This window comes from Narcine bancroftii, unplaced genomic scaffold, assembly GCF_036971445.1.
Source record: "Narcine bancroftii isolate sNarBan1 unplaced genomic scaffold, sNarBan1.hap1 Scaffold_1094, whole genome shotgun sequence".
Taxonomy (NCBI): domain Eukaryota; kingdom Metazoa; phylum Chordata; class Chondrichthyes; order Torpediniformes; family Narcinidae; genus Narcine; species Narcine bancroftii.
In genome coordinates, this window is record NW_027211838.1 from 9579 (window position 1) to 81667 (window position 72089).

The 72089-nt window shown below is 40.3% G+C and overlaps 1 protein-coding gene across 1 annotated transcript; it reads right to left on the reverse strand.

Annotated features, from left to right (window-relative positions):
* Nucleotides 1–4395: 4395 nt before the first annotated feature.
* Nucleotides 4396–38770, reverse strand: LOC138750240 (polymerase delta-interacting protein 2-like). Its single transcript, XM_069912363.1, has 8 exons — nt 38710–38770; nt 34325–34471; nt 31050–31186; nt 28368–28394; nt 26573–26698; nt 25962–26041; nt 16113–16249; nt 4396–4485 (listed from the first exon to the last, which is right to left on the reverse strand). The coding sequence occupies exons 1-7, from the start codon at nt 38768–38770 to the stop codon at nt 16126–16128; spliced, it is 702 nt and encodes a 233-aa protein (XP_069768464.1). The 3' UTR covers nt 4396–4485; nt 16113–16125.
* Between the last annotated feature and the right edge of the window lie 33319 nt (nt 38771–72089).

Genomic DNA, 72089 nt, shown 5'->3' on the forward strand with positions numbered 1-72089 from the left:
TTGATGTTGTGGAGACCCATTTATCCCTTCATTAAAAAAAGTTCTAAACCTTACCCCTTAACCCTCTATTTTCCTTTCATCCAAAACCCACCATTAACCTTCCAAAGTGCATCACCTCACACTTATCTGGATTAAACTCCATCTGCCATTTTTCTGCCCAACTCTGCATCCTGTCTATATCATCCTCTTGAAAATGTCGACAACCTTCACCTCCATCCTCAACTCCTCCAACCTTTGTATCGTCTGCAAACTTACTGACCCCTCCTTCCACCTCTTCATTCAGGTCATTTATAGAAATCAAAGAGCAGGGGTCCCAGAACAGATCTCTGCAGCCCCTCCACTAGTCACCGACCTCCAGGCAAAATTCTTTCCTTCCACTACTCTGCTTTCTTCATACAAGCCAATTTTTTATCCACACAGCCACTGATCCTGTGCCTCAAGATTTTCTGGATGTGTCTCTCATGGGGAGCCTTGTCAAATGTCTTACTAAAATCCATGTAGACCACATCTATCTCCCTACCCTCATCAATTTCTTTTACTTCACTAAGCCATGCTGACTACTCTTGAGTAGACTGGACGTCTCCAAATGCTCATGGATCCTATCCTTAAGAATCCTCTCCATTAGTTTACAACCCACTGACACAAGCCTCACCTGTCTATAATTCCCAGGATTCTCCCTATTACCTTTTTTAAAGAAGGGGACAACATTTTCCATTTCTCCAATCCTCCGGCACCTCCCCTGGGGCCAAAGAGGATTCAAAGATCATAGCTACTGCCCCAGTTGTCTCTTCTCTCACTTCCCACAGCAGCCTTGGGTATATCATGTCTGACCCCAGGGACTTGTCAATCTTGATGTTTTTAAGACAATCCAACACTTCTTCCTTAATCTCCACATTGGCCAGCGCACAGGCCTGTTCAATTTAGACTTCAGTGATCAAGATCCTTTTTCTCTTGTGAATACTGATGAAAAGTATTCATTTAGGACCTCCTCAGCCTCCAGGTGCACGTTGCCTCCCTTATCCTTTAGCAGCCTCATCTTCATTCTCGTCATCCTTCTGTTCTCCACATACGCATAGAATGCCTTGGGATTCTCCTTAATTCTACATACCAAGCCTTCTCATGCCCCTTTTGAGCTCCTTCTTGGCTACCATATACTTCCCATGAGTCTTTCCTGGTTCCTATATCTAATGTATGCTTCCTTCTTCCTCTAGTTGCCTGATCTGTTTCGTTAACCACGGATCCCTTTTCCTACCATCTTTTCCTTGTCCAACTGGAACAAACCTATCCTGAACCCAGCACAAGTGGTCCAAAAACTTCCTCCATGTTACTTCTGTGCTTTCACCCTTGCACATTTGTTCCCAATTTATTCTCACTAGTTCCTGCCCCATCCCTTCATAATTAGCCCTTCCCAGTTTGACTGTTTATATCCTTTTCCATATCTATGGCAAAGGGATTTGTGGTCACTCTCACCAAAATACTCCTCCACTGAGGGGTCCTCCACCTGACCAGGTTCATTCCCCAGAACAAGATCCGGTATGGCCTCTCCTCTAGTCGGCTGGTCCACATACTGTGTCAGGAATCCTTCTTGTACACACATGACTAATTCATCCTTGTATATCACTCTTGCCATCAGGAGGTGCCAGTCCGTGTTAAGGAAGTTGAAATCACCCATAACTACAACCTGTATTTCCTGCACCATTCCAAAATTTGCCTGCTTATCTGCTCCTTAGTCTCCGTTTGGGGGCCTGCAGACAACTCCCAGCTCAGTAATAGCTCCCTTCCTATTTCTGACTTCCACCCACACTGACTCAGTGGACACTTCCTCTGCAGCCCCTCCCTTTCGACAGCCGTGATATTACTCCTGACCAGTAATGATACTCCTTCCCCCTTTCTACCACCCATCCTATTCCTTTTAAATTTATCTCAACTATCTGCCTTCCAATAGTTAACCAAACATCTGTGTGTTTCAACACATTATCCCAACTCCATGCAAGTTGGTATAAAGCAGTACTTTACCAAACAGCATCTGGAAATCCAAGTGCACAATTTAAACCTGTTCCTCTCTATCTACTGCATTCTTGTATGTGCCTGTTGGTCGGGGAGCGTGGTAGGATATAGTTAGTACCTGTTGGTCGGGGAGCGTGGCAGGGTGTAGTTAGTGGCTGTTGGTCAGGGTGTGTGGCAGGGTGTAGTTAGTGGCTGTTGGTCGGGGAGCGTGGCAGGGTGTAGTTAGTGGCTGTTGTACGGGGAGTGTGCAGGGTGTAGTTAGTGGCTGTTGGACGGGGAGCGTGGCAGGGTGTAGTTAGTGGCTGTTGGGACGGGGAGCGTGGCAGGGTGTAGTTAGTGGCTGTTGGGACGGGGAGCGTGGCAGGGTGTAGTTAGTGGCTGTTGGTCACATGACTGCAGACAAGGGATGGGCTGGGTGAGTGGGTGGTGAAGACAGCTTGGGGATTGAATGGGAATATTAACAAAACTAATGCAATATTAACAATAAGAGTATACGACGATAGTGCAGGGAATATCAGGACATACACAAGAGGCTGCTGGTTCACTGGGAAGATAATCACAGAGGAGGGCATTGTTCATCACATTCTCATGCTGCAAAAAGTTGGAAGCTTGTTTCATAGAGTGAAGCCCTTCAACTCCGCACAGCTGTGCCGACTCACTGATACAAACTTTTGGCTGGTCTCCTTTTCTGCTATGGTAATGGGAAGGCAGAGACAATACTAGCATGGAGCACATGGGTGATAGGGCTGGTGTCCATGCAGAACACTGTCCATTAGGGACAGTGGGCACTGCCATGTGGGGGAAATTGTCTCACAGATTTTGATCAAGTATTTGAAGAGGTGATTAAAAAGCATCGACATGGGCAGGGCAGCAGACATTGTCTATGTGGTCTTTAACAAGTCTTTGACAAGGACCCACACTGTAGGCTGGTCCAGAAGGGTAGATCACATGGGATCCAGGGTGAGCAGGCCTATGGGAGACAAACTTGGCTTGGTGGAGTCAGAGTGGCAATAAAGGGTGGTTTTCACATTGGAGGCCGGTGACCAGCAGTGAATGGTGCTGGGTTCACTACTGTTTGTCACCCAGGTGATAAATGAAGGATGTCAATGTACAGCCATACCTCAACTTGCACCTGAACGAGTCACATCTGATCGCAGATATATCCAAGGTATGTTGTACAGTAAGTTGGGGGGCCTAGGAGAGAGTCTGTGGCCGGGGCGTTGGGAGCTCTGGTGTTCGGGTGACAGAGGTGAGCATCCGCAGTTGAACAGTTGGGGTGTCAGGACCTCCAGTGGGTGGGTGGCTGTGGTGAGGATCCATGGTCGAGCATCATGAGCTTGGATGGGTGGGCAGCAAGGAGCGAGGAGAAAGACTGTGGCCATTAAGTTGGGCACCGGGATTTCAGATGGGTGGGCAGTTGGGTGTTGAGAGCTCTGGTGAGCAGGGATCTGGGGCGAGGATCCAGTTGCGTGTTGGGAGCTCTGGTGAGCGGGGATCTGGGGCGAGGATCCACAGTTGGGGGATGGGAGCTCTGGTGAGTACATCACCTATAATGATCAACTTAGGCCCAAATCGATTTGCGTCCCCAATTCCAGAACGTAACCCGGATGCAAGTCGATGCATGGCTGTCGTTCACATGGTTACCAGAGTTTGCAGATAACACAAACATTGGTGATGTGGTGGACAGCAAGGAAGGTCATGTGGAATTGTAACAGGATCAAGATCAGTTGGGGAAGTGGGCCAAGGAAGGATGGGTGGAATGCAACTCAGACAACTCTGAGGAGTTGAACTTTAGTAACTCTAACCAGCCAAGACTTACACAGCAAATGGCCGGGCCCTGGAGAGTGCTGTAGAACAGAGACTGAGGTACAGGTGGTGACAAGGGAAGACAGGGTGTTGAGAGCACACATGTGCCACCATCAGTCAGGCCACTGAGCACAGTTGGAATATTACAACTGTAAAAGACGGTGGTGAGACCTCACTTGGAACATTGTTTGCAGCGTTGGTCACCCAGCTACAGGAAGGATGACAGTAAGCTGGAAAGGGTGCAGCAAAGATTCATGAGAGTATTACCTCTTCCCCTCCAAATAATTGACAGGAGAGACAGGAAACAATGGAATCTGGTGTGATCAAGTACCATCTGAGTGGGGGAGGGACAGAACTGTCAATGCTTTGGGTTGAGATTCTGCATCAGGACAGCACTTTGAACACATGAGATCCAGAGTTTCAATTTGAAATGACTTTTTCAGCAATATGATCAGTTTCTACACAACAAACCCAGGACAGGTACAAGAAGCCAACCCCTTTGTTACCCATTCCCCCCAGTGTTCAGAGCAGCAGCCACCATGAGCCCAGGCAGCACCCTACCAACTGTACCCAGCAGGAGGAGCCTTGTCGTCCTTGTTGCTCTCCAGGGAAAAAGGCGGGATCCGGACATCAAGCTGGGAACCTTCAGGCCTCTCGAAGCGGAACGTTCCCCTGCAGACAGGACAAAAGGAGCAGAGTGAAGGCAGCAATGCCAGATCCAGGAACCAAAGCACATCTTCTCTCAGACGTGAAGCAGCCCTTACTGTCTGTCACCAATTGCCATCTAATATCTCTAGCCTGGGCTTAAACACAACACACTCAACAGTCTGCACCTTAAGGTGTTGACTCCTGTCACCATCACTTCCCGTCCCACTGCCACCCGGTTCTGAGCTCTGCGTGGCTTTGAACCACAACCCTACCATTTCTAGTGGCTCAGGGCTGTAATCAGGAAGCCCAGCCTGGGGAAGGATAACTATCCATAGACAAGTGTTAGGATCAATGCAGCCACTTCCTCTCCTACCACTGGATTCTGCACAAATTTACTAACATGGAATGCAGGGAAAGAGGATCATCAGAAATCTTTACAGGTATTTGTCGCTTAATGTTTGTTCGGGCAGCGTTGAACCACATATACATCTGTGGTCCCATAAATAATTATTCTGTTACCAGGAGCAAGCCCACAGCAATTTAGAAAAAGCGATAGCTTGCGAAAGGAAATTGTATACTCAAACAGATCCGACTGCCCTGCCCTCTCCCCACAAGCCTGTGTCAGTCCCCACACTGATCCCACTGCCTCGCTCTCTGCCCACAGGTTTGTGTCAGTCCCCACACTGATCCCGCTCTCTTCCCACTGGCCTGTGTGTTAGTCCCCACACCGATCCCACTCTCTGCCCACAGGGCTGTATCAATCCCCACACTGATCCCGCTCTCTGCCCACAGGCCTGTATCAGTCCCCACACTGATCCCACTCTCTGCCCACAGGCCTGTATCAGTCCCCACACTGATCCCACTCTCTGCCCACAGGCCTGTATCAGTCCCCACACTGATCCCGCTCTCTGCCCACAGGCCTGTATCAGTCCCCACACTGATCCCACTCTCTGCCCACAGGCCTGTATCAGTCCCCACACTGATCCCACTCTCTGCCCACAGGCCTGGATCAGTCCCCACACTGATCCCGCTCTCTGCCCACAGGCCTGTGTGTCAGTCCCCACACTGATCCCACTCTCTGCCCACAGGCCTGTGTGTCAGTCCCCACACTCATCCCGCTCTCTGCCCACAGGCCTGTGTGTCAGTCCCCACACTGATCCCACTCTCTGCCCACAGGCCTGTATCAGTTCCCATTCTCATCCCACTGCCCTGTGTATCAGTTCCCACACTGATTCCACTGCCCCGCTCTCTGCCCACAGGTCTGTGTCAGGCCCCACACTGATCCCACTCTCCGCCCACAGGCCTGTATCAGTCCCCACTGATCCCACTGCCCTGCTCTCTCCCCACAGCACTGTATTAGTCCCGACACTGATCTTACTGCCTCGCTCTGCCCATAGCCCCATCCCTATTTACAAATAAGTTTACAGGTACACTACAAATCCCATTTAGCTTTGCTAAGTATATAATATGGTGTTGACACAACATCCACATTGCATTACGCCCAATTTCACAGAACGTATCATGGATGATAAGCAGCGCATACCTGTATATAAACTAGGTGTTAAACACCAGCAACGTGCAGATAGAGGAACAGCAACATAACATTCACAAATTCCAGCTGACATACCCACCCACCATTGCTGTCCAAGGCCAGCATCGAACGTGGTCAGCAGAAAGCCTCCCACAAGCAGCTGTTTATCAGACCCACTGACCAAGCTGTAACTGTGCAGCACACTAACATAGGCCCCCATTGCATGGAGAGCAGCAACCCTGCATCACCTGCCTACACACACAGGTGGATGCTGAACCCCAGCTCCAAGGACCCACGCAGCAGAGCAGTGACAGGTGAGGAATCATTGGTGCTGCATCAAAACCAGCATCTTTCAGCTGACAGGGAGCTTCAGAAATGTGAAAACTGCTTCACTCACACAGTACTCAGCCACGTTGTATTCAATAATTCCACACTTCCATCCAACTGGTGCCAGCCCCTACTTTAAGCAAACATCTCCACAAATCTGATCCCAGTTGAATTGCTATGGACTTGTAGTGCAGTACATACACCTAATAGCATTCTCAGTCACCTGGCCCAATAATACTTACACAGCAAACAGCTCCACAATCACCACTACCCGACCCAGGGTTTGAATCCAGACAGACCAACCCTGGTATTACAGTGACAGACCCGTCCCCACCACTACTGTACCCCGGTGTGACACAGCGACAGACCTGTCTCCACCAGTACTGTACCCCGGTGTTACACAGTGACAGGCCTGTCCCCACCAGTACTGTACCCCGGTGTGACACAGCAACAGATCCGTCCCCACCACTACTGTACCCCGGTGTGACACAGCGACCGACCTGTCCCCGCTAGTACTGTACCCCAGTGTTACAGAGTGACAGACCCCTCCCCACCAGTACTGTACCCTGGTGTTACACAGTGACAGACCCCTCCCCACCAGTACTGTACCCCGGTGTGACACAGCAACAGATCCGTCCCCACCACTACTGTACCCCGGTGTGACACAGCGACCGACCTGTCCCCGCTAGTACTGTACCCCAGTGTTACAGTGACAGACCTGTCCCCTCCAGTACTGTACCCCAGTGTTACAGTGACAGACCCGTCCCCACCAGTACTGTACCCCAGTGTTACACAGGGACAGACACGTCCCCACGAGTACTGTACCCCAGTGTTACAGTGACAGACCCGTCCCCACCAGTACTGTACCCCAGTGTTACACAGGGACAGACACGTCCCCACGAGTACTGTACCCCAGTGTTACAGTGACAGACCCGTCCGCATGAGTACTGTACCCCAGTGTTACACAGCGACAGACACGTCCCCACGAGTACTGTACCCCAGTGTTACAGTGACAGACCCGTCCCCACCAGTACTGTACCCCAGTGTTACACAGGGACAGACACGTCCCCACGAGTACTGTACCCCAGTGTTACAGTGACAGACCCGTCCGCATGAGTACTGTACCCCAGTGTTACACAGCGACAGACACAGACCCATCCCCACCAGAACTGTACCGTGGTGTTATACAGTGATAGAACCATCCCCACCAGTATTGTACCCAGTACATTCAGAACACAGAGCACACAGCACTGCATCCATAGGTAAGAGCTCAGGAGGAGAATTCAGAGGTTTATAGAGGCAAATAACTGGTAAAGTACAAAGCTGATGGACAGGAGTTGGAGACACTGAGATTTGGTCAGTCTATTGAAGTTGTCTCAGTGCAATGATACATGGAGCAGGAAAGGAGATTATTGAGTGAATGTAGCTGAAGGTAGACTGGCCATTTTCACTTTGGAGAACGGCATTTCATTGCACAAAAGACAGCTGTCAGATGAGGATGCATGGAGTTGGGGGTAAAGTATTAGCATGGTGAGAGGACTGGTTAACCAATAGAAGGTAGAGAGTTGGGATAGATGATTGTTTCTCTAGTCAGTAATTAGGGGTAAGTGGATGGCACAGGGGTGGGCGCTGGGCTCACAAATATTTACAGTTTGGAAGAGGGGTCCAAGTTCGCTGTTGACACCTGACAACAGCGAGAAAGTAAATTGTGCAGAGGATAGTCTGGAAGATGGAGTACAATGTTGGTGAATGCAGGGTCATTCAGTGACAGAAAGAAAAATGATGGACCATTTAAAAGGTGAAAGATTGCAGGATGCGGTTTAGAGGGAGCATTGTAAAAGGTGAGTTTCCAGGTGTAACAGGTGATCAAGATGGCAAATGGGATGTTGGCCCCATTGCTGGAGGGTTTGGATTTAGGAGCAGGGAGGTTCTGCTGTAACCGTACAGGAGACTGGTGAGGCCACACCTAGAGCACCATAGGGCGTTCTGGTCCCCTTCACTGAGTCAGTTTATACTGGCTTTGGAGGCAGTGCAGAGAAGGTTCACCAGCTTCATGCTAGAAATAAGTGATAGGCAAAATTATTGGAAAGTATATTTAGGGATGGGACATGTATATTTGGAAAGTCATGGTCAGTTTTTGGCAGCCAACATGGCTTTGGGAAGGGCAGGGCATGTCTTCCCAATTTGGTTGATGAGAGTACAGCAGTGGATGTTGTATTCGTGGACTTTAGTAAGGCATTTGATATGGTCCTTCAGTAGCTGATCCAGATGCAATGGGATCCATGGTGAGTTGAGAGTTTGATATGAAATTGGTCAGGTCAAAAAAAACAGAGGGTAGGGAATGGTGTTATTCAGGTTGGAGGCCTGTGACCAGTGGTGTTCCCCAAGGATCAGTGTTGGGACCCCTGTGGTCTGTGATATATGGAATGACTTGGATGGAAAAGTAGGTGGGTGGGCTAGTAAGCTTCCAGATGATACAAAGAGTTGACAGTATAGAGGGCTATCAAAGAATAGCACAGGATATAGTCCAGTTACAGATATGGGCAGAGAAATGGCAGATGGAGTTTAAACTAGGCAACTATAGAGGTGAAGCACAAATGTCAAGGCCTCTTTCATAATACACAGATGTATTCCAATGAGAAACAAAAATTCCAAGGGGAGATGGCATGAAACAGCATCTAATTGTGTGAAGAGGCAGCAGGTCAGAACATTGGGCAGAAAATCAGTGACTCAAGAAAAAGTAATAAGACAAAGCAAATTGGAAATACAAGAGCCAATCTTTGCAGTTTCTACCGATACAGTTAACAAAGCGAGCATTGATCCTATAGAAAGTGAAGATAGGGAACTAATACTGTAATTGGGGGAAAAATCTTTTAGAACCATAGAATGCTATAGCACAGGAAACAGGGCATTTAGCCCCTCTAGACCATGCCAACCATCACTTCCCTAGTCCTGCTTCCCTTCCATAACCCTCCAGGCCTCTCCCATCCATCTACCTATCTAATTTATTCTTAAAACACACCATTGAGCCCATATTCACCACATCAAGTGGCAGCTCATTCCACCTCCCACCACTCTCTGAGTAAAGAACTTCCCAAAACCTCTCCCTCTTTATCTTAAAACTATGACCTTTCGTATTTATCTCCTCCAATCTAAGTGGAAAAAGCCTACTCATATCCACTGTGTCTATATCTCTCATAATCTTGTAAACCTCTATCAAATCTCCCCTCCTTCTTCACTCCAAAGAATAAAGTCCTAACCTGTTTAATCTTTCCCTGTAACTCAACTCCTGTAGACTCAGCAACATCTTAGTAAATCTTCTCTGCACTCTTTCAATCTTATTGACATCCTTCCTGTAGTTATGCACCCAGAACTGCACACAATGTTCCAAATTTGGCCTCACTAATGCCTTAAACAACTTCAACACAACATCCCTTCTCCTATACTCAATATTTTGATTTATAAAGGTTAAAATGACAAAAAGCTTTCTTTACAACCCTGTTCACATGCGATGCCACCTTCAGGAAACAATGTATCTGTATTCCCAAATCTCTCTGCTCAGTTGCCCTATCATTTACTGTGTATATCCTACCTTGGTCTGCCCTTTTAAAATGCATCACCTCACAATTGTCTGCATTAAACTCCACCTGCCATTTTTTGGCCCATTCTCCCAGTTGGTCCAGATCCCTCCACAACTTTGAAAATCTTCCTTGCTGTCCACTATTCCTCTTATCTATGTGTCATCGGCAACCTTGCTGATCCACTTTACCACATTATCATCCAGATCACTGATACAGACAATAAAATGGTCCCAACACAGATCCTTGAGGCACACCACTCATCACAGGCTTCCGGTCACTACCACTCTGTTTTCTCCCATTCAGCCAATTTTGAATCCATCTACAACCTCTCCTTGAATACCCAGTGTCTGAACCTTCTGAACTAACCTCCCATGTCAGAATGTGAAAGGCCTTACTAAAGACCGTGTGGACAACATCCACAGCCCTTTCCTCATTTACCTTCCTGGTAACCTCAAAAAGCCCTACAAGTTTTGTTAAACATGGCCTACCATGCACAGAGCCATGCTGACTCTTTAATCAGCCCATGGCTGTCCAAATATCAATATAATCCTGTCTCTCAGTACTCCATTCAACAATTTACCTACTAGTGACATCAAGCTCACTGGCCTATAATTACCTGCTTTATTTTTGGAGCCTTTTTTAAAAACAGGACATGAGCTTCCTTCCAATCCTCTGGCATCTCAAGGACATTTTGAATACATCAACCAGGACCCCTGAAATTTCTACACTCGTCTCCCTCAAGGTCTGAGAGATCCAGCCCAGGTGATTTATCTAACTTGATTTGCAGTAAGACAGCAAGCACCTCTTCCTCCTTTATCTCCATGACTTTTTTTTGTTTGTTTCCCTTCCTTCCTTATTCACTGTACCATTTTCCTGAGTAAATACTGATGCCCAAAACATCGTGCAAGATCTCCCACATTGAGTGAGGCTCCACACATAGCTGATCTCTGATCCTCTAGGGCAGGGGTGTCAAACTCAAATTCACAAAGGGCCAAAATTAAAAACTTGGACTAAGTCGTTCGTGGGCCAAACTAATATTTATTGAAAATTTTCAACAACATCTGCATGTTTTCTCTTCTTTCAACATATGTAATGTTAAACTTTTTCTTATTAAAATAAATGTTTAATAATAGTTTTGGTTAAACTCTTTCCAGAAGAAGCATTAACAAATGAAAAATAAAATATTCAATAAATAATATTTCTCTATAGCCTTTAAGCTCCTTTTAAAAGTATTTTTTTTCACAAGCCAATAAGTCAAAAAAATAACAACTTGCTTCAATGACAAACAGGTTTGTCTTTTAAAATGATGAACATATAGTCTGCCTCCCACCTCTCTTGAAAGGTCCTGTTTTCTGTCTTTCGTTTGGCCATTTTTCATAAGGGGTTTATTACCTGTGAGTTAGACGACAAGTTGCAGATACTAATGAAAGTAAACAGAGGAGGTGGGGGGCGATTAGCGGGCTGACGGGCCGGCGCCAACGCATTTACAAAGCATTCTGGGATTTGTAGTATTAGCTGTGCATGTGCTATACTGGCGCGGCGGGCCAGCTCTAATTCATATTTGATACGATCTTGAGAGCCAAATATAATTATATCACGGGCTAAATTTGGCCCGCGGGCCTGAGTTTGACATGTGTGCTCGAGGGGACCAGTTTTGTCCCTTGCTATCCTTTTAATGTACTTGTAGAAACCCTTCGGGTTTACCGTCATATTATCTGCCAAAGCAACGTCATTTTCTTTTTGCCTTCCTGACTTCCTTCCTGAGTATTTCCTTGTTTTTCCATGCTCTTTAAGTATCTCATTAGCTCCTTGTTGCCTATACTCGCTCTTCACCTCCCTCTTCTTCTTAACCTGATCGCCAATATCCCTTGAAAACCAGGGTTCCCTATGCCTGTTAACTTTGCCTATAATTGTAACAGGATCATGCAAACTCTGCACTCTCAAGATTTCGCCCTTGAAGGTCATCCACTTACTTAACACACCCTCGCCAGAAAACATATCCCAACCCAGAAAACATATCCCAACCCACTCTTCATAGATCCTTTCTCATTTCCACAAAATTTGCTGTCATCCAATTTAGACACCCAACACTAAATGGGAATTCTGTACAAGTCTTCACTATAGAACATATCAATGTTCCAAAAATAGTCATAAATCAGGAAATCAAACAAGAGGGAAGAACTCAGGAAAATTACAGTCCACCATGACATTGGTACTGAACAAATTGAGGGAGCAGGTCTCCAGGAGCTGATGAAGTAAAAGAAGTGGCTGCTGAGATCACTGTGATGGGGTTTTATTTTCCAAGATTAATTACTTCGGAAAATAGCAAAGAGGGAGAGAGAGAAAACAAGAGTCCAGTTAGCTCAGCATCTGCAAGAGGAAAAAAGTTCCCATTATTATTCAAAATATTATGACCAGGTAATTCAGAGCTGACGTCTTTTGGTCAATAGGAAGTCATGTTTATTGTTCTTTGAAGAGACATGTGATGTGGATGAGTTCCCTATATTCAGAAATCAGGTGATACCGCATTATAGATTACTATGGAATGCTCATGACATGGGAGGTCAATATGAACATGAGATTAAGCAACAGGAAACAGTAGACATATACATACCTCTCTGGTTGACAAGGCATTACAAGTGTATACCACACAGATCGATGCTGAGCCTCATTCTTTAATGTTATGGTTTCAAAGATAGACAAAAGCATCTTGAAGACACACGAGATGCTGTAATATGGAACAATACGCAATTGACTGGAGGAACTCAGCAGGACGAGCAACAAAGACAGGAGAAAGAGAATGGTGAACATTTCGGGCCTGAACCCTTCATCAAGACATTAAAGCATCTTATCTGACTGGTGAGAAGGTGCAGAACAGAGATGCAGAGAGATCTGGGGGTACTGATGCATGACTGACATAGTGCAGGAGCAGAAAGTCATAAAGGATCCTATCTGACTGGTGAGAAGGTGCAGAACAGAGATGCTAACAGAATCAAATTATTGAAAATTAGAGATGCTATGCTTCATTTACCTGGATTGTTCGTGAAACTCTGGCCTACTAAGGAAAAGTGTGGATGTCCTGGAAGGAGTTCAAAACAAGGTTAACTGGACCTGAATGAGTGGGTTGTCTTCTGAGGAAAGGGCTAGGCTAGGCATCCAGCAGAGTTTAGAACCACAAGGCACAATTTCCAATGTTTCCTCTTGTAGGAGAATCTAGAATCAGGAATCACTAGTTATAAATGTCATCCTTCAAAGACAGATGAGGCAAGACTTTTTCTCTCAGATATAGAGTCTTTAGAACTGTCATCCTCAAAAGAAGCAGATGCAGCGATGTTCTTAAGAAGGAAGGAGCTGAATGTTTGCGAGGGGAAGGTGGGAATACACAGTGGAACCTGCAGTCGGATTGCCTCTGGTCTTATTAAATGCTGCAGCAGACTTTATCAGGCTGCAGCCTTCTCTCTGTCGAGGACATCCACAAGAAGCAGTGTCTAAAAAAGCAGCCTCAAAGACCCCACCACCCAGACCACGCCCTCTTCACTCTGCTACCTTCGGGGAAAAGGTGCAGGAGCCTGAAGACAAGCGCTCAGCAGCACAAGGACAGCTTCTTTCCCGCTGCCATCAGATGCCTGAATAATTAATGAACCCAAGACTCTGCCTCACTTTGACTTCTTGTGCATTTTTAAAAAAAGTTTTGTAAAGTTGGTTTCTCTGAACGTTTGCTCTATGAAAAGCTGCTGCAAAACACTGAATTTCGTGACTTGTTCATGACAATAAATTCTCACCATTTCCTGCTCCAAGTGATACATTCATCAATTAATTAACAACTCCCACCTTCACCCCCAATCTACACCTATCTTCCAACTCTCAACCTTCCCAATGGAGACGTCCTCTGTACTTCTCGGTATGACTGCTCAGCAGTGTCCCTGTGTGGAGGTCGTCATCTCCGTCCACTGCTACTGGTGCTCTGGGACGAGAAGAGGTTCCGAATGCAGGCTATCTTTTGTGATTTGAAGGAACAGCCACCCTCACAACTGCTCTCAAGAGAAACACTGAAGCTGCTGCCTGGTTTTTGGAAAGTGAACTCGCCCCTACAGCAACTGTCCATCTGCTTCAACACAGCTCCACGACGCCCTCACCGCAACACTTGTTCACATTCCTCGATGAGGTGCAGGACCGCTGGAACCTCTTACCCCATCTTAAAGCCAATCAGCTGTTTAACACAGGATACAAATGCTACATAAACAGCCCTGTTCATTCAACAGCTACCTACCCCGTTGCAAATTTAACCAGATTTTGCTTTCACCACCGTTTCAGGTGGCGTGCAGTCTCCAACCTCAAAGAAGAATTTCTCTTCCTCTGCCTTACATTTTACATAGCATCTGTATTTTCCCTAAAAGGAAACATTCTTTTGATAACCACCACGTTAAAGTCCTCAGGATATTTAATATTTCAGTCAAGTAACTTCTCACACTTCTAAATTCCAGCAAGTATAAGTTTAACTTGTTGACCTTTCCTCATAAGGTAACCTGCCTATTCCAGTAAAAGTCCAATAAATCTTTTCCGAACTGCTCTCAGTATATAACATCCTTCCTTAAACAAGGTCACCAGTCTCTTCCACTGTGGTTTCACCAACATCCTACTTCTCCATACAACTCCAAAATTAACAACATTGTTCTGGTTCTTCACTGTTTACAAAATTCCAAATAATCCACTCTCCCATTGCTCAGAATTCCTGATAAATCAGCATTTGCCACACCAAGATCCCCATTTCCACACTCCCCTGACACACCAAGGCCCCCATTCTCTTTAAATTTAGCAGATTTATGGAAAAAATTTTGTTATTCTGTAATATTTTAAAAATGCAACTAAATGTCTGGCAGAATATTAAAAGAAATTACCAGTATATCCAAAAATTCATAAAATCTGCGAGTTAGGCACCAAAACCGCGAGTGTGCTGGATTCTGAGATTTATAATATTTTGTATATCCTGCATTTGCTCACCCAGATCTCTCACCATTTAAACATGTTGTTTCCTTCCAGGCTGGTGGGGAGGTAGAGAGGGGCTTAACATTTTGAAGAGCTTACATACGAGAGTAATCAGAATGGCTGCAAGATGAGAGGTTTTGAGATCATGGTGGAAATGGAGAATGTCTCACTGTATGTAGAGGACACACTGGAGAGCTCTTCCACTGAGGCAATGGGGGGGAGAGATGAAAATAATGCTCAACTCTGTGAGAGAGAGAGAGAGAGAGAGAGAGACAGAGAGAGAGAGAGAGAGAGAGAGAGATTGGGATTTCCTTGGTGCAAGAGGCTGAGCTGGGGCAGAATTTATTTATTGTATCAAGATGGTTTCTTGCAACAGTCTGTGGAGAAGAGACCATGCTGAAACTGGTTTAGGGAAATTCGCCTGTCCAGGTCACTAGTATTTCAATTGGAATTGGTATTTTGTGAACTGTTTTCATAACTCCATATTAAGATAGTTGTGGATAGAGACAAGTCTGGACCTTGAGAGAAAATCGTGAATCGGGGAAAGCCAAGCCACAATATTATTACACAGGGCTTGGTGGGTGGGTTAATGGGGAGGGGCATTTAAAAACCATCTGATCAGTTCAGGACCAGCATATTCCAGGAAGGAGGAATGACGGGAAACAGGAAAAGCAAGGTAAGAGAACTTCGGATGATGACAGCTTGTGATATGGTCAAAAAGAAAACCATATCCAAGCTAAAATCAGACAGGAACCAGGAGGAATACTTAGATGCTAGGAGTGAACTCAAAAACCCCCTGCACCACATCCCCGTGTTGTACAGACAGCCCTGTCCCCACCAATACCACATTCCCGTGTTATACAGAGATAGTTCCATCCTAAAATAACAGACAAATCTCCTCTCACACCTATGCAGAGTGCCCTCAGTGCAAGGTTATTCAGCCAGCTTCCAATATCGAGCAGATATTGGGATTTATAATTGCACTATATTTCAACAGATGTTTTTTAAAAAAAAACTTTAAGCTTTTGAAAGAAATCTCTTCCGGGAGAGATTCTACTCCAGTTCCTTGTCCAGTGTCCCCATATCTGTCGGTTGGAGTTTGGTTATTGCCAAATCTGACTGAACTTCTGTACGATAGAAAGTCGTGCACAAGACGGATACAGCACTAACCCAACTCCCAGAGTCTCTTGCTGTCTTTATACTACTATTTTAGTAGCGGTAACTACCTCGTACTTAGGTTTAAGGTGTGAATGGGCCAGGCAAGAACCCATTGGGAGAGTCGTCACTCTTGCTTTCGAGGGAGAATGGTGGAATACGAACATCGAGGAGACTCCGGTTGGCACTCTCAAAACGATAGGAACCCCTGTGGAATGCAGAGACAAGGTCATCCTCTGGAAATGGCCCTCAACAGCGGATTAGTAACTGCAGAAGCTAAACCGGGAAAGAGGAGAAGGGAGGGGACTGGCAAAGATAATGATGAAAGGGGAAGTTATTTTAACTTTTTTTAAAAAATTAGACATACAGCATGGTTACAGGCCATTTCGGCCCACGGATCCGTGCCGCCCAATTTAGACCCAATTAACCTACACCTCCCAGTACATTTCAAATGGTGGGAGAAAACCAGAGCCCCCGGGGAAAACCCATGGAGACATATGGAGAATGTACAAATTTCTTACTGACAGCGCAGAATTCAAACCCTGGTCCCGAACACTAGCAATGTAAGGCATTGTGCTAACCGCTAAACCAATCATTATTTACTAGCTCCTTCAGATGCTCACATTGACAAATTCCCTTCCAAAGCACTGATTTAAAAAAAAACTAAGGCAGTTCACACAAGTTTAAGCAAGCATAATTCTTAACAATGTGGTGGAACAGAGGATCTTGGTGTCCAAGTCATAGATCCCTAAAGTTGCCATGCAAATTGATAAGGTGGTTAAGAAGTCATGAAGTGCTGGCCTTCATTCATGTGTGAATCTAGTTAGAGCCTGGAGGTAATGTTGCTGCTCTATAAAACTCTGGTTAGACCATACTGGAAGTATTACATTCCCTTCTGGTCACTTCATTACAGAGAGGGAGCAGAGGAGATTTACCAGGATGTTGCTTGGATCAGAGAACACGTCTTATATTCTCCACTCACAATAGTCCTTCAAACTCCCAACAACCATCCATCACTGACTTCTTCCTCACACTATGCATTTGTCATAAAGGGGTGGTTTATTGTCAGCTCCCATCAATCTTCATTTTAGCAGTCAGGGCACCTTGCTAAACCCCACAGACTGAGCCTTAGCCACACTTTTCTCTACCATCAACAAATAATTCACTCAAGACACAAGCTTCCCTGAGCAAAACCATGCTGATCGCCCTTCACTAACCTGTGCTCCGCTAAATACTGACGTTTCTCACAACTTTCTCCCATCACCACTGTCAAACCAACTGGCCTAGAGTTGCTCAGTCTGTCCCCTTTCCCTTATTCTATAAGGGTACAGCATCAGTAATGTTCTGTCCTCTGGGACCCAGAATTGGAAAATAACAGCCAGAGCCCATGTTCCCATTGTTTTCATGCACAGAAGCATTCTAGTGCTTCATGTAGAGCTTCCAGTGAAACAGTGTTTGAACCATGCAACACAGAAACATCCTCCCCACAGTCACCCTTATCAAAATGCTGCAGAATATTTTATATTTCAACCTTCAATTCCTTCCTCTTCAAACTCTCATCACAAGACAATCCACCCGTTCAAATAATAATCTACTAACCTTTCCCAGTTTCACTACTGCTCTCTGCATCAAGGTTCAGTGCTCTGACGTGTAGCCACAGATCACATTGCACTCCGTTCGCAAATACACACTCAGAATATTTGCTTCAACTGTGACCTATGTGACAGTTCAGTGCTGAGATTTATTTTGTTTCTGAATACATAAAACACTGGCTATAGGCTGACCTATTCCACCGGAGCATCAGCAGAATATTCACCCATGACAACACAAGGCCAGAATTTCTCTTCCCCAAGCACATCGACTGTGCACCAGGCAATAATGCATCTTTTAATCAGGGTTCTGAAATGACTTCTTAGATGAGGCTAGGGGAATTGAATGTTATATTTCTAAAACTAAAGATGGAAGGAAGTGCTTTGTAAAGCCCATGGATTTTTGTTTATCCAACCCTCAATCACTTCTCATTTCAGAAAACGAGTCAATCTTCTCTACATGTTCAGCAACAGGTTAATTTTGAGCAAGAGTTGGGTGAACAGCTGGGAACAAATCCACCAGATCCACCAAATCCATTGAACTGGTTGGGAGTAATTGGTTGTGAAAATTGGTCTGGATTATACAGGAATACCAAACTAGCACACTGGAGATGTAGGTCATGTAGGCAAGAGCCAGAATATCACTAATATCTCAAGCCCTTTTTACACTGAAAAACCAGGTTATTGCCATATACACAACCTGTCTCTGCAAGCTGGCTTGCTTATTCATACAGAACAGAAGAAAAGCTGGGTCTTTGAGTCCTTTTACACAGCAAGTTAACTTTCCAAAGCAAAAGAGGTGGGACGTGTAGCACAGCAGCATGGCAACATGGCTCACCCTTTTAGACTGGTCCCGCATCAATACGCTCCACCTCTGATACTATCTACCTTGACAGATCGAAGCCGGGTAAGTTTAGACCTTCCAATCCGCCTTCGGTGCATTCACACAGTGCTCGAAAGGCAAATAATACCCAACTTTCAAGTGCTGTGTAAGCTACACCATGTATTCAAGGATTGAGTATGAAAATCTCAAATTAAACCAGATGAATTTCAAGCACACACTAAATTAGTTGAAAAATTGATAAAAACATAAACAGATGTATTGTGCTAATTTAAAGATACCCACATCAGTAGCAGCCATTCACTGACTGCTGAGGAAGTAGGTACCACTCTGTCATGTGTAGATGGGATGTATCCAGCTACCTGTGGGCAGTGGGCAAGGCAAACCTACTGACTGGGCTATCTGTGTATCTGTTCATAATGTGCTAATACTGTTGAGACCAACTCTCTGCCCTCGTTTTGACGGATAGTTCTGCTGGAGAAAGAAAGAATTGCATTTAACACAGCTAGACAATGATGGTATGTAATTCTTCCATGACCAAGACCTACATGCACTGGAATCCATTTTGAACAAAATCTGGATCAATATTGGACCTTTAAGACAGCAGTAGATCTCACAGGATAACACTGGGAACAAGCCAAGCTTTCTAAGTCTTTGTCAATGCATGTGAATGTGTTTCCATTCGACCTTTGGCCTATTCAGGAAAGCCTCCTTCTCAGGCTCATGCAGCAGAACCAGGCAGTCTTCTCACTTCCAAAACTCATTTGTTTCTAATTTTAATTTTCATAAAGCCCTGGTCATTCGCTAACCACAGCACCAGTGTGTAGCATGGGATTTCACAACTCAAAAATCCTCCATGATCTCTTCACCTCTATCGCAAAGCCCACTAAAGACTACCAGATTAAGTTACATTTTAAGGGACCTTTTCTGTAAAAAAAATTAATTGGTAAAAGATGATGCACCATTTAAATGCACTTTTCTCTTCAACACTGTCCCCTGATTTTAGTTTTATTGAAACACTACGTTTTTATTCTTGTAAGATTGCCTGGATAGCATGCAAAGCAAAGCTTGTCATTGTGTTGCAGGACACGGGCCAATAAAGATGCCCATGTGGTGCAGGGCTTGCAACCTGGATAACCCCAGATGTGGTTATGGCACTGGGCTTTGCATCCCTAATCTAACTGCAGGCACTACAGTGCACCAGTGAGGCTGAAAGTTACATGCATGCAACATTTTTAAGAGGTGGTTTCATTGCAGATGAAATAGTGTCAGTCAAAAAATAAAGGGTGACCTCCAGGCAGAGGGAGGGAAGCAGACAGTCAAGGAATCATCTCTCTTCAACCATTTCGGTGTTGGAAATGGGTAACCAAAATCACAGCACCTTGCACAACTCAGCTGTACAAGAGCAGGTAGAGGAGCAAGAAGGCAAGGATAATGGCTGCAGGATACTCGAGAATAAGGAGAATACAAGGGTGGTGTGTTGCCATAGTGGTGTGCTAGGGTCAGAGATCACAGAATGGTTGCAGGGCAGTCTATCGGGAAACGATGACCAATCTGAGGTTGTAGACAACATTGCCGCCAATAAGCGAAGGAATTTCGCAGGTCAGACAGCATCCATGAGTAGAAATGGTCAGTCAATGTTTTGGGTCAGAACTCTTTATCAAGACTAAAAGGTGAAATGACATGTATCAAGGGGGAAAGAAGCTGGAGGACAGGAGAGCCACTTAAAAGAGAAATTAGGGAGACATGAAATATTTGTAGACATCAGAAAATCCCAAAGCAAATTTATGGCAATATTCCAGGAAAGGAGATAACCAGGAAAGTGGTGCCAAAAGCAAATTAACACTGTATCAGAAGACAAAGGTGAGGTCTTAAACAAAGCTTCCATCTGAACTACTGAGGACAATACAGCTGGAAAATTCAGAGAAGGGTTGGTGAAATTATAGAATGTCATCATGAAAAAAGATGATATTTAGTCTCTTTGAGGTCCCCAGGGCCTGATGAGATTTATCCCAGTTTGCTGTGGGAGGCAAAGGAGATGGTTGCTGGAGTCTGACTGTAAAGCTGGGCAACATTTTCTCTTCCATTCTTACCTTGAAGAGAAAACTCTTACCTTACTGCTCCCCAGGGTCGTGTGTTGAGGCCCCTTTTGTTTTCTCTTTTGACCGCCGCCTGTGTTCCTACATATAGTACAAATTTAATAATCAAGATCACAGATGGCACCACGGGGTAGGCCTAATTAAAGGGGACGATGAAATGACCTATAGGGATGAGGTTCAACGGCCTTGTGGTGTGCTCAGAACTAAACACTCAGAACACCAAGGAGATCATCGTGGACTTCAGGTGTGCCAGATTCAATCAATGGAGTGGTGGTGGAGCTTGTACTGAGCTTTATTTCCTTTGCGTCCATATCTCTGAAGATCTCACTCGGCCCTTGAATTCTTCAATTCTGATTAAAAAGGCACAAGTGTCTATTTTTTGAGGAAGATCCACCTCTGTCCCAGGAGACGGTTGGACTTCTACAGATGAACAATGGAGGGCGTGCTGACGTCTGGTATTTTGGTGTGGTATGGGAACTGTGTCGCACAAGATCGCAAGACACTCCAGTGAGAAGTGAAAACTGCCCACAATTATTGGCATCCAATTGCCTACCATCTAAATCATCAGAAGGAAACAATGTCCTGGGCAGGGCTAGAAATATCAAAGATGCAGCACACTCAAACCATCGACGATTGACTCTTAACCCATCAGGCAGATGCTACAGGAGCTTTCGATCATGCACCAGTGGGCTCAAGAAGGTTTTTATTTACAAGGTTATGACGACGTTGAACACTGAATCACAGCGCTGAGCGGGACTGCACTCATTACTGGCTTTAATTGCGCGTTTTATTATCACGTACACAGCACTATTTTAACTTCTGGTCGATGCTGGTTGCATTTCATTTGGCTGGTTTACTGGTACAATGACAATAAAGTGAATTGTCATCATTGTAAAATCTTTACTGACCACAGGCATAGTGACAGAGAGGAGAGCACGTCATGGGCAGCAAGGATGAGGCCTGTGATCCAATGTTCGGCAAATTATTGGAAATAATTCTGACAAAGATTACTCTGCACTGGGATTAAATCACAGCTCGTCAACTTGGCTTTGTTAGACAGAGATCCTCTCTAAAAAGTCGAATTAAAATTTTCAAAGTAGTAACAAACTATTTGCTGGGGCCGGTGTGACTTGTAGGACTTCAGTAAGGCCTTTGAGAAATTCCATCATGGGACTGGCCTAAAAGATTAAAATCCAAGACATGATAACAAATTGGACCAAAAATTAGCTTTGTCGTAGCAGGGAGAGAGTATTCATGGGGAGCTAGTGAACTGGATTTGATATTGGCTATATGTGAAAAGACAAAGAGTCATGGTGGATGATGCTTCTCAGACTAGAGGCCAGTGACTAGTGATGTGCCTCAGGAATCGGTGCTGCCTCTCTACCAATGATCTGGATGATAATGTGGTAAATTGGATCAGCAAATTTCCAGATGACACTAAGGTTGGAGACGTTGTGGAGAGTGAAGAAGATTGTAGAGGGATCTGGACCAGCTGGAAAATGGCAGATGGAATTTAATGCAGAAAAGGGACAGGTGATTCATTTTAAAAGGACACATCAAGGGAGGACGTACACAGTAAATGGTCAGGCACTGAGGAGCGTGGTAGAACAAAGGTCATCTGGGAATACAGATACATAAATTTCCTAAAAGTGGCATCACAGGTGGACAGGGTTGTACAGAGAGCTTTTTGTCATATTGGCCTTCATAAATTAAAGTATCGAGTACAGGGGTTGGGTTGTTATGGTAAAGTTGTATAAGACACTGGTGAGGTCAAACTTGGAGGATTGTGTGCTGCTTTGGTCACCCAATGACAGGAAAGATATCAATAAGATGGAAAGAGGGCAGAGAAGATTTACTAGGATGTTGCCTGGACTTCAGGAGTTGAATTACAGGAAAAGGTTAAACAGGTCTGGACTTTATTCCCTGGAGTGCAGAAGAATGAGGGGAGATTTAATAAAAGTTTTTAAAATTACGAAGGGGATAGACAGAGTAAATGTAGGTTGGCTTTTGACACTGAGGATAGGTGAGATACAAACTAGAGAACATGGATTAAGGGTGAAAGGGGAAAGATTTAGAGAGAACATTAGGGGGAACTTCTTCACACAGAGAGTGCTGGGAGTCTGAAACGAGCTGCCAACTGAAGTGGTGAATACGGGCTCAATTTTAAAATTTAAGCAAAATTTGGACAGGTCCATGGGTGGGAGAAGTATCGACTAGGTGGAGGCCAGTGGGACTAGGGCAGAATAATAGTTCATAATAGTTGTAATGTCCTATGGTTTGATGGACGATGAAGATGTGCTTTTGTATTTAGAAGTGTATAACCTGTGGATTAGTCTGGGGATCAGTGTTTGATCGTTAAATACATTGAATAGTTTGGATGTGAATTCAGGAGGCAGGAAGTTTGCAGATGACATGAAAACTGATGTCACGATAGTGAGGATGTGTCGGATGCAGGATAATACTCAACAGCTAGTAAACTGGTCAAAGCAATGGCAGACAGGCTTTAACCTTACTGAGTGGTTAGTGATGAATGTTGGAGGCCCTGGACACTAAAGGTGATTGTGGCATGGCTAACAGAACTGCTGCCTCACAGAGACTGGGCTTTAATACTGACCCTGGGCACTATCAGTGTGGAGTTTCCAAGCCACAAGAGCAGGCCAGCCGTTGATTATCCTTACTGCTGACACCATGCACGTATGCGATAGATGATAGACTTCTCCAAATGAGTGAGCTCCAATAAGTCAAAAGGAAACTTGATACTAAAGAAATCTGCTCATTGGCATCCCAAACACCACTTAAAACACTCACTCTTTCAACCACCTCACAGTGGATGCAGTGTGTACCATCCACTAACTCCACCGCACTTACCCCAACACAGCCTCAACCACCAAACAGGACAAAAACAGCAGATGCCCCATCAACTAATCTTATTTGGAAAGGTACCACAGATCATACATCATCACTTGAACTTGGTTGCAAACCGTGGACTTTGCACCCCATTGTTCTGTGGAAGTACCTCTATCATAAACGCAGCAAATGCACGTTACCACCATCTCAAAGACAGTTCAGTGTGGGGAAACAAACATGTTAGTCACACCCAGTTCAATAAATAAATAACTGGATAGATACTCTTGCAGGGAGGAATCCTGTCACCCTTCCTCAATGTGGCATATATATTCCACCAGAAATGTGGCTGTGTTTATCCAATGACAAAGTGGGAGGGCACAGTCATTCAAACATCTCAGAACCTATGACCCAGCCCTGCCTCCGGGCACGGTCGTCCCCAGACTGGTCCTGCATAACTATGTCCAAATACATTAACAGTGGATTTTAGCCTCCAAGCAACATACTGACCATCAACATGTATGAACACATGAATTTGGAGTCTTTCCCCCACCCCCCCCCCCCCCCCCACCCAAGCCTGTTCAACAGGTGTACATTTATGTTTTAGGCTTTGGGGACTAGCAGGTTGCAAGGCAGTAAAACATGGAAATCTACAGTCTAACAAAGCACACTACCACTGTTACAGTCAAGGCACATTGCTTCCTTTATCCTGAATGTGAACACAGATAGAAGAACACAGTCATAGATAACCCTAACCCTCCTGAACACGCACTCACCTGCAGCATTTCCCCAGTAGTGATGAGGAGAGAGGGTCCTGAATGATTTTTTACACCAGGTAGTTAAACAACTGTATCAACCTGGCTGAGATGGGTGAACTCGGAAAAGCTTTTTTACACTACCCTTGCTGTGTAAAAAGCATCTACACAGAATTGGGGGGAGGATTTTTGCGGCAGCAGAGGTAGTAACAGCGCTGGAACGTTGTCTGTGTAAAAGGGCAATTTGGCAATCTGGGACCAACTCAGGTAAGGATGTGTACGTGTACTGTATTTTATTAGTGTATTTACAGACAAAACATGCAAGTAGGATAACAGGAAAAATCTTTTTAATTATAATACTCCTGTCCTGCTCTCCAGGTGGCCTGCAATTAGACAGCAAAAGTAAAAGGCAGAATCGATCTGGCTAACAGTGAATACTTCACTCGGGAATACCTGACCAACAGGAACTTGGGGTTTAGCCCATCTCAGATGTCTGCATGCTTCCACGAATGTAGAAGTCTGAAATGAGCTGGTGGTGAAAGAGTGATGTGTCCTCTACTAGACTCACCATTTCGTTAAGTGGGTGAAGCACTGATGTGTTGACAGGAGAATGAGAGATGATTTAATTCACGTACATGATTCATAGTTTGGACAAGACAGACATGGGGTGGCTGTTGGTCTTTCAAAATAGGGCTTGATCATTCATGAATCAGATGAAAAGTATTTATCATCGGGCACTGAATCTGGAACTCTTCGGAAGGAGGGTGTGAATGGTCAGTTACTGAACATGTTCAAGGCAGTCAATGACACACCTTCAGACATTATGGGAGAGGAGCTTAGTGTTAGGGAGTGGCAATGTGATAAAAGACCAGCCCCACACTGATCCCAACGTCCTGCTCTCAGCTATCCCCAGGTGTCTCTCGTCACCTTGTGCTGTGAGCAAGTTGGTCTCTGGGTTTATCCTCAGTTTGAACAGTCTGAAGCCCACCACCCTGCTCCCCTCCGACAACTCGCCACCAATCCCAATGATTAGGAAGGGATTGCTTAAAGTGGTCTGTGAGTGGGAAGGTAAAGTTTGAAAACCACTGTTTTAATCGTACCTCATTGACTCGTTATGTGCACAGCTGTAGATCAATACTTGCACTAGATTTTTCCCATGCTTTTATAAATTGTGCGCATGTTTTCTGAAATGGTGCAAGTATTTTCCACACTCTTTTATCAATTGTTGTGCGTTAATCAAAGGAAAGTTTGAAAGCAAACTCTTGTCTCCAGACTCGTCTCTTTCGAACCTGACACTTTCTCTACACAGCAATAACCAGTGCAGGGACCAACAGTGGACTGCCGGGAGAATCTTGCAACAGCCCGCCACCAGCTCCCAATGATAGAGGTGGTGCTAGGGAGCCACACAGCAACAATGATCACTGTCGGCAATGCTCACCATTGTCACCCTCACTTCAACTTCGCAGACAAGACCGGGGGAATATTTTGGAGCCGTCTTTGGGGGGAAAAAAGAGGGTCGAACATTCCGTCAAATACAGTACATTATACATCCATGACAGCAGACGCCAACGCCGTTGTGTTACACATCCTGCCTCTTTTGTTCCCAGAATGCCGGCTTGCTGTGTAAAAAGACAGACTGACCTGGCATTAGGCCGGCTTTGTTCTGTTCAGTGTAAATGACCAAAGTCGGCTTCACATCAGGTCTTTCTTACGGCAATATCACTGGATTTCTGTGTAAAAAACGTGAGGCAATGACAGAGCAGGCTCTAAGTGCAGCGAGTAGTTTACTCACCACATGTGACCGCTGGGAGCCTGCAATGACACATGGCTGCTGTACTGAAACGCAGGCTGCTCCTTAGACAGAACTGGCTCCTAGAGACAAAGAAAACACATTAACCTTTTTTTGACAGAGAATATGCAAAGAAAGGGAGGAGGAGCAGAGCTTGGGTTTGTGGAATTTCTCAGCAAACAAAGAACACAACCATTCAGCATTTCGGACAAGTTTAGCTTCACTTTTTCACACTGCCACTGGCCAAGACACAGGGAGCAGATAAGGTCCTGTACTTCCAACAGGACCCAGGTGGACATGGCTGTGTCACCCACATTTCCCCTGGGCTACAACTTGCTTTGACATGCTCTTCCCATCTTCACAATCAACCAAGGGTACACTAAAAAACAAGCTTCCCTGAAATATTGTGGCAATCAGTAAAAACTCAGTGAGATGGATTCGAGTCCTGGCTCAGTGAGAGTTGGAGATACAGTAACGCAAGACCTTCGCATTTTCACTGTGACACGTTTCAAAGATCCGGAAAATCATTTTGTACAGGCTGCAAGGGAAGCTTCATGGTGAGAGTCAGAGGGTGGTAGTGGAGCTATGCTAGTCAGTATCACATCGGTACTCACCCTGCCCACAACTCCTCTCCCACGCACTGTCTCCAGCGTTCCAGACAGGCTAAAGATTCGCCAGTGCCTTTCCCGAAGCTGTACCACTTCCGTCCCAAGGTTTTCCAGTCGAATACAGTACCGCCACTGAGGAGCGAACAGAGAGACCAGGACAGAGTTGTGAAGTGTAATTAAGAGTTTCCCTTGGAAAGAACAATGGCCATCTATGTGTTCCTGTGTGAGCTCCCCTGACCCTGGTCACAATCCCAGCTCTTTGCCACATTCAGAATTGGTTCTGGTCTCCTTACATGAGGAAGATGTACTGGTTTTGGAGACGAAGTAGAGGAGGTTGATTCCGGAGATGAGGAGGTTAGGCTAAGAGGAGACATTGAATTGTCTGGGACTGTACTCATTGGAATGGTGGAGCGGGCTCGACAGGTCGGATAGCCTAATCCTGGTCCTATTTCTTATTTTCTAATGTACAGAAGCCTGAAGGTAACAGACATTTAATCAGGCTCTTGAACCCCCTTGTTCTCACCGTATAACTACTTCAAGACCAAAATCCTCCCTGCACCTTTGCAACATCACATTGTATTGCATTAACTGCAACGATGGATATTTACTTATCCCTTTAGACCATAAGATACAGGAGCAGTGGAAGGCCATTCAGCCCATCGAGTTCACTCTACCATTCGATTACGAGCTGATTCATTCTCCCACTCAGCCATGGTCCAATGCCTTCTCCCCATTATGCTTATATTTTTTTCTCTCTCAGGTGGCAACTTAATTTATACTGGTTTACATAGTTTACATAATAGTTTACATATCTACGTAGCTACAGCAAACAAGAGAACTTCAGTGCATCTGTACATTAACTCGTATTTGACAAGGAATCTCTAATGTAATACCTGTGCTGTCCAGAATCTCAGACTCCACTCGCACAGTCTGGCTAATACCAGCCTTTACAGTGTCTCAACACCAAATGATACAAGGGACGAGATCTGTATTCCAGAGCTGCAGGAGCATCAGGGCAGGGATTTGTCCTAGGCTCCTGTACAGCACATCATTTTGAAACTACAAGGCTAAGAGCACTGTGATGAATCTACAGGGTGGTGACAGTCAGGGTACCAGTGTTCAGATGCTTCATTCACCAAACACCAAGGATAAGACCTAGACCAGATTACGGCAATGCAGCACTGGCGAATGCCAGCAGAGGGTGAGGGCAAAGGAACAGTGCCCTCTTCGCCTGGGTCAAAACCGCTTGATAATTAAATGCTTAATTATCTCCTCAAACCACAGGGGAACTTCTTCACGCAGAGAATAGTGGAGTGTGGAACGAGCTGCCAAGTGAAGTGGTGAATACGGGCTCAATTCTAACGTTTAAGAAAAATTTGGACAGTTACATGGATGGGAGGTGTATGGAGAAATATAGACTGGGTACAGGGCAGTGAGACTAGGCAGAATCATAGTTCAGCCCAGACTAGAAGGGCCAAAAGGCCTGTTTCTGTGCTGTTTATGGTTCTACGGGAGCTTCAACAATCCCTCTCCAAGGTTCCCTCCCAGTCAGGCCCCCTTCACCCCCTTCCTCTCCCCAATCAGGAATCCTACTCCCCTCCACTATTCACTGCAATCCTTTCTCCTCTCCAATTTGCAACAGGCCCACTTCTCTGTGTTTTCACTCCCCAATCAGATAGTATTGTTCCATTTCCATGTCTTTCTATGGTTCTGTTTGAAGCATTAAGCTTGTGATCAACAATCCCTTTAACACACATGGATTAGCCTGCATAATCGTACGAAAAATAAGCATTACACTTACCCAGTACACATGTGAATTCTGTGCTTCCTGCAATTAAATCAAGCATTGAGAGAATGAATAAAAACTCTTGGCAGGCCATTTGCAACTTTTAGACAAGGAATAATACATTTCATCAGGCCAATGAGGCCTATTTCACATGTTCATTCACTTTTAATGAAATATCACAAGGCCCTTTCAAGCTGCCATGTAAAATAGGGTTAACCGGGCAATTTGTGGCAGCTTGATAGGGTCCGACCCGGTCAGCGTGGTGGTCCTAATCCAACTGAGTCCCTGACCTACCTCAGAGGTAGTCAGGGAACCCAGGTAAACTGAACTAGATTGTGTCCACCAGCAACTTGAAAAGGAAAATGGCTGACCTGGTCACTCCTGTGATGTCAGTGCTTGCGCGCTGGCATCACAGGGAAATCCTTGGCTGAAGTACCTGCCGCGATCGGGGTGGGGGTGGGGGGGGGGGGGAGAGAAGAGAAAGTGGAAGACCCGTGAACTTCCGCTGCTGCAAACGCCACTCTGGTTCAGAGTAATGGCTCAACCTTCGCGGCAGTGGGACGTTGCGGGGGTGGGGGGTGGTGTGTGGTGTGCGATTGACAGGGTGGGTGCTGATTGATGATTGGGATGGTGACTGACTGCCAGTGGTGGTGGGGGGGCAGGGGAGACTTACTGAGAGTGAGTGCATGATGGTCAACTTACTGTGTCAACATGGGGGCAGGATCCCCCTTAAATCACTGGGTTGGCGATTTAATGGGTTGATCCCCCTGAAGTTTAAAAATGCTTCCAACACCTTTTCCCCAGTAATCGTACCCGAGTCCCAGGATAGCTCCCAGGTACTGCAGTTTAAAAGAGCCTACAGTCTCCTAAACAAGCGCTCAGCTACCAGATGGTAGCATTCCTCAAGTTATTACCTCAGATGTGAAAGCAGCTGAAGATGGAGTTGGAGATGGCCTGGAGGGGCACCAGGTCACCGTTGCTTAGGGACTTCCCTTGCAACAGGCAACACAGAAAATATTCCAGACCAGCAGAGGAATTATTTATGGACCAGAGTCCTCTGTGAGGGATTATTTTGATGGAGCACTCCCCATCAATGTTGGCAACAGAGCCTCCAAACTTTGCACCCCTGACCCTTGGATTTCCCACTGCCAACTTCCCACGTTCTCCAGTTTCAACCTTTTCGATCTACAATAAACTTACAGCCAATCCTCAGTCATATCTTAGCTCACTCAATCCATCTCCTCAGTGAGGTGACTGTAGGTTCCCTTCTCACTCCAGAGTTACAGAAAACTCCTGGTCCAGTCCACTCCCACCCTACTTAGTTCCTCCAATTAAAAGGAAGGTTCAATCTTCAACTCACCAAGAGAAAGCAAACAGTAAAATGAAATTCTTGAGATTGATCAATTCAGAATATTTCTAACCGATGAAATGGCAGAGAGGAGTTATATTTCATCTATGTATCAAATATTACAGGATGGTATGGATAAAAAGGGTTGGGATAGATCTAAAAGTAAATGGGAAGCGGATACTGGTTTTATTTTTTTCCGAGGATGATCGGTTAGATATCTGTTATGATAGTGTAACTAGATTGATAAATACACGTTATGCAATGATTAACTATAATTTTCTACATCAATTATACTTAACACCTGAAAAATTAAAAAAGTATGGATTTGTGTTTTAGATGTGGTAATTCTGTTGGAACTTTTTTTCATGCTGTTTGGTCATGTACATATGTACAATCTTTTTGGAAGAAAGTTCAATTGTTTCTGGAATACCTGTATAAGATTAAAATACCTTTAGATCCAACAGTATTTTAATTGGGTAGTTTGCAACCTCTGAAAGGTTTGGGATTAAATAAATTTCAACTTGCTTTTGTATATTTAGTTTTATCTGTAGTGAAAAAATGTATTGCTAGTACATGGAAAGATACGAATATGATTGATATTACTAGATGGCATAATGAGATGAAATATTGTTTAATAATAGAAAAAATTACGTATGTTTCATGTGATAATTATAGTTTTTTTATTAATAAGTGGTTGTTATACTCAGAATATTTACATTTCAATTTATGTTGATTAGATCTTAATATGTATGTTTAATTTTTTAAAAATATTTTTTCTTTCTTTATGGCTCTCCTTAGGAGAGTTGACTGAGGGGGGGGGGGTTCTTTTCTTTTAACGTCCATGTTTATGGTTAATTGTTGTGTATGTTATGTAATATTTGTTTTTTGAATGAATAAATAAAGTTTAAAAAAAAAGAGCTTGCCTTGCCCCAGTCTCTATGCACACCATCCTGATTCCAGAATAACGGCAGTTATTGCCACAGAGTAAGCCCATCACACAAACTTGGGATACATGGAGCAATCATGTCATGTTATTTAGTGAAAACCCCATTTTACATTTCCAGCTTCATACAAAGTTTATATCAAAGCCGTGGATTGAAGCTCATATTAAGTGCAAACTACAAAATGAGCAAGTAAATCTTATTGCAAGTTTCACCAGAAATTATGAAAACACAAAGCCAGAGAAACTCAGCAGGTCAAACAGCAAAGATAAAGATACATTTACCAATGTACTGGGCCTCAGGGCAAAGTTTTGTCCTGTTGAGTTTCTCCAGCAATTGTGTTTTTACTTCAATCACGGTGTTTGCAGACTTTTGTCTTTTATTGCACCAGGTCCAGGCGAGCCTTACCCGCATCCCCATGTAGAAGGGTATAACTGTAACCCGAATATTCTCCGTTGTTTCCCGATGTACATCGGAGAGTTCCAGCCAGGGATGGTTCCTCTCTTGCCAAGCACGTAAAGTGTCTCTGGCTACAAACGGCAAGGCTAGGGGATTAAACATGACAGCATTTCAATCACAGATCCACTTCATCGGGACAAACAAAACAGACGATACGTTTCAAAGAGAAAGTTCAGCTTTCTCACCCTCTCACCAAGAGGGCTGTGGAGAGCTCTGCAGGCGCAATGACTACCTGCTCTCACACAAGTCTCAACCATCAAAGCCGAGCCCAATCTGCACCTGCCCCATCCTGCAGGCTAGGCCACGAGGCCTGACCAGGTTTATGCCACGAGCTCAAATGGCCGTTGTTCAGGATGAGCTCTGACAGGAGCCGAACCAAGATCAAATTCAAGCCTTCCCATTTGTACAGGCTGCCAGTCTATTCACCAGAGAGAGGTTTGCAGTTGATCCTACCGGATTCCACTACATACATCGAACTAAACCACTTGAATATTGGGAATGGCACAGATGTGGGCAGTGACATTGCAATATGAACCAAACACAAATAGCTGTGCACAGCTGTTTCTTCCCCCATAATACAATATATTCAGAGAGTTGACACTTCACATTACAACTGTACAAGACGCTGATGAGAAAAACCTATGGCCTATTGAGGGTAGTTCTGATCACCCATGCTATAGGAAAGATGTCATTAAGCTGAAAGGGGAGCGCAGAAAATATTCAGGAGCAGGGCTTGAGTTACAAGGAGTCTGGATAGGATGTGTGGATAGGGGTGTAGGAGACTGAGATGGGTGACCTCATACAGTCATTGGGAGCAGAGACAAGGTAAATGATCAGTCTTTTTTCCCAGGGTGGGAAGTTACAAACTACAGGTTTGGGGGGGGGGGGGGGGGAAGAGGGACCTGAGGGGAATTTTTGCCACCCAGAGAGTGGTAGGGAGGTGGAATGAACTGCCAGAGAGAGTGCTGGAGGTGGGGAGAATTCATATGTTAAAAGATCCTTAGACGAGTCCATCGATAGGAAAAGTTTGGAGGGATCGGGGCCAAAAAAAGGCAAATTGGACTAGTTTGGGTCGTCAACTTGGTTGGTATGGACAAGTTGGACTGTAACGCCTGCTTCAAACTATGACCAATACAGCTCTCTTGCCTTTCAATGTTGCTCAAAGTAACACAAAATGAGTACCAGAGAAGAGGAAATAAATTGCTGGAGGAATGTTTCAAGTCAAGCAGGCACCCTTGGGGGGTGGTGGGGATAATTGATGTTTCAGGTTGAGACCCTACATCAATAAAGATCAAACATCAAAAAAAAAAATTAATATGTTAGAGAATTTTGAGATTAAGAAAGAGATGGCATTGGGTCTTTCGAAGGGCAGAGTTTGTAGGGATCTTTGCCAAGATCTCTGTACCATTACTAGCAACAGGCAAAATTCTGAAGAGCAGCCTTTGTTCAAGGAGGAAAACAAGGATAATCCTGGGAATTATATGCCAATGCACCTCATCAGTGGTAGGGACATGGATAGTTGGAAATGGGATTTATGTACATTTGGAAAAGGCATGTCAGATTAGGGATGGTCAGTGTGGCTTTGTGTGGAGCAGGTCACGACTAACAAAAGTATCTATTTTGAGGTGGTGATAAAGGTGGTTGATGAGGGTTGGGCAGTGGATGTTGTCTACATTGACTTCAGTAGGGTAGACTGATCCAGAATGCAGATGCATGGGATCCACTGTGAATCGAGTGTGGATATAGAATTGGCTGGCCCATCGAAGCCAGGAGGTAGTGGGAGTATTATTCTGGCTGGAGGCCTATGGCTAGTGGTTGTCCTCAGGGATTGGTGTTGGAATATTGTTAACTGTTGTTTGTGATATTATACAAGTGACTTACATTAAAAAGTAGTGGAGGAGTTAGTAAGTTTGTAGATGACACCAAGATTGATGGAGATGTTAACATTGTACAGGGCTATCAAAGAATATAGTAGGATGTAGAACAGTTTCAGATGTAGTCAAATAAATGGCTTATAAGAGACTCACCTGGACAAGTGAGATGTTTCACTTTGGGAGGTCAAAAGTAAGGACAATGTACACAGTGAGTGTTAAGGCTCTTGGAAGCATTAACATGCAGAGGATCGTGTAGTTCAGAACCACTAATTCTTGAAAGTGGTTAATTGAGCAGGGCATTAAGTCTAAAAACAAAGAGGTGATGATGCCGCTATATGAGCTTTGGTGAGGCCACACAGAGTGTCATGTCCAGTTCTGGTCACCCCATTACAAGAAGGATGTGGAGGCTTTGGAAAGGGAACAGAGGGCATGAAAGGGTAGGAGTAAGAGGTTGAACAAACTTAGGTGTTTCCTCTAGAGCATAGGAGGCCGAGGGGAGACCTGGCAGTAGTTTATAACATTTTGAGAGGCAATGGTAGGGTAAACAGAACTTTTTCCCCAAATAAAAATGTTACTTCCTAGAGAATATTTCTTAAGGTGAAGGGCAGGTAGGCCGTTTAAGGGAGATGGGCAGGGCAAATCTATCTATTTATTTATTTAATTAAACATTGCATGGCGGTGCCTGGAACATGCTCCTGGAGTAGTGGGAGAAGCAGATACTAAAGCAGGGGTGGCCAAATTGCTTAATGTAAGAGCCACAAACGATAAAGCTCAGATGCTTGAGAGCCACCGGATATGAACAAAATTCACACATACGTTTTTATTGTTACATACACATTTTGTTACAAAAATTTTATATTAAATGCAATAATATTTATTCATGCATGTAGTTTTTAAACTGTTAATTTGCATTAATTTCAGTAATCACAGACACAAATGTGTAAAAAATGTAAACCAAAAAAATTAGAGATATTTTAATCAGATTTCCACCTCAGAAAATTAGTCGGGTAGGCGAAAGGGGGAGACACCAGCAGCGCGAGTCGGGTGGGCGAGGGTCGAAATTTCTAGAATTTTGTATTTTCCACGAGCTGCATATTAAAGGTCAAAGAGCCGCATGTGGCTCGCAAGCCATGGTTTGGCCACCCCTGTACTAAAGCATCATTTACACAGGTGAATATGCAGGGGACAGAGTGACATATGTCGTGTGGAAGCAACAGATTTGCGTTAACTTCAGCACCCACAGAGGCTCAAGGGCCCTGTTCCTCTGATATAAAGAAACTTACAGCTTCAAACAAGAAGCTGAAACTGCAAAGGTGATGATGCCTGCACACATCAGGGACTTTAACAAACCTTTGGTGGAGTCATACAAGAGAAACCGATCAAACAACTCATGCTGGATGGGACTTCGATCTGATGAATTGTAAGGCAGGATATCCTCGTGGCTCACGTAGTCCAACCCTAGCAGAAGACAAAAGCTCACGTCAACAGATGACTCGTCTTGACAGCAAAGGTGTCAGTTGTAGGAACAAATGTCCCCATCTCTGAGTAGAATCACCCAATTGTTACATTAATATGCTCACAAACTAGAAATTCCACACTCACCAGTTCCAGCCTTCTCAGCTCAAGATAATTCAGAACATTTAACTCTAACTGCTTGGCTAGAGTTGTGGTTTGAAGGAAGAGTCTCAGTTATATAGCTTGAAAAAAGGTTCTTGGGTCCAACTCACCTATGCCAACTCAAGTGCCAACCTCATCTGTGTCTGCATTTGGCCTCCATCCTTGAGTCTAAACCTTTCTGAACCATGCATTTGTCCAAATGTCTGTAAACTTTACAAATCGTCTCTGCCTCTGTTACTCCCTCTGGCAGTACGTTCCATACACTCACCCCCGTCAGGCCCCCTTTAAACCTACATACTCTAGCTTTAGATTAAGCCTATGGTGGGAAAACTAGTGTGATCACATCCACCCTCAATTTTATAGACCTCAATAAGGTCACCTGTCAGCCTTCTTCACTCTAGGGAAACAGTCCCAGCCTATCCATTCTCTCTTTACAATTTAATCCCCTAGTCCTGACAACATCTTGGTGAGTCTTTTCTGCTCCCGCTTCATCTTAACCTATCCATCCTGCAACAGGACAACCAGAAGCACACACAATATTCCAAGTGCAATCTCCCCAAAACCTTGCTCAGCTGTATCGCAACTTCTCAACTCCTATACTCAATACTCAGTGCTACAAACTGATGAAGGTTCATCACCATCTCAATAGTGTGGACACTTTCATGCAACTACATACTAGTATTGTTTTACAACACTCTCCAAAAAGGCAACAACCTCTATTAATGTGGAGTGATTACATTCAGTATGTGGAAACAGCCAGATCTCAAGAGAGAGCAGTTCGTTTTTTTTGTTTATATTTTTTTATTTTTCACACTATGAACCATATCAACCAAAATATGTTCAAACGTTTCTAATTACACAGTGGTCTTTTCTCCCTTTTTTCCCCCCTTTCCCTCCCTCCCCTCTACCCATCACCCTCCAAAACCCATAAATATTCAACATATACAATACAATAAAACCATAAAACAAAATCTTCACACAAAGGAAAGTAAACAAGAAAAATGCCTCATCTATTTATTACACACTGAATCTAGTCGTTTTGTCTTCTTATCATTTTCGTTCTCATTTTAGAGGATGGAGGTTGTAGGCAAGCTCTCTCTGATATGTTCCATGTACGGTTCCCAAATTTGTTCAAACATTGTGACTTTATTTTTTTAATTATATGTTATTTTTTTTCCAATGGAATACATTTATTCATTTCCATGTACCATTGCTGTACCCTCAGGCTCTCTTCCATTTTCCAAGTTGACATTATACATTTTTTTTGCTATCGCTAAGGCGATCATAATGAATTTTTTTTGCACTTTATCCAATTTGAGGCCTAATTCTCTACTTCTTAAGTTACTTAAAAGAAATATCTCTGGTTATTTTTTGTAATTTTATTTAGTATCTGATTTAGTTCTTCCCAAAACATATTGAGTTTCGTACATGCCCAAGTTGCATGTAATGTTGTTCCCATTTCCTTCTTACAGCGAAAACATCTTTCTGATAATGTTGAATCCCATTTTTTTAATGACTGAGGAGTAATATATACCCTGTGTAACCAATTATACTGTATCCTGCGTAACCTTGTGTTTATTGTATCCTTCATAGTTCCAGAACATAACTTTTCCCATACTTCATTTTTTATCTTTATGTTTAGATCCTTTTCCCACTTCTGCTTAGGTTTATAGTTTATTTCATTTTCCTCATCTTACAGCTTAATGTACATGTTGGTTATAAATCTTTTAATTATCATTGTGTCTGTAATCACATATTCAAAGCTGCTTCCTTCAGGTAATCTCAAGCTGTTTCCCAATTTATCCTTTAAATTAGCTTTCAATTGATGATATGCAAACATGGTACCATGAGTTATTTCATATTTGTACTTCATCTGTTCAAATGTTAATAAATTATTTCCCAAAAAACAATTTTCTTTTCTTTTGATTCCTTTTCTCTCCCATTCTCTAAAGGAAAGGTTGTCTAGTGTAAAAGGGATTAGCGGATTTTGCGTCAATAATAATTTTGGTATTTGATAATTCGTTTTTTTCCTTTCTAAGTGGATCTTCTTCCATGTATTAAGTAAATGATACAGTACTGGTGAGTTTTTATATTGCACTAGCTTTTCATCCCACTTATAAAGTATATGTTCCGGTACCTTCTCCCCTATTTTATCTAGTTCTATCTTCGTCCAGTCTGGTAAAAATCTGATAAATACCTTAATTGTGCGGCTCTATAATAATTTCTAAAATTTGGTAACTGCAAACCACCTTGATTATACCTCTCTGTTACCCTTGGATTCCTCCCTTTCCACAAGAATTTCCTTATTATTCTCTTTAGTTCATTTATAAAAATTCCTGTTAAAGGAATTGGTAACGTTTGAAATAAGCATTGTATCCTTGGGAACATGTTTTTATTAATGCAGTTTACCCTCCCTACCAACGTTAGTGGTAATCCTTTCCAATGTTCTAAGTCTTCCTGCAATTTCTTTATTAGTGGCTGATAATTTAGTTTGTACAAGTGGCTTAAGTTATTATCTAACCTGATCCCTAGGTATCGGATTTCTTGTGTTTGCCATTTAAATGTTGGTTTCTTATTTCCTTGAACTGCGTGGATTAGATGAACAAGTTTAAAGACATTGTCCGCTGTTCATCTTTTCTTAATAAATCCAGTTGGATCTTGTTTTACTATTTTAGGTACACAATCGGCCAATCTGTTTGTTAATAATTTCACTATTATCTTATAGTCTGAGTTAAGAAGAGATATTGATCTATACGATGCTGGTGTTAATGGATCCTTTCCTGTCTTTGTATTACTGTAATTATTGCTGTCTTACATGAATATGGCAAGTTTTGTGTTTCTTCTACCAGGCTCATTGCTTCTAGGAGAGGAGGAATTAATAACTCTTTAAATGTTTTATAAAATTCTATTCGAAATCCATCTTCTCCTGGTGTTTTATTGTTCGGCAGCTTTTTAAATATATCCTGTACTTCCTCTATCTAAAGTAGTTTTATTCCTCCTCTTGCAATTTTGGCTGTTCAATTTTAGCTAAAAATTCCTCTATTTTATCATCTTTCCCCTCGTTCTCAGTTTGATACAATTGTTTATAAAATTCCTTTTCTGTACTGACTATCTCCCTTTCCAACTGCTCTATTTCCTGATTGTAATCCTTTTTCATCTAAGTCACGCAACTTATTATCTGCCCTCTAATGAAGGCTTTAATTGCATCCCATAATATAAATTTGTCTTTCACTGATCCTGTGTCTATTTTAGAGAGTGCAGAGGTCTAGTTGGATTGTAGAGCTTATACAAGAAGGAACAATTGCACTGAAGGGGGGTTTAAAAAAACAGAACTCAACGAATCACAGGGGTGAAAGTCAGCACTTGGACCATGGAAGTTTAGACCTTAAATAGAAGATTATGGATGGGAGGAAGGGAAAAATTAGATTGTTGTGGATAAAGTTTATATAGTTGGCACAACAATGTTGGCTGAAGGGTCTTTGCTGTGATTTTATGTTCTAAACGTTCTGGGGAGGGAGTTCCAGATTTTAGACATAGCAATGACAAAGGAAGGTCAATACAGGGTGGTGAGCAACTTGGAGGGAAACTGCAGCTACTAGTTCTTCCTGGATGGGTGTGTGGTGTTAGAGGAGCCTGGGTGAGTAACTGCAGTACACTTTGGACATAGCACACACTGCAACCAATGTGCACTAGTGGGAGTGCATAGCAGTGTGGTTCATGCAGTGCCAATGAAGATACTTTGGATGGTGCTTTGCTTCATTTGAACTTGTCGAAGACAGAAAATCAGAGAGAGAGCTCTAATGGCAGAGAAAAGTTTTTAAAATAGGCAAAAAAAGATCTGTCTCAACCTTGTTAACAGAAGGAGTCAAGTGATGGAGTAGTGACCGGGAAGAAAATACCAGCCCTCTCCAGAAAAGTTAAAAAAAGGTAGGGAAAAAACAAAGTCACTAACACAGAAACCATAAAGTGAAAGTGAAAAGAAAATGGCTGCAAAGAAAGAAAAACCAAAAACAACAGGAAGAAAAGAAGGAAGGACGTCGGAGGAGGAAGGTGCAGGCCTTACCGGTACGAGGAAGCCCGCTCCCTGAGGTCAGTGGAAACCCCGAACTCAGGACTACAAAGATGCCTCACGGAGCCAAACAAAAGTTCGCAACTGCTCATGCGCGAATCCTCGCGCATGCGCGAAGCACAAAACAAAGACAACACCGACAGAAGGGGGGATCAGCTGAGGAGTAAATCTCCACAGCTGAAACAGACAAGTTTAACACGACAGCAAGACTCTCAACAGGAAAACATAGAAAATAACAAGAACAAGAAGGAAGAGAATAAAAATAGGAAATCAAAGAAACAACAGGTGACCAACCCAGAGGAAGAAGACCAACACCAAGACACTTCTAATAAAAATAAGAAGAACAAAAATACCCAACAAAATAAAATAAATAACCCAACAAGAAACCCAGAAGAGACAGAGGTAAAGGACACAGATCCTGGAGTGGACCCAGCAGAAGAGGAGGAAGAACACAAAGAAATGGAAGATGAAGGGAAGGGCAAGTACATGGATATATATATTTTTTTAAGAATATATGGAAACTTTAAAAGAATGGCAGCCACAAGAATTCAGTGAAATAAAAAGAGTAAAAACTACAGAAGAAAAAATGAATAGATTAGAGATGGTCATGTCAGATATAGGAAAAAGGGTGGACAAGGTGGAAGAACGAGAAACAGCCATAGAAATGGAAGTAGAGGACTTAAAAAAGAAATTAGAAGAATCTGATAAAAAAGTTAAAGAGACACAAGAGCTGTTAGCTCAGAAGATAGATATAATGGAATATTTATAATAGAAGAAACAATATAAAGATAGTGGTCCTTAAGGAAGATGAAGAAGGCAAAAATATGAAGGAATTTATAAAAGAATGGATCCCCAGGGTCCTAGGAAGACCAGAATTACAGGAAGAAATGGAAATAGAAAGGGCACATAGAACATTAGCCCCTAAACCACAACCACAACAGAAACCAAGATCCATTCTAGTAAAATTTCTAAGATATACAACAAGAGAAAATATATTAGAGAAGGCAATGAAAAAAATAAGAGAAGACAAAAAACCACTGGAATACAAGGGTCAAAAAAAATTTTTTCTATCCAGATATAAATTTTGAACTCCTGAAGAAGAGGAAGGAGTTCAATGCAGCAAAAACGACCCTATGGAAAAAAGGTTATAAATTTATGTTAAAATACCCAGCGGTACTTAAAATAGTTATCCCGGGGCAGAAAAGCAAACTATTCTCAGATACGGAAAAAGCACGAAAATTTGCAGAACAACTACAAAACAGACAGAGAGATGAAGAGATGTAACAAGAACAAAAATGACAACTATATATATATATATATACAAATAAGAGAAGTAAGAACTAAGAAGGGAAAGAAAGGAAGTAAGGGGGGAATTAGGAGAGTGACCTTTGTTATATATGAAGATTAAAATCTTTTGTGGGGGGGCTGGGTGGGGAAGAATAACAGTCTCTGCGACATCAGTTGACGCTTGCGAGCGGATTCGCAAATCCAAATAGAGAGGGGAGATGTGGTTGCCCGACAAGGGACAAAGGGCAACTCAGAAAGGGGAGGGACTATTGGGGTTAAAGGAATTTTAGATATGAGAATAGTGGAAATATTTTGTGTTTTAGAAATGTTGTCTTATAAAGTGTTCAAAAAAAGAAAGCAGAAATGGATAAGAAGGGAAGGTGATGATGAGGAAACGGAAAGGAAAGATAAACAAAGTATGAAATGACTATGTTGAACCATGTGACTTTAAATATTAATGGAATACATAACCAAATCAAAAGGAAGAAACTGTTAAATTTACTGTAAAAAGAAAAAAATTAAATAGCATTCGTACAAGAAACACATCTAACTGAAGTGGAACACAAGAAATTAAAGAGAGATTGGATAGGACATGTAACAGCAGCATCATATAATTCAAAAGCCAGAGGAGTAGCTATATTAATCAATAAAAATGTACCAATCAAAATAGAAGAGGAAATAATAGATCCAGCAGGGAGATATGTAATGATAAAATGTCAGATATATTCAGAATTTTGGAATTTACTCGATGTATATTCACCTAATGAAGTTCAAAAATTTATGCAAGATATCTTTTTGAAGATAGCAGATACGCAAGGGAACATACTAATAGGAGGGGATTTTAACCTTAATTTGGACTCAAACATAGATAAAAATGGAAAAAAAACTAAACAGAAAGAGCAAAGTAACCAAATTTATCATTAAATCGATGCAAGAAATGAAACTTTTGGATATATGGAGGAAACAACACCCAAAGGAAAAGGAATATTCATATTATTCGGGTAGACACAAATCATACTCAAGGATAGACCTATTCGGAGGAGTCACGTGATGGAGTAGTGGCCGGACGGTGAACTCCAGCCCTCTCCAGAAAAGTCGGGAAAAACAAAGGAAAACACAAAGGCACAGAAATAAAAGTTACAGAAAAGTGAGTATAAAGGTGGAAAGAAGATGGCGACAAAAAAAGAAAAATCGAAAGCAACGGTAAGAAGAGAGGAAGAGAAGACAAAGGAGGAAAAAGGTGAAGGCCTTACCTGTCCGAAGAGGCCCGCTGCGGAGAGAGAAACCCGCTCCCTCAGGTCGGTAAATAATGGACTACAAAAATGGCTCGCAGAGCCGAGTAAAAGTGCGCAACCGCGCATGCGCGATGCGAATGAGAAAAAACACACCGACGGGAGGGGGGACCAGCTGGGGAGTCGATCTCCACAGCCGGCAACGACAGCTGCAGAACACCTGCAGCAAGAAGAGACCACAGAAGACAATAGAAACAAGAAAGAAGAGGAGGAAAGGGCACCAAAGAAACAACAGATGGCCAACCCAGAGGAAGAGGAAGAGTACAGTGAAATAGAAGAAGAAAAGAAAGGCAAGGTAAAGGATATACTTGCTCTTATTAAAGGATACATGGAGTCATTTAAAGAATGGCAAACACAGGAATTTAAGGATTTAAGAAAAAGAATAAACAACACAGAAGAGAAAATAAATAAAATGGAGATGACCTTAACAGAAATGGGAAAGAAAATGGACAAGATGGAAGAGCGGGCAGTAGCAGCAGAAATGGAGGTAGAGGACTTAAAAAAGAAATTGGAGAAATCTAATAAAAAAACTAAAGAGACACAAGAACTACTAGCTCAAAAAATAGATACAATGGAAAACCATAACAGAAGAAATAACATAAAGATAGTGGGCCTTAAGGAAGATGAAGAAGGCAAGAATATGAGGGAGTTTATAAAAGAGTGGATCCCTAAGACCCTAGGATGTCCAGAACTACAGCAAGAAATGGAAATAGAAAGGGCACATAGAGTATTGGCCTCTAAACCACAACCACAACAAAAACCAAGATCTATTGTAGTAAAATTCCTAAGATATACTACAAGAGAAAAGGTACTGGAGAAGACAATGGAAAAAGTAAGAGAGGGCAACAAACCACTGGAGTATAAAGGGCAAAAAATCTTCATTTATCCAGATATAAGTTTTGAACTCCTAAAGAAGAGAAAAGAGTTCAATACAGCAAAGGCGATTTTATGGAAGAAAGGGTATAAATTTATACTAAAGCATCCAGCGGTATTGAAAATATTTATTCCAGGACAACAAAACAGACTATTCTCGGATCCAGAAGAAGCACGAAAATTTGCAGAACAATTACAAAAATAGACTGAGGGAGGAAGACGGGTAATGAGAGTTAAAATGATCACGATTGATATGTATGTGGGTAAAGACAAAAATAGACTGAGGGATGAAGACGGGTAATGAGAGTAAAAATGATCACGATTGATATGTATGCGGGTAAAGAGGTATAAGAGTGAATAGAAACAATGAGCATACATGAATGTATCTGTACTTAGAGGAAAATATAGATAGTATAGACAAGAATTAATAAGGGAAGGTAATGGAATAGAGAGAATAAGGAGGGAATTAAAAGAGTGACCTTTGTGACATATGAAAAGTGAAATCTTTTCTGGGGGAGGCGGGGTGGGGGGAAATAGCGGTCACTGCAAAATCAGTTGACGCTTGCGAGTGGATTCGCAAATCCAAATGGAGAGGGGAGATGTGGTTGTCCGACAAGGGAGAAAGGACAACTCAGGAGGTGAAGGGGAGATTGGGGATAAATAAGATAGAAATAGGAGAATAAGGAAAATGTTGGATGTTGTAGGAATGTTGTCTTATAAAGAGTTGAAAATAAGAAAACAGAAATGGAAAAGGAGGAAAGGTAATGATGGAAAAACGGAAAGAGAAGATAAACAAAATATAAAAGGGCTACGCTGAACTATATGTCTTTAAATATTAATGGAATACATAACCAAATTAAAAGGAAGAAACTACTAAATTTAAATGAATAAATGTATTCCATTAGAAAAAATAACATATAGGTTAAGAAATAATATTGAAATATTCGAACAAGTATATGACAACATTGTCTGACTGGCTTAATGCAACCTAGATTGTATACCTAAAATGGATGAGGGGGGGGTGGGGGGGTGGTTTGGGAGGAAAGGGGGGGGGGAGAAAAAGTCACTGTATATGTGTGAAAAAGAAATAGTGTATATCATGGCTAATGTGATTTATGGTGTGAAAAATAAAAAATTAAAAAAAAAAAGGATAGACCTATTCCTGTTATCAGCCCACATTCAAGGGAGAGTTAGGAAAATGGAATATAAAGCTAGACTATTATCGGACCACTCACCCCTGTTATTGGCAATAGAGCTAGAGGACATCCCACCAAGAATGTATAGATGGAGATTAAACTCCATGCTACTTAAAAGACAGGATTTTAGAGAATTCATTGAACGACAAATTAAAATGTACTTTGAAATAAATACGGAATCAGTGAAAGATAAGTTGATACTATGGGACGCAATGAAGGTGTTCATCAGAGGGCAAATAATAAGTTATGTAACTAAGATGAAGAAGGACTACAATCGGGAAATAGAACAGTTGGAAAGGGAAACAACAAATACAGAATTAGCAATAAAGGAAGATACAAGTAAAAGAAGAGAATTGGGAGACAAAAAAATAAAATATGAAACACTACAAACATATAAGGTGGAGAAGAACACAATGAAGACAAAACAGAAATATTATGAACTAGGAGAAAAAACGCACAAAATTCTAGCATGGCAGCTTAAGACAGAACAAACTAAGGGAATGGTATTGGCATCAAGGAAAAAAGACAAACAAATCACATATAATCCAACGGAGATTAATGAAAACTTCAGAGAATTCTACGAACAATTATACCAAACTGAAAACGAAGGAAAAGAAGACAAAATAGATGAATTTCTAACTAAAATTGAACTACCGAAATTACAAACAGAGGAGCAAAATAAATTAATAAAACCATTTGAAATAGAAGAATTACAGGAGATATTAAAAAAACTACCGATCAATAAAACACCAAAAGAGGATGGACTCCCAATAGAATTCTATAAAATATTTAAAGACTTATTAATTCCTCCCCTCCTGGAAGTAATCAACCAGATTGACAAAACACAAAGCTTACCAGATTCATGCAAAACAGCAATAATTACAGTAATACCAAAGACAGGGAAAGATCCACTCGCACCAGCGTCATATAGACCAATATCTCTACTTAACACAGATTATAATAGCTAAACTATTAGCAAACAGATTGGTCGACTATGTACCAAAAATAGTAAATCCAGACCAAACTGGATTTATTAAAAAAAGACGAACAACGGACAATATCTGTTAATTTATTAACTTAATTCATGCAGTAGAAGGAAATAAAACTCCAACAGTAGCGGTTGCTTTAGACGCAGAGAAGGCCTTTGACAGAGTAGAATGGAATTATTTATTCAAAGTACTACAAAAATTCAGTTTACTAGAGAAATATATTAATTGGATTAAAGCATTATATGAAGGGCCATTGGCAAAAGTGACAGTAAATGGATATATATCAAAACAATTTAACTTAAGTAGATCAACAAGGCAGGGATGTCCACTATCTCTCTCACTGTTTGCGTTAGCTATAGAACCACTAGCAGAACTGATAAGAACAGAAAATAAAATGAGGGATAAAAATAAAAGAGAAGGAATATAAAATCACTGTATTTGCAGATGACGTTATAATATACTTAATAGAACAAGAAATATCAATAAAAGAATTACATAGGAAATTGAAGGAATATGGAGAAGTATCGGGGTACAAGATCAACGCCAATAAAAGTGAAGCAATGCCAATGAATAATGCGGATTTCACAAAGTTTAAGAAAGAATCGCCATTTAGATGGCAAACACAAGCAATGCGATACCTAGGTATACAACGAAATAAAAACCTCGGCCATCTATATAAACTAAATTATCATCCTTTAATGAAAAAATTACAACATGACTTAGAGCGTTGGAAAGACTTACCACTAACACTGATAGGAAGGATAAACTGTAAATGAACATCTTCCCAAGGATACAATACCTATTTCAGTCATTACCAATTCTTCAAGGAACTAAAGAAAATAATAAGGAAATTCTTATGGAAAGGGGGGAAACCGAGGATAGCACTAGATAAATTAACATAATGGTATAAACAAGGAGGCTTACAACTACCAAACTTTAAGAATTATTATAGAGCCGCACAATTAAGATACCTATCAGATTTTTATCAAACAAGGGAAAAACCAGATTGGACCAGATTAGAACTAGATAAAATAGGGGAGAAGATACCTGAACATATACTATATAAATGGGATGAAAAATTGGTGCAAAGTAGGAATTCACTGGTATTGCATCATCTGCTCAACATTTGGAAGAAGATTCACGTAGAAAGGAATAAAACAAATTACCAACTACCAGAACTAATATTATTTTTAATTTTTTTATTTTTCACACTATAAACCATATTGACCAAGATACATACATTTTTCTCTTGAATATATACAGTGTCATTTTCTCCCCCTTTTTCCCCCTCCCTTCCCTCCCTCCCTCACTACCTTCCTCATTTATTTGAAGTTCAATCTATAAGATACATTAAACCCGTTAAACAATGTTGTCACTTAATAAAAATAAACAAGAAATTTTACTGAGTCAGTTCCTTTTGTTGTCTTCTCCTTCTGTCATTTTAGGTGGTGGAAGTCCATGGTTGGATTTCTCTATTGTGTTTCATGTATGGATCCCATATTTGTTCGAATATTGTGATGTTATTTCTTAATTTATATGTTATTTTTTTCTAATGGAATACATTTATTCATTTCTAAGTACCATTGTTGTATTCTCAAGTTGTCTTCTAATTTCCAGGTTGACAGAATACATTTTATTGCTACAGCTAGGGCTATCCTAACAAATTACAGGAAGAAATGCAAATAGAAAGGGCACATAGAACATTACCCCTAAATCACAGCCACAACAAAAACCAAGATCCATTTTAGTAAAATTCCTAAGATATACAACAAGAGAAAATATATTGGAGAAAGCAATGAAGAAAATAAGAGAAGACAAAAAGCCACTGGAATACAAAGGCCAAAAAATTTTTTTCTATCCAGACATAAGTTTTGAACTCCTGAAGAAGAGAAAGGAGATTAATACAGCAAAAGCGATCCTATGGAAAAAAGGATATAAATTTATGCTAAAGTACCCAGCGGTACTTAAAATAGTTATTCCAGGGCAGCAAAACAGACTATTCTCGGAGCCGGAGGGAGCACAAAAATTTGCAGAACACCAGGTGCATTGAATTCGCCCATCGTTATTGAATGAAGATCTACTGGGACCAATGCCTGAAGAGGGCACACAAAATCAGTGAACTGGTGCGGACTCGAAAGGCCAACATGGCCTGTTTCCGCTCCGAAAATGGTTATATGGTTAACTACAAAACAGACAGAGAGACGAAGACATGTAACGAGAGCAAAAATGACACGAACTATATGTATGTGTTATTTATATATATATATATATATATATATATATAGACTTGTCAGCCACAAACGAGCCTGCAGCTGACGTGGACATTTACCCCCTCCATAAATCTTCGTCCGCGAAGCCAAGCCAAAGAAAGAAGAAACATGAGTGTATGCGTACTTAAAAGAAAATATTTAGAGTATAGATAAGAATTAATAAGGTAAAGAAAGGGAAGAGAGGAAGTAAGGAGGGAATGAAGAGAGTGACCTTTGTTGTATATGAAAATTAAAATCTTTTCGGGGGGGGGCTGGGTGGGGAGGAGTTACGGTCACTGCAAAATCAGTTAACGCTTGCGAGTGAATACTCAAAACCAAATGGAGAGGGGAGATGTGGTTAATCGACAAGGGATAAAGGGCAACTCAGGAGGGGGAGGGGAGAATGGGGTTAAAGAAGTTTTAAATAGGAGAATAAGGAAAATGTTTGATGTTTTAGAAATGTTGTCTTATAAAGTGTTCAAAACAAGAAAGCAGAAATGGATAAGAAAGAAAGGTGATGATGAGGAAACAGAAAGGGAAGATAAACAAAGTATGAAAAGGCTACGTTGAACTATATGACTTTAAATATTAACGGAATACATAACCAAATCAAAAGGAAGAAGCTGCTAAATTTACTGAAAAAAGAAAAAATTGATACAGCATTCGTGCATGAAACACACTTAACTGAAATGGAGCACAAGAAATTAAAGAGAGATTGGATAGGACATGTAACAGCAGCGTCATATAATTCAAAAGCTAGAGGAGTAGCTATATTAATCAATAAAAATGTACCAATTAAAATAGAAGACTTTTTTTGAAAATAGCAGACATGCAAGGGAACAAACTAATAGGAGGGGATTTTAACCTTAATTTGGATTCAAACATGGATAAAACTGCGAAAAAAAATTAACAGAAAGAACAATGTAACCAAATTTATAATTAAATTGATGCAAGAAATGCAACTTTTGGATATATGGAGGAAAAAACTCCCAAAGGAAAAGGAATATTCATATTATTCGGGTAGACACAAATCATACTCAAGGATAGACCTATTCCTGTTATCAGCTCGCATGCAAGACAGAGTTAGGAAAACAGAATATAAAGCTAGAATATTATCGGACCACTCACCCTTCATATTGACAATAGAGTTAGAGGACATCCCTCCAAGAATGTACAGATGGAGATTAAACTCCATGCTACTGAAAAGGCGGGATTTTAGAGAATTAATTGGAAGACAAATTAAAATGTACTTTGAAATAAATACGGAATCAGTGAAAGATAAGTTTATGCTATGGGACGCAATGAAAGCGTTCATCAGAGGGCAAATCATAAGTTATGTAACCAAGATGAAGAAGGACTACAATCAGGAAACAGAGCAGCTGGAATGGGAAATAGTAAATATAGAAAAAGAAGTAGCAATGAAGGAAGACACAACTAAAAGAAGAGAATTGGCAGATAAAAAAAATAAAATATGAAACACTACAAACATATAAGGTGGAGAAGAACATAATGAAGACAAAACAGAAATATTATGAACTAGGAGAAAAAACGCACAAAATTCTAGCATGGCAGCTTAAGACAGAACAAACTAAGAGAATGGTATTGGCATCAAGGAAAAAAGACAAACAAATCACATATAATCCAACGGAGATTAATGAAAACTTCAGAGAATTCTACGAACAATTATACCAAACTGAAAACGAAGGAAAAGAAGACAAAATAGATGAATTTTTAACTAAAATTGAACTACCAAAATTACAAATAGAGGAACAAAATAAATTAACAGAACCATTTGAAATAGTAGAAATACAAGAGATAATAAAAAAAACTACCGAATAATAAAACACCAGGAGAGGATGGATTCCCAATAGAATTCTATAAAACATTTAAAGATTTATTAATTCCTCCCCTCCTGGAAGTAATCAACCAGATTGACAAAACACAAAGCTTACCAGATTCATGTAAAACAGCAATAATTACAATAATACCAAAGCAAGGGAAAGATCCACTCGCACCAGCGTCATATAGACCAATATCATTACTTAACACAGATTATAAGATAATAGCTAAACTATTAGCAAACAGATTAGCAGATTATGTACCTAAAATGGTAAATCTAGACCAAACTGGATTTATTAAAAAAAGATGCACAACAAACAATATTTGTAAATTTATTAACTTAATTCATGCAGTAGAAGGGAGTAAAGCGCCAACAGTAGCAGTTGCTTTAGACGCCTTTGACAGAGTAGAATGGAATTATTTATTCAAAGTATTGCAAAAATTCAGTTTACCAGAGAAATATATTAATTGGATTAAAGCATTATATAAAGGGCCATTGGCGAAAGTGACAGTAAATGGATATATATCAAAACATTTAACTTAAATCAACAAGGCAGGGATGCTCACTATCGCCCTTATTGTTCGCGTTAGCCATAGAACCACTAGCAGAACTGATAAGAACAGAAAATAAAATAAAAGGGATAAAAATAAAAGACAAGGAATATAAAATCAGTTTATTTGCAGATGACGTTATAGTATACTTAACAGAACCAGAAATATCAATAAAAGAATTACATAAAATATTGAAGGAATATGGAGAAGTGTCGGGATACAAGATTAACGCAAATAAAAGTGAAGCAATGCCAATGAATAATGCGGATTTTTCAAAATTTAAGAAAGAATCACCATTCAGATGGCAAATCCAAGCAATACGATACTTAGGTATACAAATAAATAAAAACCTTGGCCATCTATATAAACTCAATTATTATTCACTAATGAAAAAAATTACAGGACGACTTAGAGCATTGGAAAGACTTACCACCAACACTAATAGGAAGGATAAACTGTAAATGAACATCTTCCCAAGGATACAATACCTATTTCAGTCATTACCAATTCACCTAACAGAGAAATTCTTCAAGGAGCTAAAGAAAATAATAAGGAATTTCTTATGGAAAGGGGGGAAACCGAGGATAGCACTAGATAAATTAACAGAATGGTATAAACAAGGAGGCTTACAACTACCAAACTTTAAGAATTATTATAGAGCCGCACAATTAAGATACCTATCAGATTTTTATCAAACAAGGGAAAAGCCAGATTGGAATAGATTAGAACTAGATAAAATAGGGGAGAAGATACTCGGACATATATTATATCAATGGGATGAAAAATTGGTACAACGTAGCAATTCTCCAGTATTACATCATCTGCTCAATATTTGGAAGAAGATTCATGTAGAAAGGAATAAAACAAATTACCAACTACCAAAACTAATACTGATGCAAAATTAGTTACTCCCTTTTACAATAGATAACCTTTCCTTTAGAGAATAGGAGAAAAAAGGGATCAAAAGAATAGAAAATTGCTTTTCAGGAAATAAATTATTATCCTTTGAACAAGTGAAGGATAAATATAATTTAATTCACGGTACAGTGTTGGCATACTACCAACTGAAATCCTACTTGAAGGAGAAATTGGGAAGCAGTCCGAGGTTACCAGAGGGAAGTAATTTTGAATATGTGATTTACAGACACAATGATAATCAAAAAATTTATAACAAACATGTATATTAAACTACAAGAAAAGGAGAACGAGGAAACAAATAGTAAAACTAAACAAAAATGGGAACAAGATCTAAACAAAGATAAAAAAGGAAACATGGGAGAAGTTATGCTCAGGAACTATGAGAAATACAATAAATACAAGGTTACGTATGATACAATATAACTGGATACACAGGCTATACATTACACCTCAAAAGTTAAATAAATGGGAACCAACAGTATCTGACAGATGTTTTCGCTGTAAAAAGGAAATGGGAACAACAATTCATGCAATCTGGACATGTGAGAATGTGAAAAAATTTTGGGAAGATCTAAACCAGATATTAAATAAAATCACAAAAAGCAATATACCAAAAAACCCAGAGATCTTCCTCCTAAGTAATATAAGAAACAAAGAATTTGGACTCGATTTGGATGGAGCACAAAATAGATTTGTTCTGATAGCCCTAGCTGTAGCAAAAAAATGTATTATGTCAGCCTGGAAATTAGAAGATAACTTGAGAATATAACAATGGTATACAGAAATGAATAAATGTATTCCATTAGAAAAAATAACATACAATTTAAGAAATAATATTACAATATTTGAACAAATATGGGAGCCATACATGAAACACAATAGAGAAAACCTACCGGGGACATCTACCACCTAAAATGACAGAAGGAGAAGGGAATGAAAAGAATTGACTCAGTGGAATTTCTTGTTTATTTTTATTGAGTGACAACATTGTTTGACGGGTTTAATGTATCTTAGATTCTGAACTTTAAATGAATGGGAGGGGAGGTAGGGAGGGTGGGATGGGAAGGGGGGGGGGAGAAAACGACACTGTATATATTTGAAAAGGAAAATGTATGTATCTTGATCAATGTGGTTTATAGTGTGAAAAATAAAAAAATTTAAAAAAAATTACTTTTGGTAGTTGGTAATTTGTTTTATTCCTTTCTACATGAATCTTCTTCCAAATGTTTAGCAGATGATGCAATACCGGTGAATTCCTACGTTGCACCAATTTTTCATCCCATTTATATATTATATGTTCAGCTATCTTCTCCCCTATTTTATCTAGTTCTAATCTGGTCCAATCTGGTTTTTCCCTTGTTTGATAATAATCTGATAGGTATCTTAATTGTGCGGCTCTATAATAATTCTTAAAGCTTGGTAGTTGTAAGCCTCCTTGTTTGTACCATTCTGTTAATTTATCTAGTGCTATCCTCGGTTTCCCCCCTTTCCATAAGAATTTCCTTATTATTTTCTTTAACTCCTTGAAAAATTTCTCTGTTAGGTGTATTGGTAATTACTGAAATAGGTTTTGTATCCTTGGGAAAATGTTCATTTTAATACAGTTTATCCTTCCTATCAGTGCTAGTGGTAAGTCTTTCCAATACTCTAAGTCGTGTTGTAATTTTTTCATTAGTGGATGGTAATTGAGTTTATATAGATGGCCGAGGTTTTTATTTAGTTGTATACCTAGGTATCGCATTGCCAATTCTCTTCTTTTAGTTGTATCTTCCTTTATTGCTAATTCTGTATTTGTTATTTCCCTTTCCAACTGTTCTGTTTCCCGATTGTAGTCCTTCTTCATCTTAGTGACATAACTTATTATTTGCCCTCTGATGAACACCTTCATTGCGTCCCATAGTATCAACTTATCTTTCTCCGATTCCGTATTTATTTCAAAGTACATTTTAATTTGTCGTGCAATGAATTCTCTAAAATCCTGCCTTTTAAGTAGCATGGCGTTTAATCTCCATCTATACATTTTTGGTGGGATGTCCTCTAGCTCTATTGCCGATAACAGGGGTGAGTGGTCCGATAATAGTCTCACTTTATATTCCGTTTTCCTAACTCTCCCTTGAATGTGGGCTGATAACAGGAATAGGTCTATCCTTGAGTATGTTTTGTGTCTACCCGAATAATATTAATATTCCTTTTCCTTTGTGTGTTGTTTCCTCCATATATCCAAAAGTTTCATTTCTTGCATTGATTTAATTATAAATTTGGTTACTTTGTTCCTTCTGTTAGTTTTTTTTCCCCAGTTTTATCCATGTTTGAGTCCAAATTAAGGTTAAAATCCCCTCCTATTAGTATGTTCCCTTGCGTATCTGCTATCTTCAAAAAGATATCTTGCATAAATTTTTGATCTTCTTCATTAGGTGAATATACATTGAGTAAATTCCAAAATTCTGAATATATCTGACATTTTATCATTACATATCTCCCTGTTGGATCTATTATTTCCTCTTCTATTTTGATTGGTACATTTTTATTGATTAATATAGCTACTCCTCTGGCTTTTGAATTATATGATGCTGCTGTTACATGTCCTATCCAATCTCTCTTTAATTTCTTGTGTTCCACTTCAGTTAGATGTGTTTCTTGTATGAATGCTATTTAAATTTTTTCTTTTTACAGTAAATTTAACAGTTTCTTCCTTTTGATTTGGTTATGTATTCCATTAATATTTAAAGTCATATGGTTCTACATAGTCATTTCATACTTTGTTTATCTTTCCTTTCCGTTTCCTCATCATCACCTTCCCTTCTTATCCATTTCTGCTTTCTTTTTTTGAACACTTTATAAGACAACATTTCTAAAACACAAAATATTTCCACTATTCTCATATCTAAAATTCCTTTAACTCCAATAGTCCCTCCCCTTTCTGAGTTGCCCTTTGTCCCTTGTCGGGCAACCACATCTCCCCTCTCTATTTGGATTTGCGAATCTGCTCGCAAGCGTCAACTGATGTCGCAGAGACTGTTATTCTTCCCCACCCAGCCCCCCCACAAAAGATTTTAATCTTCATATATAAAAAAGGTCACTCTCCTAATTCCCCCCTTACTTCCTTTCTTTCCCTTCTTAGTTCTTACTTCTCTTATTTGTATATATATATATATATATATATATATATATATAGTTGTCATTTTTGTTCTTGTTACATCTCTTCATCTCTCTGTCTGTTTTGTAGTTGTTCTGCAAATTTTCGTGCTTTTTCCGTATCTGAGAATAGTTTGCTTTTCTGCCCCGGGATAACTATTTTAAGTACCGCTGGGTATTTTAACATAAATTTATAACCTTTTTTCCATAGGGTCGTTTTTGCTGCATTGAACTCCTTCCTCTTCTTCAGGAGTTCAAAATTTATATCTGGATAGAAAAATTTTTTTTGACCCTTGTATTCCAGTGGTTTTTTGTCTTCTCTTATTTTTTTCATTGCCCTCTCCAATATATTTTCTCTTGTTGTATATCTTAGAAATTTTACTAGAATGGATCTTGGTTTCTGTTGTGGTTGTGGTTTAGGGGCTAATGTTCTATGTGCCCTTTCTATTTCCATTTCTTCCTGTAATTCTGGTCTTCCTAGGACCCTGGGGATCCATTCTTTTATAAATTCCTTCATATTTTTGCCTTCTTCAACTTCCTTTTTTTTTTAAAATTTTTTTATTTTTCACACCATAAATCACATTAGCCATGATATACACTATTTCTTTTCACACATATACAGTGACTTTTTCTCCCCCCCCCCTTTCCTCCCAAACCACCCCCCACCCCCCCCCTCTCATCCATTTTAGGTATACAATCTAGGTTGCATTAAGCCAGTCAGACAATGTTGTCATTCAACAAAATTACACCAGAAATTCTACTGAGTCCATTCTTTTCTTTCCTTCTCCTTCCATCAACTTAGGTAATGTTTGTCCCCGGTAGGTTTTCGCTATTGTATTTAATGTAAGGCTCCTATACTTGTTTGAATATTTCAATATTATTTCTTAACCAATATGTTATTTTTTCTAATGGAATACATTTATTCATTTAAATTTGGTAGTTTCTTCCTTTTAATTTGGTTATGTATTCCATTAATATTTAAAGACATATAGTTCAGCGTAGCCCTTTTATATTTTGTTTATCTTCTCTTTCCGTTTTTCCATCATTACCTTTCCTCCTTTTCCATTTCTGTTTTCTTATTTTCAACTCTTTATAAGACAACATTCCTACAACATCTAACATTTTCCTTATTCTCCTATTTCTATCTTATTTATCCCCAATCTCCCCTTCACCTCCTGAGTTGTCCTTTATCCCTTGTCGGACAACCACATCTCCCCTCTCCATTTGGATTTGCGAATCCACTCGCAAGCGTCAACTGATTGTGCAGTGACCGCTATTTCCCCCCACCCCGCCTCCCCCAGAAAAGATTTCACTTTTCATATGTCACAAAGGTCCTTCTTTTAATTCCCTCCTTATTCTCTCTATTCCATTACCTTCCCTTATTAATTCTTGTCTATACTATCTATATTTTCCTCTAAGTACAGATACATTCATGTATGCTCATTGTCTCTATTCACTCTTATACCTCTTTACCTGCATACATATCAATCGTGATCATTTTTACTCTCATTACCCGTCTTCATCCCTCAGTCTATTTTTGTCTTTACCCACATACATATCAGTCGTGATCATTTTAACTCTCATTACCCGTCTTCCTCCCTCAGTCTATTTTTGTAATTGTTCTGCAAATTTTCGTGCTTCTTCTGGATCCGAGAATAGTCTGTTTTGCTGTCCGGGAATAAATATTTTCAATACCGCTGGATGCTTTAGTATAAATTTATACCCTTTCTTCCATAAAATCGCCTTTGCTGTATTGAACTCTTTTCTCTTCTTTAGGAGTTCAAAACTTATATCTGGATAAATGAAGATTTTTTGCCCTTTATACTCCAGTGGTTTGTTGCCCTCTCTTACTTTTTCCATTGTCTTCTCCAGTACCTTTTCTCTTGTAGTATATCTTAGGAATTTTACTACAATAGATCTTGGTTTTTGTTGTGGTTGTGGTTTAGAGGCCAATACTCTATGTGTCCTTTCTATTTCCATTTCATGCTGTAGTTCTGGACATCCTAGGGTCTTAGGGATCCACTTTTTTATAAACTCCCTCATATTCTTGCCTTCTTCATCTTCCTTAAGGCCCACTATCTTTATGTTATTTCTTCTGTTATGGTTTTCCATTGTATCTATTTTTTGAGCTAGTAGTTCTTGTGTCTCTTTAGTTTTTTTATTAGATTTCTCCAATTTCTTTTTTAAGTCTTCTACCTCCATTTCTGCTGCTACTGCCCGCTCTTCCATCTTGTCCATTTTTTTTCCCATTTCTGTTAAGGTCATCTCCATTTTAATTATTTTCTCCTCTGTGTTGTTTATTCTTTTTCTTAAATCCTTAAATTCCTGTGTTTGCCATTCTTTAAATGACTCCATGTATCCTTTAATAAGAGCAAGTATATCCTTTACCTTGCCTATCTTTTCTTCTTCTATTTCACCATACTCTTCCTCTTCTTCTTCCTCTGGGTTGACCATCTGTTGTTTCTTTGTTGCCCTTTCCTCCTCTTCTATCTTGTTTCTATTGTCTTCTGTGGTCTCTTCTTGCTGCAGGTGTTCTGCAGCTGTCGTTGCCGGCTGTGGAGATCGACTCCCCAGCTGGTCCCCCCTCCCGTCGGTGTGTTTTTTTTCATTCGCATCGCGCATGCGCGAAACTTCGCGCATGCGCGGTTGCGCACTTTTGCTCGGCTCTGCGAGCCATTTTTGTAGTCCATTATTTACCGACCTGAGGGAGCGGGTTTCTCTCTCCGCAGCGGGCCTCTTCGGACAGGTAAGGCCTTCACCTTTTTCCTCCTTTGTCTTCTCTTCCTCTCTTCTTACCGTTGCTTTCGACTTTTCTTTTTTTGTCGCCATCTTCTTTCCACCTTTATACTCACTTTTCTGTAACTTTTATTTCTGTGCCTTTGTGTTTTCTCTTGTTTTTCCCGACTTTTCTGGAGAGGGCTGGAGTTCACCGTCCGGCCACTACTCCATCGCGTGACTCCTCCCTTCTTCATCTTCCTTAAGGCCCACTATCTTTATATTGTTTCTTCTATTATAATTTTCCATTATATCTATCTTCTGAGCTAACAGCTCCTGTGACTCTTTAACTTTTTTATTAGATTCTTCTAATTTCTCTTTTAAGTCCTCTACTTCCATTTCTATGGCTGTTTCTCGTTCTTCCACCTTGTCCACTCTATTTCCTATATCTGTCATGATCATCTCTAATCTATTCACTTTTTCTTCTGTACTTTTTATTCTTCTTTTTATTTCACTGAATTCTTGTGGCTGCCATTCTTTTAATGTTTCCATATATTCTTTAAAAAATATATATATCCATGTACTTGCCCTTCCCTTCATCTTCCATTTCTCTGTGTTCTTCCTCCTCTTCTGCTGGGTCCACTCCAGGATCTGTGTCCTTTACCTCTGTCTCTTCTGGGTTTCTTGTTGGGTTATTTATTTTATTTTGTTGGGTATTTTTGTTCTTCTTATTTTTATTAGAAGTGTCTTGGTGTTGGTCTTCTTCCTCTGGGTTGGTCACCTGTTGTTTCTTTGATTTCCTATTTTTATTCTCTTCCTTCTTGTTCTTGTTATTTTCTATGTTTTCCTGTTGAGAGTCTTGCTGTCGTGTTATACTTGTCTGTTTCAGCTGTGGAGATTTACTCCTCAGCTGGTCCCCCCTCATGTCGGTGTTGTTTTTATCTTGTGCATCGCGCATGCGCAGTTGCGAACCTTTGTTTGGCTCCGTGAGCTATCTTTGTAGTCCTGAGTTCGGGGTTTCCACTGACCTCAGGGAGCGGGCTGCTCTCTCCACAGCGGGCTTCCTCGTACCGGTAAGGCCTTCACCTTCCTCCTCCGACATCCTTCCTTCTTCTTTTCTTCCCGTTGTTTTTGGTTTTTCTTTCTTCGCTGCCATTTTCTCCACACTTTCACTTTCACTTTGTTATGGTTTCTGTGTTAGTGACTTTGTTTTTTCTCTATCTTTTTTTTACTTTTCTGGAGAGGGCTGGAGTTCCCCGACCGGCCACTACTCCATCACGTGACTCCTACCAAAACTAATATTGATCCAAAATCAACTAATCCTTTTCACAATAGATGACCTTTCCTTCAGAGAATGGGAGAGAAAAGGGATCAAAAGAATAGAAAATTGTTTTTCGGGATATAAATTACTATCCTTTGAACAAATGAAGGATAAATATAATATAACTCACGATACAATGTTTGCAGACCACCAACTGAAATCTTACTTGAAGGAGAAATTGGCAAACAGTCTGAGGTTACCAGAAGGAAGCAATTTTGAATATGTGATTACAGATACAATGATAATTAAAAAAATTATAACAAACAGGTACATCAAACTGCCAGAAAAGGAGAACGAGGAAACAAACGGTAAACCTAAACAAAAATGGGAACAAGATCTAAACAAAGATAAAGAAGGAAACATAGGAAAAGCTATGCTCCAGAACTATGAGAAATACAATAAATACGAGGTTACGTATGATACAACTGGATACACAGGCTATACATCACACCTCAAAAGTTAAATAAATGGGACCCAACAGTATCTGACAGATGTTTTCGCTGTAAAAAGGAAATGGGAACAACAATTCATGCAATCTGGACATGTGAGAAAGTGGAAAAATTTTGGGAAGATCTAAACCAGACATTAAATAAAATCACAAAAAGCAATATACCAAAAAACCCAGAGATCTTCCTCCTAAGTAATATAAGAAACAAAGAATTTGGACTCGATTTGGATGGAGCACAAAAAAGATTTGTTCTGATAGCCCTAGCTGTAGCAAAAAAATGTATTATGTCAGCCTGGAAATTAGAAGATAACTTGAGAATACAACAATGGTATATAGAAATGAATAAATGTATTCCATTAGAAAAAATAACATATAATTTAAGAAATAACATTACAATAGTAGAACAAATATGGGAGCCATACATGAAACACAATAGAGAAATCCTACTGTGGACTTCCCCCACCTAAAATGACAGAAGGAGAAGAGAATGAAAAGAACTGACTCAGTAAAATTTCTTGTTTATTTTTATTGAGTGACAACATTGTTTGACGGGTTTAATGTATCTTATAGATTGAACTTCAAATAAATGGGGAAGGGGGTGGGGGAGGGAGGGAAGGGAGGGGGGAAAAGGGGGAGAAAATGACACTATATATTGAAGAGAAAAAATGTCTGTATGTATCTTGGTCAGTGTGGTTTATAGTGTGAAAAATAAAAATTTAAAAAACCTTGTTAACAATCGCTCCTTGCTATCTCAGCAAGCTCCACATTCCTCCTGAAAGTCACACTGTTCCAAATCTAATAGTTTGTGCATACCAGAACGAATTGATTCACCATGCCTTCAGCTGTCTAACCCCTGACAATACTTCCCTAGATAACCTCCTCTACCCCTCATTCTTCCTTTCAAGTTCTCAAATTTTCCACCTGAAACATTTTTTCTACAATAGTGCCTGATCTGCTTTTCCCATCTCCAGTTTTCAGTTTGAAACAGAATGATTCCAGCTAAGCTAAAGGGTAGCAAGGCAGAGAGTGTGGGAAAAGGGAGGTTCTGCTCAACTTGCCACAGCTCATGCCTTCTTCTGCACATTACAAGGATACAAAATCAGTTCAAGAGGGTCCAGACGAGGTTGTGGCCAGCTCAGGAACATTGGAGCTGAGTGGAAAGCTGAAAGAAGTGGCAGAGCTACAGACCCAGATGGGAGATTTATAATGGTAACACTGCCAGTTATATTCGGAACCATGGACCCTGCTGAATCTCTAACCACCAAACTTTGATGACAAACAGTTTACGCAAAATGCTTTTCTCACAACTGCAGAGGGAAAACAGAATGTATTAATTGGAGAAGATCTAAATTTCTGCCTGGATAAGACAAAAAGAACAGGCTTTGAAGCCATCCTCATACAGACCTATCTCACTACTAAACACAGATTACAAAATAATAGCCAAGGCACTGGCCAATAGATTGGGTCAGTTAAGATTGTTTCTAAGGGATAGGTGAGGCCCTGCAATGACCCTGCCTGTATCTAGCAAGGTTGAAGGGTTGCTTCGACTGGGAAACCAAGAATGTACTCAGTCTTCTTTTGGCTTGGCTTCGCGGACGAAGATTTATGGAGGGGGTAAAAAGTCCACGTCAGCTGCAGGCTCGTTTGTGGCTGACCAGTCCGATGCGGGACAGGCAGACACGATTGCAGCGGTTGCAAGGGAAAATTGGTTGGTTGGGGTTGGGTGTTGGGTTTTTCCTCCTTTGCCTTTTGTCAGTGAGGTGGGCTCTGCGGTCTTCTTCAAAGGAGGCTGCTGCCCGCCAAACTGTGAGGCGCCAAGATGCATGGTTTGAGGCGTTATCAGCCCACTGGCGGTGGTCAATGTGGCAGGCACCAAGAGATTTCTTTAGGCAGTCCTTGTACCTTTTCTTTGGTGCACCTCTGTCACGGTGGCCAGTGGAGAGCTCGCCATATAATACGATCTTGGGAAGGCGATGGTCCTCCATTCTGGAGACGTGACCCATCCAGCGCAGCTGGATCTTCAGCAGCGTGGACTCGATGCTGTCGACCTCTGCCATCTCGAGTACCTCGACGTTAGGGGTGTGAGCGCTCCAATGGATGTTGAGGATGGAGCGGAGACAACGCTGGTGGAAGCGTTCTAGGAGCCGTAGGTGGTGCCGGTAGAGGACCCATGATTCGGAGCCGAACAGGAGTGTGGGTATGACAACGGCTCTGTATACGCTTATCTTTGTGAGGTTTTTCAGTTGGTTGTTTTTCCAGACTCTTTTGTGTAGTCTTCCAAAGGCGCTATTTGCCTTGGCGAGTCTGTTGTCTATCTCATTGTCGATCCTTGCATCTGATGAAATGGTGCAGCCGAGATAGGTAAACTGGTTGACCGTTTTGAGTTTTGTGTGCCCGATGGAGATGTGGGGGGGCTGGTAGTCATGGTGGGGAGCTGGCTGATGGAGGACCTCAGTTTTCTTCAGGCTGACTTCCAGGCCAAACATTTTGGCAGTTTCCGCAAAGCAGGACGTCAAGCGCTGAAGAGCTGGCTCTGAATGGGCAACTAAAGCGGCATCATCTGCAAAGAGTAGTTCACGGACAAGTTTCTCTTGTGTCTTGGTGTGAGCTTGCAGGCGCCTCAGATTGAAGAGACTGCCATCCGTGCGGTACCTCAGTACTCCAGGGTGAAAGCCCCAAGCAGGGGCCACATAGATCAAGAGAGAGATGGGAGTAGGACCTGGGCATCACAATTGACGAGAGATGCTGGTCAGATTGATGTAGAGACAGTGTGAAAACAGATTCAATATAACTTTCTGCACCCGCTCTAACTCACAACCCAAAAAGATTCACAAGGAAAAACCAGAGGTGCCAGAAACGTGCTTTAGGTATGGAGTGGAGCCGGGAATTTATTCACACAACCTGGTCCTGTGCAAAGGTAGCCCCATTTTGGCAGGATTTGGCCTACATACTAAAAGTAACCTTTCTGCTGGGGAACCCCTTGGACACAAGGGGTTCGTATTCATTTTTATGATGACCTGGAAGCCTGACTCCCTTCTTCTTATTGCTAAGTGGACTACAAAGATGCACAGCTGTATTCCCATGGAAAAAATTATATATAATCTTAGAGACCGACATAACGCTTTTGTTAAAATATGGCAGTACACAGGTGCACATCTGTAGCCACACCCCAATTTAAAATTACCAATAGATGGATTAACAAAAGAAATGACACAAGGGGACGGCTCCACGGCCGCTCGTCAGAAGCACCGACACCTCACCCAGCCTCCTCCTTTCTTTTCTTTCCCTTTTTTAAGGGGGCGGGAGAGGGAGCAACACCACATGTATGTAGATTGTTGGGGGATATGTGTATTTTATAATAGCCTGTGATGTTATCTCATTGTTTAAAATTTAAAAAGAGAAAGGTGAAGGAAGATTCTGATGGATGAGCAAAATTATGAAGGACAGAGAGTAAGAAGAGTTTCCATTAGCAGAAGGATCAAAAAGTGGGTCAAAACATATTCAAAGCAACTAATGGAAGGAATGGAAGGGAGAGAGCTGTGGAAAGGGGGACTGTAATATATTGACTGAAAGGGTGAGAGAGGCAGAAACCACAATCACACTTGTGTACACAGATCTTCTTGTTGCCTCATTGGGAGGGATATTTATATTGGGTTGTTCTTTCTAACCATCACTGTCTGCAGGCCGACTCCATCCAGCCAGCCACACACTCACCGCCCGCCAGACACCCTGTCACAGCCCCCGGCCGGAGGGGGGCCAGCGCGCAGACGGCTTTTCAGAAACATTTTGGAATTTACTGATATACATAAAATAATCAGTTAATATACAAATAATCTAACTGGCATGCGTTTCTGAACCACCACAAAGCCGGGGATTGCCGGGCCAGCGCCAAACTGTGGGCACCAAAATCTCCAAAGTGCTACAAAAGTAATTTTTTTGCCAAAATGTCTGGTGCTAAAATATCCGATTTCATCACAGACAAAGTGACTTGCTTCTTTGGGGTTTATTTCCGACAACTCAATGGAGTATTCAATGACACACCTTGTGTGGATTGGGAGTTACAAGGGGAAAATACATCACAAAGTACCCAATGAGCAGCTGCACCAATAAATGCAATGTCTGGAGGAGTCACGTGATGGAGTAGTGGCCGGTCAGGGAATTCCAACCCTCTCCGGAAAAGTTGAAAAAAAAACGCACAAAACACAAAGGTACAAGAATAAAAATTAAAACAAAGTAAAAGTAAAGGTGAGAAGAAAATGGCAGCGAAGAGAGAAAAGTCGAAAGCAACAGGAAGAGAAGATGAAAGAACATCAGAAAAAGAAGGTGAAGGCCTTTCCTGTCCGAGGAGGCCCGCCGTGGAGAGAAGGTCGGTGGAAGTCCCGAGCTCGGGACTACAAAAATGGCTCGCGGAGCCGAGTAAAAGTGCGCCACCGCGCATGCGCGATGCACATGAAAAAAAAACACACCGACGGGAGGGGGGAACAGCTGAGGAGTCGATCTCCACAGCTGAGAGTGACAGCTGCAACACAGCAACAGGAAGAGAACATAGAAAGTAACGAGAACAAAAAAGAGAGCAAAAAGAAAACAAGGAAACAACAGATGGCCAACCCAGAGGAGGAAGAAGAAGAAGAAAAACATAGAGAAATGGAAGAAGAAGGGTAAGGCAGGACAATGGATATATCTTTTTTTTAAAGAATATATGGAATCAGTGAAAGAATGGCAATTACAAGAATTTAATGAGATAAAAAGAATTAAGAGTGCAGAAGAAAAAAATGAATAAAATAGAAATGGTCATATCAGAGATAGGAAAAAGAGTGGATAATGTGGAAGAACGAGAAATAATCGTAGAAATGGAAGTAGAGGACTTAAAAGAGAAATTAGAAGAATCTAATAAAAAAGTTAAAGTGTCACAGGAGCTGTTAGCTCAGAAGATAGATATAATGGAAAACTAGAATAGAAGAAATAATATAAAGATAGTGGGCCTTAAGGAAGATGAAGAAGGCAAGAATATGAGAGAATTTATAAAAGATTGGATCCCCAGGGTCCTAGGAAGACCAGAATTACAAGAAGAAATGGAAATAGAGAGGGCACATAGAACACTAGCCCCGAAACCACAACTACAGCAAAAACCAAGATCCATTTTAGTAAAATTCTTAAGATATAAAACAAGAGAAAATATATTGGAGAAAGCAATGAAGAAAATAAGAGAAGACAAAAAGCCACTGGAATACAAAGGTCAAAAAAATTTTTTCTATCCAGACATAAGTTTTGAACTCCTGAAGAAGAAGAAGAAGGAGTTCAATACAGCAAAAATGATCTTATGGAAAAAAGGATACAAATTTATGTTAAAGTACCCAGCGGTACTTAAAATAGTTATTCCAGGGCAACAAAACAGACTATTCTCGGATCCAGAGGAAGCACGAAAATTTGCAGAACAACTACAAAACAAGCAGAGAGATGAAGGCATGTAATGAGAGTAAAAATGACCACGAACTATATGTATGTGTGTAATTTTTTTAGCGGAAAATATATAGAGTATAGATAAGAATTGATAAGGGAATGAAAGGGAATAGAGGAAATAAGGAGGGAATTAAAAGAGTGACCTTTGTTATATATGAAAATTGAAATCTTTTCCGGGGGGGGGCGGGGCTGGGTGGGGAGGAGTTACGGTCACTGCAAAATCAGTTAACGCTTGCGAGTGAATTCGCAAATCCAAATGGAGAGGGGAGATGTGGTTGCCCGACAAGGGATAAAGGGCAACTCAGGAGGGGGAGGGGAGAATGGGGTTAAAGAAGTTTTAAATAGGAGAATAAGGAAAATGTTTGATGTTTTAGAAATGTTGTCTTATAAAGTGTTCAAAACAAGAAAGCAGAAATGGATAAGAAAGAAAGGTGATGATGAGGAAACAGAAAGGGAAGATAAACAAAGTATGCAAAGGCTACGTTGAACTATATGACTAAATATTAACGGAATACATAACCAAATCAAAAGGAAGAAGCTGCTAAATTTACTGAAAAAAGAAAAAATTGATATAGCATTCGTGCAAGAAACACACTTAACTGAAATGGAGCACAAGAAATTAAAGAGAGATTGGATAGGACATGTAACAGCAGCGTCATATAATTCAAAAGCTAGAGGAGTAGCTATATTAATCAGTAAAAATGTACCAATTAAAATAGAAGAGCAAATAATAGATCCAGCAGGGAGATATGTAATGATAAAATGTCAGATATATTCGGAGTTTTGGAATTTACTCACCTAACGAAGAAGATCAAAAATTTATGCAAGACTTTTTTTGAAAATAGCAGACATGCAAGGGAACAAACTAATAGGAGGGGATTTTAACCTTAATTTGGATTCAAACATGGATAAAACTGCGAAAAAAAATTAACAGAAAGAACAATGTAACCAAATTTATAATTAAATTGATGCAAGAAATGCAACTTTTGGATATATGGAGGAAAAAACTCCCAAAGGAAAAGGAATATTCATATTATTCGGGTAGACACAAATCATACTCAAGGATAGACCTATTCCTGTTATCAGCTCGCATGCAAGACAGAGTTAGGAAAACAGAATATAAAGCTAGAATATTATCGGACCACTCACCCTTGATATTGACAATAGAGTTAGAGGACATCCCTCCAAGAATGTATAGATGGAGATTAAACTCCATGCTACTGAAAAGGCAGGATTTTAGAGAATTAATTGGAAGACAAATTAAAATGTACTTTGAAATAAATACGGAATCAGTGAAAGATAAGTTTATGCTATGGGACGCAATGAAAGCGTTCATCAGAGGGCAAATCATAAGTTATGTAACCAAGATGAAGAAGGACTACAATCAGGAAACAGAGCAGCTGGAAAGGGAAATAGTAAATATAGAAAAAGAAGTAGCAATGAAGGAAGACACAACTAAATGAAGAGAATTGGCAGATAAAAAAATAAAATATGAAACACTACAAACATATAAGGTGGAGAAGAACATATTGAAGACAAAACAGAAATATTATGAACTAGGAGAAAAAACGCACAAAATTCTAGCATGGCAGCTTAAGACAGAACAAACTAAGAGAATGGTATTGGCATCAAGGAAAAAAGACAAACAAATCACATATAATCCAACGGAGATTAATGAAAACTTCAGAGAATTCTACGAACAATTATACCAAACTGAAAACGAAGGAAAAGAAGACAAAATAGATGAATTTTTAACTAAAATTGAACTACCAAAATTACAAATAGAGGAACAAAATAAATTAACAGAACCATTTGAAATAGTAGAAATACAAGAGATAATAAACAAAACTACCGAATAATAAAACACCAGGAGAGGATGGATTCCCAATAGAATTCTATAAAACATTTAAAGATTTATTAATTCCTCCCCTCCTGGAAGTAATCAACCAGATTGACAAAACACAAAGCTTACCAGATTCATGTAAAACAGCAATAATTACAATAATACCAAAGCAAGGGAAAGATCCACTCGCACCAGCGTCATATAGACCAATATCATTACTTAACACAGATTATAAGATAATAGCTAAACTATTAGCAAACAGATTAGCAGATTATGTACCTAAAATGGTAAATCTAGACCAAACTGGATTTATTAAAAAAAGACGCACAACAAACAATATTTGTAAATTTATTAACTTAATTCATGCAGTAGAAGGGAGTAAAGCGCCAACAGTAGCAGTTGCTTTAGACACCTTTGACAGAGTAGAATGGAATTATTTATTCAAAGTATTGCAAAAATTCAGTTTACCAGAGAAATATATTAATTGGATTAAAGCATTATATAAAGGGCCATTGGCGAAAGTGACAGTAAATGGATATATAATCAAAACATTTAACTTAAATCAACAAGGCAGGGATGCTCACTATCGCCCTTATTGTTCGCGTTAGCCATAGAACCACTAGCAGAACTGATAAGAACAGAAAATAAAATAAAAGGGATAAAAATAAAGACAAGGAATATAAAATCAGTTTATTTGCAGATGACGTTATAGTATACTTAACAGAACCAGAAATATCAATAAAAGAATTACATAAAATATTGAAGGAATATGGAGAAGTGTCGGGATACAAGATTAACGCAAATAAAAGTGAAGCAATGCCAATGAATAATGCGGATTTTTCAAAATTTAAGAAAGAATCACCATTCAGATGGCAAATCCAAGCAATACGATACTTAGGTATACAAATAAATAAAACCTTGGCCATCTATATAAACTCAATTATTATTCACTAATGAAAAAAATTACAGGACGACTTAGAGCATTGGAAAGACTTACCACCAACACTAATAGGAAGGATAAACTGTAAATGAACATCTTCCCAAGGATACAATACCTATTTCAGTCATTACCAATTCACCTAACAGAGAAATTCTTCAAGGAGCTAAAGAAAATAATAAGGAATTTCTTATGGAAAGGGGGGAAACCGAGGATAGCACTAGTAAATTACAGAATGGTATAAACAAGGAGGCTTACAACTACCAAACTTTAAGATTATTATAGAGCCGCACAATTAAGATACCTATCAGATTTTTATCAAACAAGGGAAAAGCCAGATTGAAATAGATTAGAACTAGATAAATAGGGGAGAAGATACTCGGACATATATTATATCAATGGGATGAAAAATTGGTACAACGTAGCAATTTTCCAGTATTACATCATCTGCTCAATATTTGGAAGAAGATTCATGTAGAGAGGAATAAAACAAATTACCACTACCAAAAACTAATACTGATGCAAATTAGTTACTCCCTTTTACAATAGATAACTTTTCCTTTAGAGAATAGGAGAAAAAAGGGATCAAAAGAATAGAAAATTGCTTTTCAGGAAATAAATTATTATCTTTGAACAAATGAAGGATAAATATAATATAACTCACGGTACAGTGTTGGCATACTACCAACTGAAATCTACTTGAAGGAGAAATTGGAAGCAGTCCGAGGTTACCAGAGGAAGTAATTTTGAATATGTGATTACAGACACAATGATAATCAAAAAATTTATAACAAACATGTATATTAAACTACAAGAAAAGGAGAACGAGGAAACAATAGTAAAACTAACAAAAATGGGAACAGATCTAAACAAAGATAAAAAAGGAAACATGGGAGAAGTTATGCTCAGGAACTATGAGAAATACAATAAATACAAGGTTACGTATGATACAATATAACTGGATACACAGGCTATATATTACACCTCAAAAGTTAAATAAATGGAACCAACAGTATCTGACAGATGTTTTTGCTGTAAAAAGGAAATGGGAACAACAATTCATGCAATCTGGACATGTGAGAAAGTGAAAAAATTTTGGGAAGATCTAAACAGATAATAAATAAAATCACAAAAAGCAATATACCAAAAACCCAGAGATCTTCCTCCTAAGTAATATAAGAACAAAGAATTTGGACTCGATTTGATGGAGCACAAAATAGATTAGTCTAGGATAGCCCTAGCTGTAGCAAAAAAATGTATTATGTCAGCCTGGAAATTAGAAGATAACTGAGAATACAACAATGGTATATAGAAACGAATAAATGTATTCCATTAGAAAAAATAACATACAATTTAAGAAATAATATTACAATATTTGAACAAATATGGGAGCCATACATGAAACACAATAGAGAAAACCTACCGGGGACATCTGACCACCTAAAATGACAGAAGGAGAAGGGAATGAAAAGAATTGACTCAGTGGAATTTCTTGTTTATTTTTATTGAGTGACAACATTGTTTGACGGGTTTAATGTATCTTAGGTTCTGAACTTTAAATGAATGGGAGGGGAGGTAGGGAGGGTGGGATGGGAAGGGGGAGGGGAGAAAACGACACTGTATATATTTGAAAAGGAAAATGTATGTATCTTGATCAATGTGGTTTATAGTGTGAAAAATAAAAAAATTTAAAAAAAATTACTTTTGGTAGTTGGTAATTTGTTTTATTCCTTTCTACATGAATCTTCTTCCAAATGTTTAGCAGATGATGCAATACCGGTGAATTCCTACGTTGCACCAATTTTTCATCCCATTTATATATTATATGTTCAGCTATCTTCTCCCTATTTTAACTAGTTCTAATCTGGTCCAATCTGGTTTTTCCCTTGTTTGATAATAATCTGATAGGTATCTTAATTGTGCGGCTCTATAATAATTCTTAAAGCTTGGTAGTTGTAAGCCTCCTTGTTTGTACCATTCTGTTAATTTATCTAGTGCTATCCTCGGTTTCCCCCCTTTCCATAAGAATTTCCTTATTATTTTCTTTAACTCCTTGAAAAATTTCTCTGTTAGGTGTATTGGTAATTACTGAAATAGGTTTTGTATCCTTGGGAAAATGTTCATTTTAATACAGTTTATCCTTCCTATCAGTGCTAGTGGTAAGTCTTTCCAATACTCTAAGTCGTGTTGTAATTTTTTCATTAGTGGATGGTAATTGAGTTTATATAGATGGCCGAGGTTTTTATTTAGTTGTATACCTAGGTATCGCATTGCCAATTCTCTTCTTTTAGTTGTATCTTCCTTTATTGCTAATTCTGTATTTGTTATTTCCCTTTCCAACTGTTCTGTTTCCCGATTGTAGTCCTTCTTCATCTTAGTGACATAACTTATTATTTGCCCTCTGATGAACACCTTCATTGCGTCCCATAGTATCAACTTATCTTTCTCCGATTCCGTATTTATTTCAAAGTACATTTTAATTTGTCGTGCAATGAATTCTCTAAAATCCTGCCTTTTAAGTAGCGTGGCGTTTAATCTCCATCTATTACATTTTTGGTGGGATGTCCTCTAGCTCTATTGCCGATAACAGGGTGAGTGGTCCGATAATAGTCTCACTTTATATTCCGTTTTCCTAACTCTCCCTTGAATGTGGGCTGATAACAGGAATAGGTCTATCCTTGAGTATGTTTTGTGTCTACCCGAATAATATTAATATTCCTTTTCCTTTGTGTGTTGTTTCCTCCATATATCCAAAAGTTTCATTTCTTGCATTGATTTAATTATAAATTTGGTTACTTTGTTCCTTCTGTTAGTTTTTTTTCCCCAGTTTTATCCATGTTTGAGTCCAAATTAAGGTTAAAATCCCCTCCTATTAGTATGTTCCCTTGCGTATCTGCTATCTTCAAAAAGATATCTTGCATAAATTTTTGATCTTCTTCATTAGGTGAATATACATTGAAAGGTGAATATACATTGAGTAAATTCCAAAATTCTGAATATATCTGACATTTTATCATTACATATCTCCCTGTTGGATCTATTATTTCCTCTTCTATTTTGATTGGTACATTTTTATTGATTAATATAGCTACTCCTCTGGCTTTTGAATTATATGATGCTGCTGTTACATGTCCTATCCAATCTCTCTTTAATTTCTTGTGTTCCACTTCAGTTAGATGTGTTTCTTGTATGAATGCTATTTAAATTTTTTCTTTTTACAGTAAATTTAACAGTTTCTTCCTTTTGATTTGGTTATGTATTCCATTAATATTTAAAGTCATATGGTTCTACATAGTCATTTCATACTTTGTTTATCTTTCCTTTCCGTTTCCTCATCATCACCTTCCCTTCTTATCCATTTCTGCTTTCTTTTTTTGAACACTTTATAAGACAACATTTCTAAAACACAAAATATTTCCACTATTCTCATATCTAAAATTCCTTTAACTCCAATAGTCCCTCCCCTTTCTGAGTTGCCCTTTGTCCCTTGTCGGGCAACCACATCTCCCCTCTCTATTTGGATTTGCGAATCTGCTCGCAAGCGTCAACTGATGTCGCAGAGACTGTTATTCTTCCCCACCCAGCCCCCCCACAAAAGATTTTAATCTTCATATATAAAAAAGGTCACTCTCCTAATTCCCCCCTTACTTCCTTTCTTTCCCTTCTTAGTTCTTACTTCTCTTATTTGTATATATATATATATATATATAGTTGTCATTTTTGTTCTTGTTACATCTCTTCATCTCTCTGTCTGTTTTGTAGTTGTTCTGCAAATTTTCGTGCTTTTTCCGTATCTGAGAATAGTTTGCTTTTCTGCCCCGGGATAACTATTTTAAGTACCGCTGGGTATTTTAACATAAATTTATAACCTTTTTTCCATAGGGTCGTTTTTGCTGCATTGAACTCCTTCCTCTTCTTCAGGAGTTCAAAATTTATATCTGGATAGAAAAATTTTTTTTGACCCTTGTATTCCAGTGGTTTTTTGTCTTCTCTTATTTTTTTCATTGCCCTCTCCAATATATTTTCTCTTGTTGTATATCTTAGAAATTTTACTAGAATGGATCTTGGTTTCTGTTGTGGTTGTGGTTTAGGGGCTAATGTTCTATGTGCCCTTTCTATTTCCATTTCTTCCTGTAATTCTGGTCTTCCTAGGACCCTGGGGATCCATTCTTTTATAAATTCCTTCATATTTTTGCCTTCTTCAACTTCCTTTTTTTTTAAAATTTTTTTATTTTTCACACCATAAATCACATTAGCCATGATATACACTATTTCTTTTCACACATATACAGTGACTTTTTCTCCCCCCCCCCCCTTTCCTCCCAAACCACCCCCCACCCCCCCCCCTCTCATCCATTTTAGGTATACAATCTAGGTTGCATTAAGCCAGTCAGACAATGTTGTCATTCAACAAAATTACACCAGAAATTCTACTGAGTCCATTCTTTTCTTTCCTTCTCCTTCCATCAACTTAGGTAATGTTTGTCCCCGGTAGGTTTTCGCTATTGTATTTAATGTAAGGCTCCTATACTTGTTTGAATATTTCAATATTATTTCTTAACCAATATGTTATTTTTTCTAATGGAATACATTTATTCATTTAAATTTGGTAGTTTCTTCCTTTTAATTTGGTTATGTATTCCATTAATATTTAAAGACATATAGTTCAGCGTAGCCCTTTTATATTTTGTTTATCTTCTCTTTCCGTTTTTCCATCATTACCTTTCCTCCTTTTCCATTTCTGTTTTCTTATTTTCAACTCTTTATAAGACAACATTCCTACAACATCTAACATTTTCCTTATTCTCCTATTTCTATCTTATTTATCCCCAATCTCCCCTTCACCTCCTGAGTTGTCCTTTATCCCTTGTCGGACAACCACATCTCCCCTCTCCATTTGGATTTGCGAATCCACTCGCAAGCGTCAACTGATTGTGCAGTGACCGCTATTTCCCCCCCACCCCGCCTCCCCCAGAAAAGATTTCACTTTTCATATGTCACAAAGGTCCTTCTTTTAATTCCCTCCTTATTCTCTCTATTCCATTACCTTCCCTTATTAATTCTTGTCTATACTATCTATATTTTCCTCTAAGTACAGATACATTCATGTATGCTCATTGTCTCTATTCACTCTTATACCTCTTTACCTGCATACATATCAATCGTGATCATTTTTACTCTCATTACCCGTCTTCATCCCTCAGTCTATTTTTGTCTTTACCCACATACATATCAGTCGTGATCATTTTAACTCTCATTACCCGTCTTCCTCCCTCAGTCTATTTTTGTAATTGTTCTGCAAATTTTCGTGCTTCTTCTGGATCCGAGAATAGTCTGTTTTGCTGTCCGGGAATAAATATTTTCAATACCGCTGGATGCTTTAGTATAAATTTATTACCCTTTCTTCCATAAAATCGCCTTTGCTGTATTGAACTCTTTTCTCTTCTTTAGGAGTTCAAAACTTATATCTGGATAAATGAAGATTTTTTGCCCTTTATACTCCAGTGGTTTGTTGCCCTCTCTTACTTTTTCCATTGTCTTCTCCAGTACCTTTTCTCTTGTAGTATATCTTAGGAATTTTACTACAATAGATCTTGGTTTTTGTTGTGGTTGTGGTTTAGAGGCCAATACTCTATGTGTCCTTTCTATTTCCATTTCATGCTGTAGTTCTGGACATCCTAGGGTCTTAGGGATCCACTTTTTTATAAACTCCCTCATATTCTTGCCTTCTTCATCTTCCTTAAGGCCCACTATCTTTATGTTATTTCTTCTGTTATGGTTTTCCATTGTATCTATTTTTTGAGCTAGTAGTTCTTGTGTCTCTTTAGTTTTTTTATTAGATTTCTCCAATTTCTTTTTTAAGTCTTCTACCTCCATTTCTGCTGCTACTGCCCGCTCTTCCATCTTGTCCATTTTTTTTCCCATTTCTGTTAAGGTCATCTCCATTTTAATTATTTTCTCCTCTGTGTTGTTTATTCTTTTTCTTAAATCCTTAAATTCCTGTGTTTGCCATTCTTTAAATGACTCCATGTATCCTTTAATAAGAGCAAGTATATCCTTTACCTTGCCTATCTTTTCTTCTTCTATTTCACCATACTCTTCCTCTTCTTCTTCCTCTGGGTTGACCATCTGTTGTTTCTTTGTTGCCCTTTCCTCCTCTTCTATCTTGTTTCTATTGTCTTCTGTGGTCTCTTCTTGCTGCAGGTGTTCTGCAGCTGTCGTTGCCGGCTGTGGAGATCGACTCCCCAGCTGGTCCCCCCTCCCGTCGGTGTGTTTTTTTTTCATTCGCATCGCGCATGCGCGAAACTTCGCGCATGCGCGGTTGCGCACTTTTGCTCGGCTCTGCGAGCCATTTTTGTAGTCCATTATTTACCG

Excerpts from the sequence above, each read along its gene's own strand:
- LOC138750240 (XM_069912363.1), bottom strand. The coding sequence starts at position 38,770 with ATGCGCGAGGATTCGCGCATGAGCAGTTGCGAACTTTTGTTTGGCTCC. Across the intron at positions 34,472-38,709 it reads TGGCTCCGTGAGGCATCTTT|ACGAGTCATCTGTTGACGTG; the intron begins GTAGTCCTGAGT and ends TTTGCTGTCAAG. Across the intron at positions 28,395-31,049 it reads CCTTCTACATGGGGATGCGG|GAAGCACAGAATTCACATGT; the intron begins GTAAGGCTCGCC and ends ATTTAATTGCAG.